Raw genomic sequence first — 72089 nt, 5'->3', positions numbered from 1 at the left:
TTGGTGCAGTGATAAAAAAAACTTTTGCAACTGTTACTCAGTTATTATAAATTAAATTAAATATAAATAACAAAAATATTTGAATGGTTGGGGTTTGTGGAAAAAAACTTGTTTGGTTGATTGGAGGATTAAAGAGGGTGACTTTTTGTAGGAAACGCTCAACGCCAAAGAGAAGCCCAAAACGCCATGGGGGCGTCGAACCCAGGCGTTTTCCCACCACCACAACGCCCAATTGCGTTTCGTCTTAGTTTCGATTAACCAAATAATCATTCAACCTTGTCATGCGTCGCTCTTCTTTCATTCGATTCTAGACAAAATAATATGTGTTATGTTATATACAGTTATATATATATATATATATATATATATATATATATATGGTTTGAATCAAATACAAATAAAATTAATGTGCTAATTATGAGAATCAACTAGTGTAATTATTTATATAACATAGTATAATTATAGTATAGTGTAATCATATCATAGTGTAGTTACATAATTACGCTACTTGATTATCACAATTAACACGTTAATTTAATCTATACGTTAACTTTCCCCTATATATATAAGTCGGGTCAGACTCTAAACATTAGGTTCGAAACTAGCTGAATTCGAACTCTAATAAGTTAAATAACATTAGAGCTACGATTAAATCTTTCATGTTTCTTAGAAGGTTTTGTTGAAAATAGTACTAGAGCTGCGATTAAAATCTCTAATCTTCTGGTTGGTAATGAATTTAGGAAAATTAGTTTTATTTGTTATCTTCCGAATGTAACTGTAACTAACTTAAGGTGGTTTTTGAATTGTGATAGATGACGGTTAACTTAACAACTTATTATCAGTTTCCGAGAATGTTAGTAAACCTTTTTTTTAATACAATTTATTATAAATTCCTAGTTTAAACTTTTTCTATTAATAAATGACTTTATGGCTGAGTTATAATAAGAAGATTAGTTTTTTTAGGAAGAATAGGAAATAATCTTGTCCATTCATTTGAGAATTGAATGGTTGAGATTAGATTAGAAAGATCATCAAGTGTAAAACAAGAGTAAGGGTATAATAGAGATAACACATTTTGACTTTCTCTCTCCACATGCAAGGCACATGTCAAATTCCCCCATCATTTTAAAACGTCTATAACCTTTTTGTACGACATTTTTTTTTCAAACCAATTTCACCATAAAAACGAGTGTTTTTTTATCTTTTATATGAGTAATATATTGCTTTATAAAAATAAAAAAAATTCGTGGGTTTTTACAAGGTGTGTTTTATCATAATTGTGTTTTACAAAATTGTGTTATACAATTTTGTTTTATTTTTTCATAGTGTTTTTTGCATTGTTTTTTTTACATTGTGTTATTTAATTGTGTTTTTGTAATTGTGTTTTTATTTTCATAGTGTTTTTTCCATTGTGTTTTTTACATTGTGTCTTTTTCATTGTGTTTTTCATAGTGTTTTATTTTCCGACGAAATTTCTGAAGACTTTTCCGGCAAGACGGTGGCGGTGGGCGGTGGTAGTTGTAGGAGATGAGTGAAAATTTAAGTGGGTTTTAATTAAATGGGTTTTTGAAATTAAATTAAGTGGGTTTCAATATTAAGGTAGTAGACTAAAATATCTCTTTCCTAGCCTTCTTAGATAAACCAAACTTCTTATTTGATCCTTTCTCTTAATACATATTATTCTATTATTTTGTTAAAGCTATTTAAAAATGTTTACTTTTATATGAATTAGTTATAGTTATCACTCACTAATAAATTAAACATTAAAAATTCTGAATCGAAACGCAAATATGAGGGGACATTTTTCACTTTTTTTAACTTTAAATTGGTTGTTTATTAATATACATCCGTATATCATCAAGCTTTTAAAGTATAGCATCTCTATAAATAGTTGTGGTTTAAATAGTTTTTTATATACTTAACCGTTTCTAAAAACTTTCTTACACCGTTGATTCTCTTTACTTTCCATCATTCGTAACATCTTCGACATCTCCGTGTCAACTCACATTTCCTCTATCATTTAACCCGGCTACTCAATACATGCTTTACTTCATTCTCCATCGTTCTCCGCCATTATAATATTTAATAAGAAAAAAAAAGAGCAAAAAAAGCAAAAAAATTACAAATTGCGATTGGGTAACTCTGGGGAATGAGCATGATCGTGGTCATTTCAAATTAATAGAATAAGACTAGTAGAATAGTAAACCATAATCTTTTACAATTAAAAAAAAACATTTATCTTTATATATATAGTAGCATAATATTATTTTTATAAGTTCAGGTCAAATTTTATGATCTCATAACAACAGTAACCAACAAACTAAACCGAGCAAAATCATGAGCACTAAACTAGTCTGCTTTCGCTCAGTCGAATTTCACTATTCGGTTAACCGCATCATTAACTTATATTCACAACTGCAGATTTTGCATCATCCATAAATTTACATGAATAACCCATACAATGTCATTTAGAATGTGGACTTCTGCAGCATCTGCAACGGCATGATCAAGGTGATCAAACATGCTCAACTCATTAATCCAAACTTACCATTCTTTCTTCAACTTTGTAACTTCCATGGTGACCCCACAAATCACAAACATGAAACACGTCTAACCCTTTTAACGTATATGCGTTCTACCAAACGATGAAGCACCAATTTCACTCTCGGTATTCTGCATAACATCATGTTTGTGTTAGTTACCTTTTAACTTCAAGATCAAATGATAATAAATTATTACCTGAAATTTAGGGGAAGGAAACACATTCCAGAATCTAAGCGTTTCATCTCCAGCTCCCGTCACAATCGTCTGCAAAACTCATATTATGATTATTAATCTTTAAACTTATAAAATCATAAACTAAATTGAAAATTTACCTGCCCGTCCGGTGAGATTGCAAGGTAGAGAACTCTATACGTGTGCCCTGTTAAAGTCGCAAGCTGCATTACAGATCATAGATTTAGGTGTTAAGGAAGTTGTCAAACTATGGAGGGGCAATTTCGGTATTAACGTGTGAAAAATAAAAAATGTTACCTTTGACATGGTAGGGTATCTCCAAACAATAATCTGGTTCTGGGAGTACCCATGTGTGCTCACGAGCTCGTTGACATTCTTTGACCATGCAAGATTACATACCTGTCATTGTAACGACATGAGTTAACAGTCTAATTGTGAAATGTCAAAACTACCCTTACAATAGTCACTGAAAAGTTACCTGACTACCGGTATCCATGCAGCTCAAGTGAGAATTGGTGGTCGTGTTCCAAAACCGAATACATCGGTCTGCAGTACCACCACCAGAAGCCAGAAGTCCGTGAACATGCGGTGACCACGCAATTGCTTTTACAGCAGCCGTATGTTCACAGTACTTCAAAATAGGCTGAGTCGAATGTTGGTTCCAAACGAAAAGCTGCATAAAAACAAAAGCAAATGAAAAATATATATTATAGAAAAGAAATGCAATTCAATACTTACACATAATAGATCAATATAATAAGCAAATTATATGTATTGCATAATGCGTGGCTCGGGCCGGGAAGAGAAGGGTAACTGGTCAGAACGGGTCAAGTCATAATGGGTTAGGGCCAGAACGGGCCGTATTAATGGTTCGGGTTAGAACGGATTCGGGTCAAAATGGTTTAGGGCCGGAACGGGTCTTTTTAAAAATGGTCACTTTGGTTCGGGCCACAAGGGTCTTTTTAGAAAACGATGATTTTGGTCTGGGCCAGAACGGGTGTTTTTAGAAAATGGTCATTTAAGTTCGGGTCAGAACGGGCTTTGACCAAAAATAAAACTTATGGGCCGAAATGGGCTTTATTTTAAATAAAATGGAATATCAACAGTAAAATTGAAAAACAAAGAATGCAAAGAAATTTGTTTCAAATGGAAAACCAAAATTTAGTTAAACCTAAAAGAAAATACTTTTAATTTAGAAATTAAAAAGGACGGTAAATTGATGTATATATATTTAGAAAGAAAATAGTTAAACTCAATTTAGAAATCGTAATTTAAGATAACCAACTTACCTTATTATCATTTCCACCCGATGCTAATTCACGATTATCATACGACCACTTCAGTCCACACACCTACATGTCACAAGTCCAGATAAAGAAACCACATATATAGTACATAAATTGATAAACATTAATTAACTATCATTACCTCTGATTTATGACCACTAAGTTTACTAACAAAATCTTCTTGTGCACGAGGATCTCGTTGAAGTATACTTTTATCCCGACTACCCGAAGATAACAAAGATGAACTCCAAGCGAGTGCCCCGACACGTAATCTATGTCCTTCCATTATTCTGATTCTCTTGCAACGAGAGGCGTCCCAAATCTAGATGTTAGTGAAGTTACTATTAACGTCACATGACACATAAATTAAAAAGAACAATAGCATTAAACTATGAACATTACCTGGACCTTTCCATTATTAGTCCCGACAGCAATATGAGTCCCATGCTGTGCCCATCCAACTGAACACACGCTATCATCGACACCCAAGTCACATAATTTTGTTACCTGCATTCGTTAGAGTTCAAATATTAATAAAGAACGTAACAACGATTATAAGACTTTAAAATTTTAAAACTTTTTTAAATTCACCTTGCTGCTACAAGCATTCCATAAATAAACACAGTTGCCCAATCCCACAGCCAACACATTGTGAGAAGACCAGTCAACAAGATTCAAGTAGAAATCATCTTGCAATGCTGGTGCATCCAAAATCTAAATCACAAGTTAAAAAATTAACATTAAACATAAAAGTTAACCAAACAAAATGTAAACTAATCATCGAATTAACATTAGTCGGAAAATAGTAACGTACAAACGCAAAAGATAACAAAAACATGTAAATTAGCCATCAAGCTAACAAAATCAGTCAATAATATTTTAGCATACAAACACAAAAATTAACAAAAGCATGTAAATTAGCCATCAAATTAACAAAATTAGTCTAAAATATTAACATAAAAAATAACAAAAACATACTGGCCAACAAATCAACAAAATTATTAAAAAATATGAACACAAAAACATGTGAAATTAGCTATCAAATTAACAAAATTAGTCTAAAATATTAACATATAAACACAAAAATTAACAAAAGCATGTAAATTAGACAACAAAATTAGTAAAAACATATGAACCCAAAAACATGTAAAATTAGTCATGAAATCAACAAAATTGGTCAAAAATATCAACATAAAATATATAAATTAACAAAATTAGGCATCAAATTCACAAAACAAGTCTAAAACATTAACCTTATAAGCAGATTTAGCAACTTTCCTCGGTGCTTTAACCGGAGCATGAGCAACTCCAATCGACTGATCATCAAACCCAACCGGACCCAACGAATGACAAGACTGTCTAGTCTCACTCTTAAACCGGAATATATTCCGGTTAACCGACTTCTTCTCCGGCGTACCCGGAAACCCCAGATCCGACCCGAACAATGCGGTTCTCAAAAGGGCCGTATAAGCAGCAGACGACGAACCACCACCGTCTTCACCGGCGGCGGACGCTGGGGTTGGCGGCGGAGGGGTAGAAATGTCAAAAAGGGCGAAATTGGAAGATGATCGGCAGGGGATGAATCGGTCGCTGTAGATGGTGCGTGAAGGAGATGGGTGGTAGTAATTGGTTGATGGGATTTTGGTTTCGAGTGAATTTGGAGTTGATGGTGAATATTGATTGTTGGTGGTGGTGGTGTTCATGGTGGATGCTTGATTGAAATGTGTGTGACGAGTGACGGTGGATTATTATTATTATTATTATTATTATTATTATTATTATTATATTTCCCGGGAATTAGAGTGACGGATTGGGTAATTTACCGGGGAAAATAATAAAAAAAATATTGCGGATTGGATGTTTTTATAGAAGGAAGTGTTTGTGATCATTAGTTACTTGAATTGGGAGATACGAAGTTGATGTTTTTAGCTTTTTATTGAAACTTAGCTTTCCTAATATGATATTTAATAAATCTTTTTGGAGATTTTTTTAACGAGTAACTCTGGCAAAACCCTGAAAATAATGGTTATTAGGGGAGTTAGATGTCGTGAGGTCTAGTCCATCATGTAATGTTTCATCTAGGTTTATATTAAAAAATATGACGAATAAGTAAGATTTAAACCGTCGATGTCAAACATATAAAAGCTTAGAAGATACAAGGTAAAACTACTTACTATACCACTAAAGTGGAAATGACTTTGTTTGGAGATTAAATGCTATATATGTGGTTTGAATTATTTTTTTTAAGATCTTGAGGTTATGTGAAAATTTATTGTTATGATTCCTTTTAAAAATATATATAGGAAAAGGAAACATATTGATTAAAATGTTTAGTATCTTTTCAGAAAATATATTATAAAGGGAAAAAATTATTCGACCACCATGTAATTTCTTAAAATAGCTATTATGTAATATCGCAAAGAAAAACTTGTGTAAAATACTTTTAATGGATACGGCATCAGCTTCTGATGCCTCTTGCTTTTTAATAAAGTTGTGAACTAAATGTTTTCAGTAGGATTATAGCTATCGCAAAGACTTAGAGCTTATGAATTAGGCCGTATAGTTGAAGCTAGTCTCACGAGGATGCAAAGTAACGGATATTAGATGTGTATTTGTTTAAATAAAATTAAACTTCTAGAAGATAAAACGACATATGGAAATGACATAAAAGCAAAATTTTATTATTTACACCCCGACATGTTTCGCCGCCTTTGGTCGGGCTGTGACATTGTTGTCCCGACGAACATATTCAAACGTGGCTAATGGATAGTTGTACGGCTTCATCAAGTCTTCTTTACTTAGGGCTGCCAGCTCATGTTCATCAAAGAAGCGGAGAAAGTGCATTCGTTTGCAGTGAATAACCACTCCCTCTGGTGTTTTTGTCAAATTCCCAGTGAATGAAGTCATGAAACAAGTTGGGCAGAAACGGTTCCCCATGGTAAATAGGTCGCACATCCTTGTGAATCTTGTACCTCCAAGCCTTTCTTTTCTTTCCCAAGATCGGATCAATCTCAGTTGGATAACGGTACGACTTGACCTTGTTGAGCTTGAAGTTAGGGTAGTCTTTCTTCCATTCACTGCTCAAGATCTCATAAACCATCCCTTCAGTTCCTCCTCATCCGCACCCTGACCTATGAACCGTCTGAAATAATTCATGTCGATCTCAGACAGTGTATGCATATCGGTGTAGTACATGTAAGTCGGGTCCCCATTGGCACGTCGGATTGCCCACGTCTTGCTTGTGGCGTGCCATTTGCAGTAAAGAATTGGGGAGTCATTGAGATAAGCGTAGAGACAGTCTCAAAGACTGTCAACCCTTGTGATGCAGTATCTTTTCTTCTTTCCTCGCCTTGATGGTTGAGAGGATTCACCACCAGTTGTAGGAAGAGCCATCACAGTAACTGGCTCCTGAGCTTGATTCGTCTTATCACCATGAACCAGAGTATCTGCGTTCGGCGAGTAGTTTATTCCACCATCTTCTTGAGCTGAAGACTGAGTACTTGCACAAGTAGGAACATTAACAATAGAGGCAATTTCTATTGGAGATTTTTTTTAACGATCAACTCTAGCAAAACCTTGCAAATAATGGTTATCAGGAGAGTTAGATGTCATGAGATCTAGTTCATCATGTGATGTTTTACCTAGGTTTAAATCCAAGAATATAACTCATAAGTAAAACTCAAACCTGCGACGTCAAAGAGATAAAAACCTTGAAAGATATAAGGTTAAACTACTTACTAGTTACTACCACTAAAGTGGGAATGACTTTGTTTGTTTGGAGAGCTAATGCTATGTATGTGGTTTGAATTATTTTTTTTAAGATCCTGAGGTCATGTGAAAAATATTGCTATGATTCTTTTAAAAAAATATATAGTAAAAGGAAACATATTGATTAAAAATGTTTAGTATCTTTTCATAAATCATAAAAATAGATTAGAAGGGATGAAATATTCAACCACCATGTAATTTCTTAAAATAGCTATTATGTGACATCACAAAGAAAAAATGTGTAAATTTTAGATAGCAAAGGTAGAATCAAAACAAATTTTAATAAAAGTCTATTAATGAATACGACATCAGCTTCTTGCTTTTTAATAAAGTTGTGATCCAAATGTTTTCAATGGGATTATAGCTATCACAAAGACTTAGAGCTTATGAAGTAGGTCGTTGAAGAGGTAGGTCCCAGCAGAGCCCAGTTGGACCCGCAAGACTCACCTTGAAGAGAGACGTCTGCGCAGATACCAACTGGATCCGCAGGACCCACCATGCTCAGAGACGTGACGTCCTTACGCGCAGTACGCAAGCTGTTCCCGCAGGAAATGCCTCCCAATGGTGAAGGACTCTGCCTGTTCCCGCAGTTGCGGATACAAGCCATCAGGGAAGGCCACCCGCGCAGCAAGGCTACACGCACAAGGCACTTAGCTCTCGATCACTCAGTGTCACCTGAAGGAATGAGCAAAGCCGGGAACAATCCCGCACAAAGGCGGGAGGGGGAATACTCCCGCCCAACTAAGCCAGTCCGTACGATACGGGAAGATCTTCTGTACTGTACCTGACGAGGTATGGGCAAAAGATCTGACTAAAGATACGACAGCTTATTGACAACAGTATGGCGAGCAGCATGCTCTTGTACTGTATGTCACTATTAGCCGCTGCCTACTCACCAACTCCTGTCATACCACGTGCATAGCCGGCAGTTGGTGGAAAAGGAATAGTACACAGCAGGCCTGGTTAATGTCAGCCGCTGCCTACCCACCAACTACCAGCAGGGCACGTGCGTAGGCCACTGTTGGTAGAACAGGAATACTATTCAACCTGCCACACCTCCTTGGAAACCTACCTTCGGCTATAAATACCCCAAATGGTATGATCATCTCATCTTATCACATTATCATCATATTATACCTGATATCTTCTCTAGCAATATCTTAATATACATTTATATTTAAAGAGCAATCTAGTCTGATTCTCACGCCGGAGGGTGGTCACAAGGAGGAACCCCCCCTTCTCAGTGACAAGCTCACGGTGTCTGTTTTGCAGGTTATCAGAAGAACCATCTTTGCCGGGTCTAACCCCTCGTGGGAAACATCTATCTAACCCCCAGGTTATCCGTAATCTGCCCGGGGTCAGGTTAGTGTTTCTTCATTGGCGCCATCTGTGCATAAAAGCTAGAACATTTCTTTTCAGTTTTTTCAAACTTCTGGAAAGATGGTTAAAAAAACTCCGGTAACCACAACCCCAGCTACTGGGGGAAATACCGGCTACACAGTCTTTACAAACACTACCCCGGTTACCCAAGCCGGGGCAAGTGAAATAAATTTTACGAACACTACCCCAGTTACCCAAGCTGGGGCAAGTGCAGTAAATAATCGCTCACTGGGATTCACCGATACCCAGTTAGAGAAACGAACAAGACCCCCCCGCCAAACACTCGATGAAGTTAAGGCATGGGCGGAGGCACGTCAGAAGGAATTCCAAGCTGAGTTGGACGAACGCTTGCGTTCCGTCCAACAGGCTGACGAATTCGAAGAATACTTGGACGATGACTCGGAGGAATCCGACACCGACGCGAACCCTCGCCATAGGGCAAAAGGGAAGCGTAAGGAAACGGACTCCCAACCGAGAAGGCGTTTTGGAGAAGCCTTCAAACCAAAAAACGCAGGTGGAAGCCCACGTGACTTCTCCAAAACATTTAGACCAACTGTTGCAAATGCGGGAACGTCCAAATTTGCAAGGGACATTGCGGAAGCAATTGCCCCAAAAAGTGCCAAACAGATGTCCAACATCGGCACATATGATGGTATATCTGACCCAGACGATCATTTGAACAGATTCATAGCGGGGGCAACCGTCAGCAATTGGACGGAACCTACGTGGTGTTACATGTTCCAAATGACGCTTGTTGGGCCAGCTAGAGCGTGGTTCGATCGTCTACCGGTCAACCACATCTACGACTGGGCAGACTTCCAACAGAAGTTTAGCCAACACTTCAGCCAACAACGAAAGTATACCGAGGAGCAATGGACAATCCTCAAATGCATTCGAGAGGAAGATGAATCTTTACCAGACTTCATCACTCGCTTCAACTCAAAGAAGCTTAGTCTGGGTAATATCAGCGAAGATCTTGTTCGCGCTGCTTTTATTCAGGGCGCGAACGACCCAGAGCTCATCCGCACCTTAACGGGTAAAGATGGCATGCCATCCACATGGGATGCCATCATGACAGCAGCTAAACGCTTTGCGGAAACTGAGAGGCAACTGGGTAGAGATCTCCCACAGAGCACAAACCTCTACACCCAGAAAACAAGAGAAGACAACGTCCTTACCGCCCGATTAAACAAAAAGCGGAAGCTAGGCATTTGGCAGTCAAGGGTAAACTTTGACACCTCATCCGGCTTGCAACATCGGTTAGGCGGAAGGGATAACGTACGGTCGAACCAGAACTCCAGATGGACGCCACTCACCAAAAGCGTCACCGAGATATTCGCCACTGAGGAGCTCCCATGGCCAAAAGCTCCAATAATCCGACATCGTCCCAATGCTGATCGGAGCAAATACTGTGACTTTCACAGGACAAAAGGCCACAACACTGAAGAATGCACAGACGTAAAGGACATGGTCGAAGCATTTGTCAGAGATGGGACGCTCGCGCACCTCGTGGCGCAATGAACGCTGAGCAGGCTGATGCGTGTAGAACCCCAGTTGGGGAAAACACGAATAAAATCGCAGCTTCAATGTTGGAGACTACATACTGCGCAAACAACGAGATCCCGAACCAGGTGCATATCGGCTCGATGGCACTCCCATCCCAACAACGGGGAAGGGAGCTCAATTACACAGTTTGCATGTAGATCAATTCCAAATTTGTAAAGAAAAGGCCCAGAGCCACTTCTAATGGAAATGATTCTCCTTAGAACATCGACGCTGATGATTTTACATTTATACTTTATGAACTATCAACACTGATGCCGGTTTTCACCGCATAATTACGTGGAAAGTCGTTGCGTGGGGAAGGCGGCAAAACCCGCATAAACCCAAAAAACGGCAAACCTTCACGCAGGTCAGTTGAAGGGGAAAAGTTCAGTCATCCCACTAAATGAAAGTGCCGGTCTATCCGCATGAATCATGATAGAGGAAACTGAACACTAACCTATTAACAACCGCGCGTCGAACGGTTAATTTATTCAACACGGATATGCCGGTTTACACCGCATAATTACGTGGAAAGTCGTTGCGTGGGGAAGGCGGCAAAACCCGCATAAACCCAAAAAACGGCAAACCTTCACGCAGGTCAGTCATAGGTAAACTTTGGTCAACTAAATGAAAGTGCCGGTCCTAACCGCACAAATCATGAGAGGAAACCAAACCTATTGACAACCGCGCGTCGAACGGTTAACTTATTCAAGAGAATTTCTAACAAAAGGATGAGGAAAACCTACACGCAGGTCAGATATAGGTAAAGTTTAGCCATCCTACTAAGTGCAAGTGACGGTCCTACCCGCACAATCACGAAAGAGGAAGCAAAACTTCAACCTATTATCTACCACGTTCAAAGGTTAACTTATCCTAAATACTTAGAAATTTCAAAAAGATGAGGAAAACCTCCACGCAGGTCAGACGTAGGTAAAGTTTAGCCATCCTACTAAGTGCAAGTGACGGTCCTACCCGCACAATCACGAAAGAGGAAGCAAAACTTCAACCTATTATCTACCACGTTCAAAGGTTAACTTATTCTACACTTGGAAAATTGCTAATTCAAACTAAAGTATGCAAGTCATAACGTTTATAAAGCAAGGAATCCAGAGAAAGTAGCGGTCTTACCCGCACAAAGATTTATATTTCACAATGATTCATTACAAGAATGGCCGGGTAACTACCCGCCTACAAGAAAATAAATCTATACAAGCTAAATCTATCCTAGCAGTGGGAAGGGATCTTCAGGATCAGGCTTCAGGGCCACTTCCACTTGGACCCGCACCATCAGTAGAACGTGGCGGTTCAAGGAAAGCTTTAAGGATAGCTAGCCCATCATCAGCAGCAGCAACTTGGTTCACCTTCTCCACCACCGGATGCGGGAAGGCGGCATACTGATTCACTGCTTGGTCGTAAACAGCTTCAGTATCAACATTATACAAAGGGAAGTTGGAAGGCGGGATGCCTTTCTCAACGAACCCTAGACCAAGCAGGAAGCCGGCCTTTTCCCCATCCTCATGAGAAGCGTTGAGGGCTGCGCTCATAGCATCGTCATAAGACGTCTCCGTGAAGACCCGATGCACAACCTACAAGAAAATATACAAGTATCAGAACCTTTTCTATTTACAAAGAAAAGCGTAAAGACATGAAAAGCATACCTGAGACAACGCTTCTCGAAGAAGCCATTCCTTGGCAACCAGAGCTTCTTGGAGGGCAGCTTGAGCTTCGTTACGGGCGCGTTCGGCTTCACTTTTATTGAGGTTGGCAAGCAACACTTCTTTAGCCGCAGTCTCTTCGACGCCCTTTAGCTTCCGCTCAGTATGGTCAAGCACCCCCCTCTGGTCCAAGATCTCCTGGAGCTTTTTGGCGTCTTCCATCGCCAAGGCATCATGAGCCTGCTGGAGAGCCTCTAATTTGGCTTTAAGCTCCTCATTCTCCACGCGTAGAGGCTCAGCAACAGCTTCAGCCTTGGTGGCCCTCTCGGTTGCGTTCCTTGCAGTTTCCTTAGCCAGCCGAAGCTGTTCGTTAACAGCTTGGGCAGCCTTGGAACGGGCCTCGAGCCGGGCCTGAACTTCAACCTCGAGGGCCTTGAAGGCCTTCTCCTTTTCCGCAGCAGCTGCGGTAAGCTTTACGTTCTCCTCCCGGACAGCCCGCGCCCGAGCTACTTCTTGAAGACGAGCTGCTTTTAACTTGTCGTTTTCACGACAAAGCAGCTCGACGCGCGGCTGCATCCGGGCCAGGAGAACCCGAAGCTCATTGGTTAGCCTACCCTCCTGGTAGCTAGCCATGGCTTCCCCCAACGCACCACTGGGAGCAGCGTGACGAGCCCACTCCACGCACTCCACAGGGGTGCGAAGGGTTGTTCCTCGGCGGATGTTCCATCGTGGAACATACACTTCATTGGAATCCGACACTGCAAAAAACAAAAAGCAGTTAGGAAAAGATGATAAAAAAATATATAAAATGGGCCAAAAGAACCCTACGCACCTGTAGGGTCAATAACAGGCCGATAGCCGCCAAACCCATCACCTGAACCCAAGGGAAATCCATCCAAGAGGTCAGGCAGATGGGAAGGAGGCAGAGGTTGGCGATAAGCCCCATGCATACCTGAAGGTTCGGCCGTCGTTGCCGATGACGGAGGAGGCATGGTAACAGCCGCCGCGGAATCCGCAGCAAAAGTAACCGCCGGCTCAGTGAAAAATGCGGTAAAAATGGCACTGACAGCCGACGGTGACGTCATCACAGCTGGAACAGTCGGCTCAACGGAGTGAGCAACTGAACCAGTAGAAGCAGGCGCAGGCGCAGCCGCCTGGGTCGTCGCCTCAGGTAGGCTGACCAAGCCTACCGTCATGGGCGGAGGGGTACTCCTCTGCGCTCCACCCTGGAATGCGTCAACATCCACGCCTGCACAAAGAAGATAAGTGTTAAATGATATTAAGCTATGAAGTTAAAGATAAAGGAAGTTTGTACTTACGGGTTTTCTTGAGCCTAAATGTACGGACAGGCGGGGATGAACCCGATGGAGCCGGCCTCTTCACGCCGCTCACCATTGTCATCCTGGGCTCTCCGGTGACAGTTGTCACAGCCTCCGGAATGGTGGTCTTATCACCACCGGGATTCCCCGCCACCTCTTCGCTCTCGGTCACCGAGTCAGACCGAGGCACCGGATCGGCAGTGGAGGCCACCTTCTCCTTCCCCTTCCCGCCGGCAGCCTTCTTCTTCCGCACCAACGGAGGACCATCTGCGGATTCCTCATCAGAACATACGATTAGAGGAATTCCAGCAGAGGTTTCAACATTGAGGGGTCGAGGGTTGAATAGCGCCTTACCTGGCCGCCTGGCGCTAAGGATCTCGTGGCCTAGCGGGTAGACCTCCACGAACCGATCCGCCGTTTGTTCTAGGATGGGCAACTCGTTCTCGTCTAGAGCGCGAGTACCCATCCGAGCGGGACCGTCAGCCTCCCGCGGGTACATGAGCGACTGCAAGTCGTTCCCCTCTGAAATAAACAGGAAAGAAGTTAGAAGAAATTCTAAATTAACAAAAAGAAACAGAGCATACAGTAAGGAACAGAGTTCGAACCGTATTCAAGGACGATTGGGATCTTTTGCGCATCCGCATCCTTCCACACCCGGCTCATCCCCAGCATCACCATCCCGGACTCCGCAAACCGGTAAACCGGATATTGGACTCGGGATATCTTCGAGAACCATTCCGCCTCCTGGTAGTTGGAGGCGTGAAGGCTGGGAAGTGCTTGCCCATTCTTGAATTTCATGGCAAGGGGGATGGCGCGAGCGGAAATGTAGAAGAACTCCCGCTTCCACGAGCGAAGACTGCGCTCGGTTGCGCAAATCTTCAAACCCTTAATCCGGGTTATCAGAGTATACCACCCCTGGATGCACCTCCAGGAGTAGAAGGTCATCAGGCGGTCGACATAGGGCTCAATGCCCAGAATCCGGCACACCCACTCGAAGTGGCGAATCTTGGCAATCGCCATCGGATGCACCTCGGTCAGGTGCACACCGTGCCTCTCAAGGACACGGTAAACAAACTTTGTCAATGGGAACCTAAGATTCCCATAAACAAAGAATGCAGCATATACCCCGATCTTGCCTCTGGGGGCATCATACACCGTCTGATGGGGTTCAGGAAACTCAGGCTCGAGAGACTCGAGCATGAACTTCCTGACGATGTACTGATACAGATCGACAGGCAGAGCACACTGGCACTCGCCAGCAGTACTCTTGTCATCGGCTGTAGATTCGAGATCATGAGAAGACATCTTACAGATGAAAGAAGAAAACGATTTCAAGAGAATGCTTGCCTGAAAAGGTGAGTATTCGCCGGAAATCGTTTAGAAGAAGAAGAGAAAAGTGAAAAGTGTGGATTACAAAGAACCCTCTCCCCCTTTATATACTAATCGCAATTAATGCGATGAATTTAATGCGGAAGAGAGAGAAATCGGAGGTGCAATGAAACTATGACACGTGGCAAAAAGCAAGCTGGCAACAGCTGTTGAAAGGACGCGTACCATTAATTTCGCGGTCACGCACCCGAAAAATCGCGCCCACGCGCCTGAAAAAGCGTCTGGAATGACCATGTACTGTCACGTCACCATAACTTCCTGCACGTCCTGACACAGTCAGAAGAAACCGTCGCACGACGTTTCAGAGGTTTGGACTGTTCTTATCCTTTCACCAACTCTTCGAATTTCAAAAAAAAATTCAAAAAGATTCAAAAGTAAGCGGGAAAATACCCCTTACCTTGGCAACCAAGTAACCATAAGACGGGTGCGGGTACAGTGTTAAGGCAAAACCCTTCACATACTTAGCACCTGCAGGGAATTGAAGCTAAGAATACCTTGGCAACCAAGTAACCATAAGACGGGTGCGGGTACAGTGTTAAGGCAAAACCCTTCACATACTTAGCACCTGCAGGGAATTGAAGCCAAGAATACCTTGGCAACCAAGTAACTATAAGACGGGTGCGGGTACAGTGTTAAGGCAAAACCCTTCACATACCTAACACCCGCAGGGAATTGAAGCCAGGAATACCTTGGCAACCAAGTAACCATAAGACGGGTGCGGGTACAGTGTTAAGGCAAAACCCTTCACATACTTAGCACCTGCAGGGAATTGAAGCCAGGAATACCTTGGCAACCAAGTAACCATAAGACGGGTGCGGGTACAGTGTTAAGGCAAAACCCTTCACATACCTAGCACCCGCAGGGAATTGACGCCAGGAATACCTTGGAAGTAAAGTAACCGTAAGACGAGCGCGGGTACAGTGTTAAGGCAAAACCCTTCACATACCTAGCGCTCCGCAGGGAATTGAAACCAAGAAGGATCTTCTGGGCAATGCTTGCGGAAACGGAAATAACATCCCCGCATAGCGGGAACGTCGAGAACTACATTGTTTGAAGCTCCAGGATGGAATTGGTGGTTTTAACATGATCACTATGTTCAAAACTACCAAAACCTCATGGAGAATCCACACAATTGGGACTCAACGCTCCTGACTTGCGAGGAGGTTACAGACCTACCCGCATCATACCCAAAGATCAAGCAGGAAAGTCAGGAATTTCTGCAAGTGACAAGGACTTCCGCGGGAAGAATCCCCATGGAAAACCTTAAAAAACCCTTTTCAAAATCCTTTGCTTAAGTCCAAAAGTTCACCTCACTTTATTAAACATTCATGAGAAGAACATTGGACTGGGGGGACTTGAAGAGGTAGGTCCCAGCAGAGCCCAGTTGGACCCGCAAGACTCACCTTGAAGAGAGACGTCTGCGTAGAAACCAACTGGATCCGCAGGACCCACCATGCTCAGAGACGTGACGTCCTTACGCGCAGTACGCAAGCTGTTCCCGCAGGAAATGCCTCCCAATGGTGAAGGACTCTGCCTGTTCCCGCAGTTGCGGATACAAGCCATCAGGGAAGGCCACCCGCGCAGCAAGGCTACACGCACAAGGCACTTAGCTCTCGATCACTCAGTGTCACCTGAAGGAATGAGCAAAGCCGGGAACAATCCCGCACAAAGGCGGGAGGGGGAATACTCCCGCCCAACTAAGCCAGTCCGTACGATACGGGAAGATCTTCTGTACTGTACCTGACGAGGTATGGGCAAAAGATCTGACTAAAGATACGACAGCTTATTGACAACAGTATGGCGAGCAGCATGCTCTTGTACTGTATGTCACTATTAGCCGCTGCCTACTCACCAACTCCTGTCATACCACGTGCATAGCCGGCAGTTGGTGGAAAAGGAATAGTACACAGCAGGCCTGGTCAATGTCAGCCGCTGCCTACCCACCAACTACCAGCAGGGCACGTGCGTAGGCCACTGTTGGTAGAACAGGAATACTATTCAGCCGGCCACACCTCCTTGGAAACCTACCTTCGGCTATAAATACCCCAAATGGTATGATCATCTCATCTTATCACATTATCATCATATTATACCTGATATCTGCTCTAGCAATCTCTTAATATACATTTATATTTAAAGAGCAATCTAGTCTGATTCTCACGCCGGAGGGTGGTCACAAGGAGAAACCGCCCCCCCCCCCTTCTCAGTGACAAGCTCACGGTGTCTGTTTTGCAGGTTATCAGAAGAACCATCTTTGCCGGGTCTAACCCCTCGTGGGAAACATCTATCTAACCCCCAGGTTATCCGTAATCTGCACGGGGTCCGGTTAGTGTTTCTTCAGTCGTATAGCTGAAGCTAGTCTCACAAGGATGCAAAGTTACGAATATTAAATGCGTATCTATTTAAATAAAATTAAACTTCTAGAATATAAAACAACATACGGAATGGACATAAAAGCGAAATTTTATTATTCATCACTTACCCGTTAAAATTTGCAATTCTAACGGAACGGGTGGAAGGTACAACATAATAACTACTTATGAAAATGCACTTATCTATGAAGCAAGCCCGCATAGATATTTTAAGAAAGTGACTCGAAACCCATTTAAAACATAGGGTATAAGTTAACGTGACGATAAATAAATCATCAGCTACACAAACACAAATTAAACCTCTAGACTTGAAAATTTGCAAAACATGAATGGATCAATGGAAGTTGACATTGGCTTGGTAAGTCAACCCGAGGTTCCAGTTAGCCGGAGCCACATTGTAAGCCGTAATGGTCTGTTTTGTGGTGTATGAAGTTAGCCTAAAGGAAAGTGCTTGGCCCTGAAGAGTTGCAAAGGCTTGGTAAGAAGAACCCCAATTATGGCTCATACTAATCTAACCGGTCTTGGTCCCTTTGACCCACATCTGATGAATATCACCAGCACCCGCAACATTCATCACATACACCAACAACCAGTACCCATTTCCTTGAAAAGAGAATCTAATCCCACCTTTTCTCATGCTACATGGAACCCTAATGTGACATCTGCCCGATCCGACCCGACCCAGGTACCCGTTTCCCTTATCCGATCTCTTTCTTTTATGATTTAATATATATTTATACTTATATTTTACTTTTAATAATAATAATATATTTTCCTTCCCGCCTCTTTCTCTCTCTTTCTTTCCGCCGTCCCCTCCCTCTTCTTCTCTCTTTTCCGCCTTCTTTTCCCTCTTGTCGCCGTCCCGCCCTTAAGCCTTGTTTCCCTTTTTCTTCTAACTCTTTGCTTGTCCTTTGTTCCTTCCCGCCTAAGGTTGTCTGCGCAGCTCCACGCGCCAGACCCCTTGCAAGGAATCCTGCGTGAAGACCACCTGTTTCAGCGATACGCGAGACGAACTCTTCTCGCAGCGCGCTAAGAATTGTAATTCTTCTCGCAGCGCGCTAAGAACGGTAGTTCTTCCCGCGACGCGCTAAGGATTGTAGTTCTTCTCGCAGCACGCTAAGAATTATAGTTCTTCCCGCGGCGCGCTAGGAATTTTAGTTCCTCCCGCGGCGTGCTAAGAAATGTGACTCTTCCCGCGGCGCGCTTAGAAATGTAGTTCTTTCCGCGACGCGTTAAGGTTAGTTCTGTCTGCCTTCGCGCTCGCGCTCTCTTGACCTTCTGTGTCAGCCTTCGCGCTCGCGCACTCAGCCTTCTCGCGCTTGACCCTTTAGTCTAGTCTTCTGTTTATTCTAGCCGTTTGCTTTTGTAATGTCTTTTCTTCTGAGCTGTTGACCTAACCTATCTAATGTCTGAATAGTTACTTTCGGCGCAGCATGCGTACCAACCCCATTGGTTGGTAGAAAAAGTGACTGACATTATCTTTTGAGATCTGCTTTTGCCATGCTTGACCAGTACCTTTATCTGAACCGCCCATGCCTTTTTTACTGTTCCCTGACAGCTTTATCTTGCCCCCTGCAGCTGCCATATCTTTTGATATCTTTTGTTATCTTTTGTTTTGTCTTGTTCTGTTTGTCTTGGAATCTTTTCCCCTTTTTCTGGATTTATGTCTCCTAGGGTTTCTCTATAAATAATAGTATTATTTTTCCTAACACTACACACACAAAACACTTACTCTCTCCTGACCTCCTCCTTGCTCTCTCTGCCGCCTCCCTCTCTGCCTCCGTCTTCCTCCCAGATCTGCCCTGCTTTTCCGGTAATATATATATATAATAATTTACTTATTAATTATGCTAACTTGTAATCAAGACTTAAAACCGATCGTTAAAACAATAATCTTTACTTATAGGTTAACTTGTGCTTGTTTAAAGTTGGTTCTTGCTTTACCTTACACCGCACCGATTATCAAGTGAGTAATCTCGTACCTAATCCCTTTTTATTTTAATGTTTTGGGATGTTCATGTGTTCATACAAACTTAGAGTCTTAAACTGTTTATGAACTTTAGTCGCGCAGTATCCCATGTGTTGAGGACGTAGACTTGGCTGTTTATTTGTATGTGTGGATCATTAACCGTCTTGTCGGTCTATTCCGCAGTTTTCATGGTACCATTAGATGAACACGGGAGAACTATCGTTTATGATTTTCTCTTTTATTTACACATGCACAGTTAGTCTTGTTTGTGGGCTCAATTGTGAGCACTGGCAGTCTTGTCTCTTAGAGTTGGTCCCGATCTGATTACACCCTTGTTGAAACCCAGACATACACATGTTGCGCGCAGATTTATTGTTATCTATGTATTGTATTAAACTTGATTTCTCACCAACACGCAAGTGTTTGACGTTTATTTTAACACATGTTCAGGTTTGCAGTAGCTGTTTTGGAGCTTGTGGACACATAGGACGTTTTTACTTTTGGACCTAGATTAAAATGTATCAAGACAAGTTATTGCTGTTCGAATATTTGATTTATAATATATTGATTTATGTTGGTTTATTTATATCTTATGTATACGTTGCGCACGCGTGAATGAATATATTTATTAAATATTGACACCCAATAGTGTCACGAGTAATGAAACAATATGTGGCGCCCCGATGTATAATCCGCCTTTGGTCGGGGTGTTACAGATTGGTATCAGAGCTCGTTGACTTTAGGATAGGTGGTTAGACGTAACGGCCTAGAATACCTAAGAGTCCCTTCTCGCGCATGAGAGAAATCTCATGTTTGCACGCTTATTGTTAATTACTCGTTATTTATGAATATGCTCGCACTTGCGCAGTATATGATTTTATGTTTTATTTCGCGATATTTCGATTTTTGCTGAATTTCGATTTTTATTGATTTTACTTACATATTCGTTTGTTGGGATTGAAAATCCGAAAAGTCATGGTGATACATGAATAGTTGATTTCCAATTTCCATTTACGATTATGTTCTGAGGTTGGAGACTTGAAAAGTCATGGTGATACATGAATTGTCAACCTCCAATACTCATTTTCTTGTATGTTTTATATTGAAGATTGAAAAGTCATGGTGATACATGAATCGTCAATCTCCAATACTCGTTTGCTCGTATATTTTAAATTGGGAATTCGGAAAGTCATGGTGATACATGAATTGTCGATTTTTGATTCGAATTTGTTACCTTTATTAAGACTGCATTTAAAGTCATTTATTTTACTTTAACTTTTGATAGCATCTAACTCCGTGAAACCAAGCTTTATAAGATTAAAACTTTGCGATAAAAACCAAGATATTAACTAAAATTAAAATTTTTATAGAATGCCTCCGCTATCTCGCCGATTTCAGAGAAGAGAAGCCTCGCGCATGCGTAGACAGCAACGTTCCCAGGAAATGGCCGCCGCAATAGCCCAAGCTTTGAGCCAAAACAATACCAATACCTCGAGTTATAACATTAAGTCCTTTAACGCGGGTAACCCTCCAAAGTTCACAGGTCTTGAAGGAGCCACCGTGATGCTCCAATGGCTCGAAAAGATTGAAAACACTTTCCTCCATACCCAATGCCCCTCAGACAGACGAACCCTATATGCTTCCAGTGTCCTGGAATCCAGAGCGCTTACATGGTGGAATGGAGTAGCTCATGCGCGTGGCGCAGAGGCTGCTTCTAGCATGACATGGGAGGAATTCAAGGAAATTCTTACGCGAGAATTCTGCCCTCCCAACGAAATTAAGCGCCTGGAGGAGGAATTTTGGAATCTTAAGCAATACAGCGGTGAAGCGCGCGAGTACGCGACGCGCTTCCATGAACTAAGTTTGCTTGTCCCTCACCTTGTTACCCCTTCCCGCCGAGCCATAGAGAAATTCCTTGGGGGTCTCCCCATGGAAATTCAAGATTCTGTATGGGCCAGAAACCCAGTAACCCTCTCTGACGCCATCGAGTTGGCCGCTGTGCTCAGCGACAACCATGTCAGAGCAGGAACCCTGTTCCTGCGGGGAACAGAAAAGACCAAACTCACCAAAACTGTCACTGAACCAACAGAAACCAAACCTGAACCCTCGAACCGTAACAACCTCAAGCGCAGGCGCAAGGCCTATGCGCTTACCAACCCGCCCATTGTCCAGCAACCCATCTACCAACCTCCAGTTTACACGCCTAACCCTCTGTCAGCCTACCCAACACCTCCTGTAGTCCATAACTATGCCTTAACCAATCCCGCACTCCCTGCCCCGCCTCCTAAGAAACCTTACACAGGAAACCATCCCTTTTGCCCAACCTGTAGATTTCACCACCCAACCCAAACCCCGTGTCGACTTTGTACCCGATGTGGCCGTACTGGTCACCATGCAGAAAACTGTAGAGTCCTTCTCGCCAATCCAATTGCGCCAACACCACCAGTCTACCCGCAGAATCCACAACCAACCTACCAAAACCCACGACCCAGATCGTGCTTTAACTGCGGTGATCCCAGTCATTTCCGGAACGCGTGCCCAAGACTACAAGTTCAGATTACGCAAGCGAATCCGGTGAACCAGATTTCGAACCAAGTGACGCGTGGACGAGCTTTTAATATAACCGCGCACCAAGCGCAAGCGAATAATGACGTAGTTAATGGTACATTTTTGCTTAACGGATTTTATGCTTCTGTACTTTTTGATACTGGCGCCGATCGAAGTTTTATCTCTCGCGCCTTCGAGCAGAAGCTCGCGCGACCACGCAGCGATTTAAAAGAAAATTTTTCAGTTGAATTGGCTAATGGTGAAACTGTTTTAATTAACTCAGTGATTAAAGATTGTACGCTTAACCTTAACGAAAACGATTTTCTGATTGACCTCATCCCCATGCCTCTTGGAAGCTTTGATGTTATTATTGGTATGGACTGGCTCTCGAAGAATCGCGCCGAAGTTATTTGCGCCAAGAAATTGATTCGCATACCTCGAGAAAATGGTGATCTTCATATTTACGGCGAAAAACCCTCCAGTGGTCTTAAACTTATGTCTTGCGCCGAAGCCCGTAGGCTCATGCGGAAAGGTGTGTTGCATTTCTAGCCCATGTGGTTAAACCTGCTGAAGGGAAGAAGCTTCGCGATATCCCTGTTGTGCGTGATTTCCCTGAAGTTTTTCCTGATGATCTTCCTGGTATCCCTCCCGCTCGTGAAGTCGAGTTCCGTATTGATCTTGTCCCTGGTGCTTCCCCCGTGGCTAAATCTCCTTACCGTCTTGCGCCCGCTGAGATGCAAGAATTGGCAAGCCAACTTCAAGAGTTGACTGCTAAAGGATTCATTCGCCCTAGCTCTTCGCCCTGGGGTGCTCCGGTGTTGTTCGTTAAAAAGAAAGATGGATCGTTTCGCATGTGTATTGATTACCGCGAGTTGAACAAACTCACCATTAAAAACCGGTATCCCTTACCGCGTATTGACGACCTCTTTGATCAACTCCAAGGTGCCTCTTGTTTCTCGAAGATTGATCTCCGCTCTGGCTATCACCAGTTGCGCATCCGCGATGAAGATGTTCCGAAGACTGCTTTTCGAACTCGTTATGGCCATTTTGAATTCTTGGTCATGTCCTTCGGTTTAACCAACGCACCCGCCGTTTTCATGGATCTAATGAATCGGGTGTGTAGACCTTTCTTGGATAAATTCGTGATTGTGTTTATCGATGATGTTCTGGTGTATTCTAAGACCAAGGCCGAGCATGAGCAACATCTTCGGTTGGTGTTGCAAAAGCTTAGAGCTGAGCAACTCTATGCTAAGCTTTCCAAGTGTGAATTTTGGTCGGATGAAGTACAGTTTCTTGGCCACGTTGTAAACAAGATGGGTATTCATGTCGACCCATCCAAAATTGAAGCAATCAAGAACTGGATTACGCCATCCTCTCCTTCTGAGATCCGTTCCTTTCTGGGCTTAGCTGGCTATTACCGGCGCTTCATTTCGAACTTCTCAAAGATCGCTTTGCCTTTAACAGCTCTAACGCACAAAGGTAAACCGTATATTTGGGGCTCGAAGCAAGAAGAAGCCTTTCTAACGCTCAAGCGTTTGTTGTGTGAAGCTCCTGTTCTTGCGCTACCTGAGGGTAATGATGATTTTGTCGTGTATTGCGATGCATCCAACCAAGGTCTTGGTTGTGTTCTTATGCAACGAGGCAAGGTTATCGCTTACGCATCGAGGCAACTTAAGGTTCATGAAAAGAATTATACAACTCACGACCTCGAACTTGGTGCAGTTGTTTTTGCCTTGAAGATCTGGAGACACTACCTTTATGGTACTAAGTGTATCCTTTACACTGACCATAAAAGCCTTCAGCATATCTTTGATCAAAAGGAACTTAACATGAGGCAACGCCGATGGAACGAACTCATCAGCGATTACGATTGTGAGATCCGGTATCATCCTGGTAAGGCTAATGTGGTAGCCGATGCGCTCAGCCGAAAACCCTGCCAGCTTAACTGTATTTTGCCGCGCACGCAGCTTCACTTTGCGCCGATCCAAAGCAACCTTGAATCGCGTATTCGTGACGCGCAGCGCGCATCCATCGGTAATGGTAACCTTCGCGCCGAGTTAGCGTGTGGCGCGGAAGCGCACTTTGTCCCTAATCTGAGTGGAATTCTCTGCTATCTCAATCGCATCTGGATTCCCTTTGATGAGAATCTTCGCGCAGATATCCTGAGTGAAGCGCACAAATCTCGGTATTCTATTCATCCCGGCGCTGATAAGATGTACAAGGATTTGCGCATTACTTATTGGTGGCCCGGTATGAAAAAGGATATTGCTGTGTTCGTAGCTAAATGTCTGACTTGTTCTAAAGTGAAAGCTGAACACCAACGCCCATCTGGTTTGCTCGAACAACCAGAAATTCCTACGTGGAAATGGGAATGTGTAGCGATGGACTTTATTACCAAGTTACCTTTGACAGCAAGCAAACATGATAGCATTTGGGTAATAGTGGATCGATTGACTAAGTCTGCTCACTTTCTGCCCATTCGTGAAAACTACCGTGTTGAGCAACTCGCGCAGCTTTATGTCAAGGAAATTGTCTGCCGCCATGGTACTCCTTTGAGCATCATATCCGATCGCGATGGCCGTTTTATATCTCGCTTTTGGAAATCTCTCCAATCTGCGCTAGGAACTCGCTTGGACATGAGTACGGCATATCATCCTCAGACTGACGGTCAGTCTGAGCGAACTATTCAAACTCTTGAGGATATGCTCCGATCTTGTGTTCTTGATTTTGGAGGCAATTGGGATTCGCACCTGCCTTTGATCGAGTTCTCTTATAATAACAGCTATCATTCCAGTATTGGTATGGCCCCATTTGAAGCACTTTACGGTCGTAAGTGCCGCTCCCCGATCTGTTGGAGCGAAGTGGGTGAAGCTCAAATCACAGGACCCGAACTTGTTCAAGAGACAACCGATAAAATCGCCAAGATCCGTGATCACCTGCTGACTGCCAGAAGCCGACAGAAGAGTTACGCAGATCGTAGGCGAAAGCCTCTCGAATTTCAAGTCGGTGATCTTGTTCTCCTCAAGGTGTCGCCCTGGAAGGGTGTTGTCCGCTTTGGGAAGAAAGGTAAGCTTGCTCCTCGTTATGTTGGACCATTCAAGATTCTCGCGCGTGTGGGAAAAGTTGCCTACAGACTTGACCTGCCGCCCGCGCTCAGTAATGTGCATCCAACGTTCCATGTATCCAATCTCAAGAAGTGTTTAGCTGACGAGAACCTTCACATTCCACTTGATGAAGTTCAAGTTGATGAAACTATGCATTTCGTTGAGAAGCCTGTTGAGATTATGGATCGCGAGGTTAAGCAAACCAAGCGCAGTCGTATCCCTATCGTGAAAGTTCGCTGGGAGTCCAAGCGCGGAGCCGAGTTTACATGGGAAAGGGAAGATCAAATGAAGATCAAGTACCCGCACCTGTTCTCTGCGCAACCTACTTCGAGATAAATTTCGGGACGAAATTTCTTAAAGTAGGGGAGACTGTGACATCTGCCCGATCCGACCCGACCCAGGTACCCGTTTCCCTTATCCGATCTCTTTCTTTTATGATTTAATATATATTTATACTTATATTTTACTTTTAATAATAATAATATATTTTCCTTCCCGCCTCTTTCTCTCTCTTTCTTTCCGCCGTCCCCTCCCTCTTCTTCTCTCTTTTCCGCCTTCTTTTCCCTCTTGTCGCCGTCCCGCCCTTAAGCCTTGTTTCCCTCTTTTTCTTCTAACTCTTTGCTTGTCCTTTGTTCCTTCCCGCCTAAGGTTGTCTGCGCAGCTCCACGCGCCAGACCCCTTGCAAGGAATCCTGCGTGAAGACCACCTGTTTCAGCGATACGCGAGACGAACTCTTCTCGCAGCGCGCTAAGAATTGTAATTCTTCTCGCAGCGCGCTAAGAACGGTAGTTCTTCCCGCGACGCGCTAAGGATTGTAGTTCTTCTCGCAGCACGCTAAGAATTATAGTTCTTCCCGCGGCGCGCTAGGAATTTTAGTTCCTCCCGCGGCGCGCTAAGAAATGTGACTCTTCCCGCGGCGCGCTTAGAAATGTAGTTCTTTCCGCGACGCGTTAAGGTTAGTTCTGTCTGCCTTCGCGCTCGCGCTCTCTTGACCTTCTGTGTCAGCCTTCGCGCTCGCGCACTCAGCCTTCTCGCGCTTGACCCTTTAGTCTAGTCTTCTGTTTATTCTAGCCGTTTGCTTTTGTAATGTCTTTTCTTCTGAGCTGTTGACCTAACCTATCTAATGTCTGAATAGTTACTTTCGGCGCAGCATGCGTACCAACCCCATTGGTTGGTAGAAAAAGTGACTGACATTATCTTTTGAGATCTGCTTTTGCCATGCTTGACCAGTACCTTTATCTGAACCGCCCATGCCTTTTTTACTGTTCCCTGACAGCTTTATCTTGCCCCCTGCAGCTGCCATATCTTTTGATATCTTTTGTTATCTTTTGTTTTGTCTTGTTCTGTTTGTCTTGGAATCTTTTCCCCTTTTTCTGGATTTATGTCTCCTAAGGTTTCTCTATAAATAATAGTATTATTTTTCCTAACACTACACACACAAAACACTTACTCTCTCCTGACCTCCTCCTTGCTCTCTCTGCCGCCTCCCTCTCTGCCTCCGTCTTCCTCCCAGATCTGCCCTGCTTTTCCGGTAATATATATATATAATAATTTACTTATTAATTATGCTAACTTGTAATCAAGACTTAAAACCGATCGTTAAAACAATAATCTTTACTTATAGGTTAACTTGTGCTTGTTTAAAGTTGGTTCTTGCTTTACCTTACACCGCACCGATTATCAAGTGAGTAATCTCGTACCTAATCCCTTTTTATTTTAATGTTTTGGGATGTTCATGTGTTCATACAAACTTAGAGTCTTAAACTGTTTATGAACTTTAGTCGCGCAGTATCCCATGTGTTGAGGACGTAGACTTGGCTGTTTATTTGTATGTGTGGATCATTAACCGTCTTGTCGGTCTATTCCGCAGTTTTCATGGTACCATTAGATGAACACGGGAGAACTATCGTTTATGATTTTCTCTTTTATTTACACATGCACAGTTAGTCTTGTTTGTGAGCTCAATTGTGAGCACTGGCAGTCTTGTCTCTTAGAGTTGGTCCCGATCTGATTACACCCTTGTTGAAACCCAGACATACACATGTTGCGCGCAGATTTATTGTTATCTATGTATTGTATTAAACTTGATTTCTCACCAACACGCAAGTGTTTGACGTTTATTTTAACACATGTTCAGGTTTGCAGTAGCTGTTTTGGAGCTTGTGGACACATAGGACGTTTTTACTTTTGGACCTAGATTAAAATGTATCAAGACAAGTTATTGCTGTTCGAATATTTGATTTATAATATATTGATTTATGTTGGTTTATTTATATCTTATGTATACGTTGCGCACGCGTGAATGAATATATTTATTAAATATTGACACCCAATAGTGTCACGAGTAATGAAACAATATGTGGCGCCCCGATGTATAATCCGCCTTTGGTCGGGGTGTTACACCTAATATATCCAAAAGTTAAATCAAAATGTTAGCACTTAGCCAAGATCATATTACGTTACATCTTGTAACAAAAACGCACCTGCAATACATGACTGGGACGATGCCAGCTTTCCACTGAGCAATTTTCATGAACGCGGGTTTAGCCATGTCGAAATGGGTTCGGGGAGGGTTGCACCACCCACCGTTGTTTGAATCCTGAGCCCAGTTGGGTGGGCAGAGATTGGTGGCAGTAACAGTTGTGAAACCAGTGTAGCACCATGGAGATTGGACACACCGAATTTGGTAGCATTGACCACATGCATATCCGTCGCTAAAGATCGTTGAGCTCAATGCAGCTGTATCGGTTCCATATCTGTTAGTAATTAAGTTTCCATATCCACAAACACCCCCTGAAACATTAATCCAAGAATATTGTTTAACTACACACATATTGAAAATAATGTACGTATATGTTACATGTATTGCATACCCATGGTTGCGGATGCAGACTCGTCACCATAAAATGTGGCGTGGGCTAGGGTCCATGGCTCGGAACGTAGCCATGGTAGACAGCTCCAGTAGGGTTTATGAACCAAGAGAAAATGAGTGCAACAAGGCTAAAGAAGCTCCATAAATGACAAGAGGAAGCCATTTGTTTGGTTTGTTGATCTTTTATTGCGTTGTGAAATTTGTATAACTTCTTAATGCTTATTGACTTCAACATCAAGAGCCATCTAATTATAGCACAAAAAACTTGCCAATATTCTTTTTTGGATGTAGTTGGTGTCCCGCACGAAGGTTGACATTTATTTATAATTATAAGTCAACTAGGGGTGTGCACAAAACCGAAAAGACCGAACCAAAACCGAAACAACCAAACAAACCGAACCGAAAAAACCAAACCGAATTAGAAACCGGTGGTTCGGTTTTGAACTTTAGAAAAAACCGAAATATTGGTTTTGATTCGGTTTTGTGTTTTGTAAAGAACCGAAAAAACCGAACCGAACCGAAATGACAAAATCGTAATAACCATAATATCTTAACCGTAACCATTAAAATAAAATCTGTCAATGACTATTTGTTTAGTTTTAACATATGGTTAATAACAAATATATTTAGTTTCTGCATATGGTTAATAGCTAATAATATTAATACTTTTAGTTTTGATTTTGAATTTTGATTTTAAAGTATCCTTTATAAGCTTTTAATATTTGAGATAAAAAATATTCAATGTTATATTAATTATTAGTTTAAAGAAAGAAAAATGTCATGTCTAATTTCAATATCTTAGGTCAAGTTTTTTTTACCCAAAAAGTTTTGGCTTGATTAGCAAAACCGATAAAACCGCATCCAAAACCGAACCGAACTCCAAAATCAAAAACCGAATACTGAAAAAATCGAAACCAAACGGTTTTAAAAAAATCATAAAACCGAAAGTTTGGTTTTCGGTTCGGTTTTAGTTAAAAACCGCACCGAACCGCAACACGCACACCCCTAATTAGTCAACATTGCTCACAATTACTTATAATGTATTTGCATGAAATCTATTCTAAATTTCTAAAATTTATGATTGAAATTCCATTAGACGTGCGAGCAGGTTCTATGCTAATTTGTTAGGCCATAGTTGATATATAAATAAGTTGATTATTTATATTATACAAGGTTATCTTCATAATAACATTATCCATTGAACGAATTGAAGAACATATCTTGTTTTAATAATGTTTACGTAATCGCTAATAATGATTGTATATTTGGGTTTGTCGGATGGCAAAAGCAAATAGATTATTAATACCGCACGTCTAAACTTTCTCGGTCGACTTTACCGTACTATCCAAATTTTAGTATAATTATTTAGATGATATATACCAAATAAGACAGATTTTGGTTTATAATAAATTGAAAAGTGTGTAAATTTGTTTACTTGTAATCACCTTCATATTTATTTCCAGCTACAAATGTTACGAGAAGAGAAGTAGGCAACCACCCATGCGAAAGGGTGTGTCCCCGGATTGTGAACGGAGAGAGAAGGCCGGCTAACGGGACCGGCCCAAGTGACTAAACAGCCAAAGCTAGGGCTTTGACCCCCAAATTTATAAGGCATCCATTTAAATAAAAAAGAAAAAAAAAGCCTATATGTAGATATATAACATTTACTTGGATTAGGAACACAAATGTTACTTTAGAGCATTGGTAATTTGTTTAGCTGTTGTGCCTTTCCCTTGGTCACCGCTTACCAACTTTGATTCTCTTAGTCTTAGTTTTTAAATATTTGATTTTTTTTTTAAATCTGACCCCATAAAGGATATTCTGATAGACTTAGTTTTTAAATATTTGATTTTTTTGGGATCTAACCCTAATAAAGTAAAAAATATTAAAAAGCCCAACTTTGGATATAATCTCTTTACGTCTAGTATTTTATCTATATTTTATTTTTCACATTAACGATAAGTTTAACGAACTTTTTTAAGTATTTTAAGTAAACTTATACTAAAGATTAATTCAATAACATGAGCATATGTTGTTGAAAAGAATAATAACTTGAGCAGGTGTAGTTGCTTCTACTTTACGTTCAAAACTTGTTACGAGTTAATTAAGTTAAAATTCAATATCATCTTATTTATCCTGCCTATATTTTCTCAGAAGTATAATGATATACGTTTCTTATAATAGTAAGCGCCCATGTTGAAAATTGAACAATGTGTGTATTGTTGTCCACGAGATGTTTTTCAATATACTCTAATCAACTTACATTTATCATGTGTTTCAACATACTTACATTATGGTTGGTTTATTTTAAGAAACAACTCACGTACTAGCTTATGTTACAAAATTAGAGTATCTAAATGTGAAGCGGAATGAATAAACTTTTAGAAAATATGAACATTTTTTTAAAAAAGGCCCCCAATTTTTTACTCGTTTTAGGCCACCAAAATGCCCTGCCGGTTAACACAAACAATGTCAACGTGGAGAGCATATCCCCCATCCCCTCTTTCGAACTAACGAGTTTGTTAAAGCTAGTAAAATTGTAAGTCAAACTTTATGACTTTCCTATTTACTTCTTACTTCAACGTCGATCTAGGGTAAACCAAACATGTTACTCTCCCAAGAAAAAAAACTGTATCTTCTTTAGGCGCCTTGTTTGTAAGTTTAGAAATGTATTGGAAGTTAATCACAGAACGATTTTAAAAGAAAGTGAAAGTTGAAGGGGGTATATTGAAGTAGTTTTATCAATTACTATTTTATAATTATTACTTTGAATGTTTAGAGTTATCACTTGGTAAGTTTGTTTATTGCATGTTTATTTTATTAGTTCCGAAGTCTAGAACGTAGAAGTTTGAGTCATAGAGTGTTAGGGTTATGTAATTAGTGTTAAGAATTATAATAAACAAAAATAGTTGATATTCGTTGAGATCAAATTTCGTGTCCTTGGTCTCTTGGGCCTAATTTTCTAAAAAAATGCCTAGCTAGAAAAGGGACAGATGTTTGCATAGACAAGAATGAGAACACCCATTTATGTGAGATGATGGGAGAAAGGAAGGAGAGCCATCCGTGGAAGGGATTGGTGTTTGTGAGAGCTTTTCAAGTTCCAACATCATGTGACAACTTTTAAATAGACTTTAGTTTTATAACTTATAATTTGGTTATACTTTCACACTAATATATCATAGTTAAATTACATGTGCAAAATACCTATAATGTAAAAAAATAAATATAATTAAATAGATTACATAATTTGATCAAATTAAAAAAGTTTCATAAAAATAGTTATATTTCACATATTACATAATTTAGAGTGAGACAAAACAATTATGTTAGTTATGTGTTTTCTCAAACCCTGAGGGGTGTGGGTTTAAAATTAACAAATAAATTTGAAAATAATCAAAAATTAAGTAATAAACCTACTTCAAAACTCATTACTCGTTTATAAATATACTAGCTTGTAGCCCGCGTGTTACGCGGGTTAGTTTTAGTTTTTTTTTTCTTTTATTATGTATTTATATCTCCAGTAGAAGCAAATTATAGACTCATTTATGCAAGTTATGTACGTTGAAAGCTAATAAAATTATTAGAAAACTTGCATAAATATTTTCAAAACAAATATAAGTACACAAACATGAAACGCGCATAAGGTTTGTTTAAAACTAATAAAAAAAATCTATTTTAATTACGCATGTATCTAAAGAAACAACCTGAAGCCTAGTGTTGTTGTATAAGCCTTTCTTTGATCAATATTTCTTAGAATCTTTACCGGTACGCCGACTTTTAATATAAAGTTTGGAGTTTCTTAGTCCACCAAGAAAAATGATGAAGGACTTTTTGTTAGTTTCGCAATCCACCAAGCAAACTGATAAAGGACTTTTAGTATAAGATAGGATCAAGGCGGATCTTTGTGTGGGTTGGGCCGCGACCCACCCAACTTTTGTGCTCAATATTATAGTTTTTCTGAAAAAACTTAAATTTGTTTTATATGTATTGAGCCTAGCTCATCCAAATTATTGTTCAAGATCCTCTGGCTCATCCATATTATGTGTTCAAGTTCTGTCACTGAATAGGTGTGTGTGTTTCCAACATTGTAGTGGCACTATTAAAAGGTAAGGTCCGAACAGAACAATACTAAACTTCGTAAAGTAACATAACCATAAGGATTGTCACTTTGTCAATTGACTTTATCAAGTTGTTGACCAACAATACTATTAGGACAAAATTCTAATAACCACTCCTCTAGGCATCGGCGCCGCCTTCTTGCTTGGGGCTCTTAGTTGGCGCGCGTTTCTTGTTACTTTATACTTTGTCATTGTAAATAATATTAATATTAATTGAATCATTTAAAATTGCACATGTTTAGTGCATATTAATATTAACTGAATCCTCCTCAAGTACCTGCGGTGTCACCTGCTGTTAGAACCACGGTTATAACACTTACGACGACGGCATCCACTAATTCGAGATTTGCTTCGATTCCACAATCGGTACTGTCTCCTATGCCGACCTCTCATATCACGACGATGGCTACATCTCCTACTCCTACAATGATGCAAATGCAGCCTTCGGCTTCCAAAAGACCAAATATGCAACTGAACACCAAATAACCAGTATTCCTTTGACAATAATTCATTGAAATTTGACTTTGACTTGGGATTTAACTTTGACAACTTCTAACTATTCTGAGTATTCATAAATGACTAAAATACCCCTGATAATTTAATTTCCAAAATCTCATCGTTATAATCAATTTCCTTGGCCAAACAAATGTTTGGACCTCAACAATACATGTGCTGTTCTTGGCTTTTGTAAGATAAAAATACAACCCAAATCAACTACTTCATTTATTAATAGAAGCAAAACTTGTATCTTACCACTTTCATGACCCATTAAAAATTAAATGAAACAAAAAAGCTAAAAAAATATTTGAACATGAAAAACAGCTTACTCGATCCAGGCTTCTCAGCCTCTCTAACAATGTGATTCAACTCAGCCTTGTAACCCAAAAAAATCAGTTAGCTTGTGTTGTTTGGTTGGCTCATCCTAAGAAACAGAAATGCAGAATTGAGACGTTAAAAACCGGCGTATGTACATATATTCATGATGATTCATCTAAACAGAAGCAAGTTGGTCGGTTTGAATCATTTCAAACAGTTGTATCCATGTGACCAGTGCTTCAATAGCGGAGTCACTGGTGTGAAAAATCCAAATACTTATGTGCTTTAAGCTGTTAAAAAGGGTTCAATCAATCCGTTTGGCCCGTTTCATAAGCGACTTAAAAGGGCTAGACGATATCAAATAAGTTATGCCTATTGCATGAATCCAATAACTCCTTTTCTCACTAACACAACTTAGGCTATACTTTTTCTCATGATCAACCTTTGCAAAGATCAATATAGAATTTTGAAAGTTTAATGCTTTTACATAAGTTAAGTCTCTGCATTTAAAAGGTTGAAGATAACAATTTTTGTAGCAAAAACCGAGTAGGGCATTGATATTTAAAAACTGTCATATTTTAGTTATATATAAATAAATTAGATGTCTTAATTTTACTCTTCTCAACACAGTTTTTTAGCAATGATCACGATGTATCATTAATTTCTTTTCCTTTTTCAGATCAGTAAATGTAAGTTCAAGATCAATTTAGAATGCATGGATTTTAGTAAAACCTAAAAGTAAAGATATTCAACTTAAAAGAATCGTTTACCACATAAGTTATCGGTTTTCTCAAACAACTGTTGATTAACAGCAGGATCTTGACTAATGACCAACTTCTTTTTCTTCTCTTTTGTTGGGTTAAATGTTGCAAGCTGCATCATGGTAGATTGGTAACTATTTAATAACATAAAAAAAGAGATATAAATCAGCAACTGAAACTTATATTTGCAGCATGATCCTTCAACTCAACTCAGTTTCTTCCTCTGCCATGATTATAAAATCTGTAATTCAAGTAACGGGTCAAAACAGATCAGGACGGGTTAGGCTAATACGATAAACCATGGTTTTAGTTTTCTGCATAGATCACTGAGAGGCTCAAAAAACATTTGGTAAGAATTCCACCCATTGAGTGAGTTATTATGGTGATCTTTTTTCCAGTCCATAGTTTCTTTGAGTCTGAAATGTTTACACAGAATACGAGTTAATAAAAGAAACAATAAACAATTTTAACTCATATGTCAAAAGATATATCAAGTTGTTACTTACCTGTTGTTTTCTTGAAGATTTTATATTACAATTTGCATAACGCAAACCTCATTAACCAGTGAACTAATCAAATCCCACCTCATAAAAAAAGTTTAAAAAGTTACATATTGATCATTAACTCATCAATATAATCAACTAATCAAACCTCAAAGTGTAAACTAACTAATCAACATTATCAACATCACTTTGTTAAATCAGGGAAGCAATCAAAATGTTTTCCTATATATGACAGACCACAAACACCAAAATGGAAATCCTTAAACCGGTTCGCAATCGTCCCTATCCTCATCAACCTACAAACTGATCCCCAAATCAGCCGCCCTCAACATAACTGGATCCTCCTCATGCCGAAACGGAACCCGCAACTGCCTAACAAACTGCTGAACAACCCGTTCAGACTCAGCCCTAACTTATCCCAATACCAAAATCGCAGACACTCCATTAATTCCATGACTCATATTATCAACCGAAACGGAAGCCAAAATCATTTTCCGCGAATGGAATATTGAATTCGACATCGAACAGCTTCGGTGGATGACGATTGGGCAAGTTGAATGATGGTCGAGTGAATCAGATCGGCTAGATCTAATCCGTGACGATGTACTTCTTTCCATTCTTCGAAATAAACAGTGATTTAGGGTTTGAGGAAAGGGGAGAGGGTACGTTAAGGGGAGTTGTTATGACCCGTTTATGGCTACCCGGAAATTTAAACGGGTGTAAACCGGGTTAAATCAATAAGAGATCACAATTTGAAAATCAAGCAATCTGGTGGCTCCCATAAAAAGGGGGAGCGACCACATCGCGACACATAGGATTTTAGAGTTTTCGTTTATATATATTATACATAATCTTTACTTTAGTATACAAGTTTCATTTAGAAAAACTAATTAACAATTCATATGTTGTTAAATAATTAATATTTACCAGAATATGAGATATAAAAAATTATAATCAATTATCAGAATTACTTATATTTGACAATTTAGTGACAATTGATGAATTCATAACCTGAAATGCAAAACTCAATAAATAAAACAATTGCATATGTCTGAAATCGATAGACCTAAAAAGTGAGCATATGTCTGAAATCGATAGACCTAAAAAGTGAAATCTATCAATCAAACACCATATCAGAAAACAGACATTAACGATTACTTACAAGAGGTACATATGGAAAATCGAGAGAGCCATCATCGCCCAACACCATCACCATCGCTACTGATCGTAGCAAAGTTATGCTCGTTCCTTTACATTCATGAACCACTCGTTTAAACTGTTAACAAACAAACATAAACAAACACAAATAAGTTCATTTTCTTAACAAACAAACGCAAACAAAAACCTGCATTCGTTTAGTTGCTCGTGTTCAACCGTCTGTTCATTTAATAAAACGTCCCCATTGTTTCATTATAGACTAATATCTAATGACAACAAAAGAATTAACAAAAAATGTACCAACAATCTTGCAGCTTTTCCCAATGTTATTCTAAAAATCTTCTTGTTTACCTTGCCTCCAAACTATAATAACCTTTCCCTTTAAACCAATCCACGCAACAAACTCATATGATTTGATGAGAAAATGTTGGCATTTAGAATTCCAAAATTCTTCAATCAGCCTAAATGCCTTATGCCCACGGTGACTCTGTTATTGTTTACATCTAGTTTTACTTTTTTCATTATTATATCTAGTTACCGTAAATCCTCACCTTCTTTCGACTCGAACAACTGGACCAACTCCCAAATCCGGGTGGCGAATCACTTGCTCTCTGCACTGCGTCGACTTTGGCCGTAATTGAGGTCTAGGGTTTTGTTAATTTGGGGGTGATAGGGTGGCTGAGAGGTTCGGTGCCAGAGAGTCAGAGAAAGGATTAAGGAGGTGTTCTGACCCATTTTAAGTGTATCTGGGTTTTGTAACAAACATGACCCGCGAAAATTAAACCTTAAACGGGTTAAATCAATGAGAAGCCACAATGAAGCAAATCTGGTGGCTTCAAAAAAAGGGGAAACGACCACATTGCGACAAATAGGATTTTTTGATCTTCGTTTATATAGATTAGCCGTGCAGTGTCAATATTATTTCTTGTCATCCGACAAACTCAAAAATATAATCACCGGTAGGAACACGTACATATTATTAAAATGAGATATACTCTTAGGTCAATGAATAATCTTATTATAATCAAGTATGGCCTAACAAATTAGCATAGAACCTGCTCGCACGTTTTCAACTTCATTGAATTTTATTCATGAGCACTAAACTAATAGATTTCATGCAATATACACCTTAAAGAATTGTGAGCAATGCTGACTTACGATGTCAACCTTCGTGAGGGTCACAAAATCACCCACTTCCAACATAATACTGGCTAGTTTTTAGTCCTATAAATAGATGCCTCTAAATGTTATAAGTCACTAAGCATCGATCAGTTTTACAAATTTCACAACACATTTAAAGATCAAGAAATAAAACAAAATGGCTTCCTTTTATAATTCATGCTGCTTCTTTAGCATTGTCTTACTCATTTTCTACCGCTTCATAGAGCCTAGTGAAGCTGTCTACCACGGCTACGTTCCTAGTCCATGGACACTAGCACACGCCACATTTTATGGCGACGAGTCTGCATCTGCAACAATGGGTATGCAATACATCTCACATATAGTTCAATTGTCATCTGGCGACATATAAACGTTTTTAATAACTATATTCTTTAATTATTGCTTCAGGAGGTGCTTGTGGATATGGAAATTTGATTACTAATGGCTATGGAACCGATACAGCTGCATTGAGCTCCACGATCTTTAGTGATGGGTATGCATGCGGTCAATGCTACCAAATTCGGTGTGTCCAGTCTCCATGGTGCTACAATGGTTACACAACCGTTACAGCCACCAACCTCTGCCCACCCAACTGGGCTAAGGATTCAAACAACGGAGGATGGTGCAATCCTCCCCGAACCCATTTTGACATGTCTAAGCCCGCATTCATGAAAATTGCTCAGTGGAAAGCCGGGATCGTTCCAATAATGTATCGCAGGTGCATTTCTTATATTTCTTTAGTAGAAAGTATCAACTTTTTCACAAGTTAATTTGATCTTGGATAACGAATTACCGACTAACATTTTAATTATTTATTTTTAATTTCTTAGGGTTCCATGCAATAGCATGAGGAAAGGTGGGATCAGATTTTCTTTTCAAGGAAATGGATACTGGTTGTTGGTGTATGTGATGAATGTTGCGGGTGCTGGTGACATCTATCAAATGTGGGTTAAAGGAACCAAGACGGGTTGGATTAGCATGAGCCATAACTGGGGTGCTTCTTACCAAGCATTTGCAACTCTTCAGGGTCAAGCGCTCTCCTTTAGGCTAACTTCATACACCACAAAACAGACCATTACGGCTTACAATGTGGCTCCGGCTAACTGGAACCTAGGGTTGACTTACCAAACCAATGTCAACTTCCATTGATTCATCGAAGCTTACAGGATTCCAAAACATCTTGATCATCACAAATCTTTACCCGATATTTGAAAGGATTCAAGTCAGACGAGTACAATTACTATTTAAATTTGTATCTAGCTTAGTAGTTATCATTTTGTATTTCCTCATCCATCCCATTAAAATCATAAAAGCATTCTAATGGGTTAGCGATGAATTTAGTCTATTGAACCACAAAAATGTTTTGTGTCACTTTTGTTCCCCGTATGGATGATGTTAGGAAGCTAGACTCTTTGTCGTGTGTGTACATGCATCGCACAAGAAGGCATTTCGGGCAGTTTAGCTCCAATCAACAAACATGTCTCATGTGGTTTATCATATTAATCTTTTCATTTGTAATTTTTTCAAAATAACATATTTTATTAAATAAACAATATCAATTAGGAAAAACCTATGTAAAGTACATCGATACAACATATGGCCTAACTCACTAGATCAACAATGCAAGAGATATATTGAATTTTGAGAAGACATAACTTAAGGATGTGACTTCTAGTCAAATAGTTTAAACGGACACAAAAGAACTGCTTCAAAGTATTTTGGTGATGTCAAATATTCAGAATATATCTTCTTATTTCTTCAATCGAATGATTACAATACGAACTTTAAACAGAAATCTGGTCTGAAACAGTGATTTAATTAACCGAATGCAGACTAATACATGAGATACGATTGAGAGTATAACAAAGCTCAACCGCTAAGACCTATAATAGGTTTTGTCAATATGGCAGGAACCTAATGAATTGCTAGAGAAAAAAGGTGTTTAATACTCAGATCAATATTGCAGAGATGATCTTTAACACACAAACCCTAAAACACTTATTTTATAGAAGCAAGCATAGGTCGGTGTCTTCAAGCCCATTAGCCATCCACAAGCCCAGCACTAGGAACTTCCTTCCAAGCCACAGGCCAATGGAGTAGAACGAGCCCACAACCGTCCAGCCATATGCAACACAAAACAAACATAAAACATTATAAGAAACCGAGACATTAAATAAAGGATCTCAACTTAGGACATAAAATGTAACATTATCTAACACTTTTCAACACCCCCCCCCCCCTCAATTTTAATGTCCGAACATATCAAACATACCTAACATTTTAATAATTTTTTCATGTTGACTTACCGGCAATCCCTTTGTGAAAACATCTGCTAATTGATCCTCAGATTTGATAGAACAAGCCTTTATAACACCAGCTGAAATTCTTTCACGCAAGTAAAACAAATCTACTTCAAAATGTTTAGTCCTCTCGTGGAACACAGGGTTGGCAGCAATTGAAAGTGCAGCAGAATTATCACAGAACAAGGATACAGGGAGAGGTACAGAAACTTGTAACTCTCTTAGTAGATTAATGATCCAGATTACTTCACCGGCACAAGACCACATAGCTATGTATTCTGCCTTAGCAGATGATCTAGAGACAGTAACTTGTTTTTTACTTTCCCAAACAACAAGCGAGTTACCCAAAAAACACACAAAAGCCGGTTACCGGTCTTCTTGTATACAGAAACTTGGCCCAGTCCGATTCTGCATAAGCAGTCAACTCAAACGATTCCCCCTTGTTAAACATCACTCCTAAACCAGGAGCTTTCTTTAAGTACCTAAAAAGTCTTAATGCCAAATTTAAATGGCATCTAAAGGATTATGCATGTGTTGACTCAAAAACTAAACAGTATAACATATATCTGGTCTTGTATGAGAAAGATAAATTAGCTTCCCAATTAATTTTTGATACCCGGTAACATTACTTAAGGCATTTGTATCTTTTTGACACAATTTCATTATCACATAATTTTGATCTATGGGATTATTAGTTGGTTTGCATGCACTCATGCCATACTCAGCTAGTAATTCCATACACTATTTTCTTTGAGAAAGACATATACCATTATTACTTTTAATGACTTCAATTCCTAAAAAATATTTAAGTTCACCTAGATCTTTTATTAAGAAAGTAGACCTTAGAGAACTTTTAACCTTATTAATAGCCTCACTATTATTACCCGTTATCACAATATCATCAACGTATACTAGCAAAACCAAAAATACCGAATCTTTAGACATAATAAACAGGGAATGGTCACAACTAGACTGCACAAAACCCATACCATTTAAAGCATACACAAGTTTTTCATTCCACATCCTAAGGGCTTGTTTCAGCCCATATAAAGACTTTAACCATTTACAAACTTTAGTTTCATGTTTTGAGAATAACCATGAGGCAAAGACATGTAAACGTCCTCATTTAATTGACCATACAAAAAAGCATTATTAACATCCAATTGAAATAAAGGCCAATCATTTTGAACGGCTAAACTTATAACACACCTAACAGTTACCATTTTAACCACGGGTGAGAAGGTCTTATCATAATCAATACCCTCTCTTTGATTAAAACCCTTAGCCACTAATCTGGCTTTATACCTATCTATCTCACCATTAGCCTTATATTTAATTTTATATACCCATTTGCACCCAATGGGTTTTCTATCCTTACGTAAATCAACAAGTTCCCAAGTATTGTTCCTATATACAGCATTCATCTCATCATTCATAGCATTAACCCAATTTATATCATTTTTAGCCTCAATAATTACTAGGTTCTATGCTTTAATTTAAACTAGAGACAAAAGATAGATTTTCAAAAGACAAATTGGAATAATTGACAACCTTTTCGAAACCATATTTGACTTTTCCTTCAACAACAAAATCACTAAGTTTTTTTGGAAGAACGGAATTCCTAGTAGACTTCCTAGGAGGAGGTTGACTACTAGTACCGTCAGATGAGTTGACATTTTTAGTCACTACACCAGATTGATCTACCCCTCTAGAGCTATCAGTAGAGCTACCGAGCTCATGAACATTTGAACCATCAGGCTCATGAACATTTAAACCATCAGCAGCTCTAAAGTTGCTACTAGGTTGCTGATCAATTATGGATGGTTCAATGTTCACCCTTTCTTCATCATTGGGATTAGGATCATTTAATAAACTATTGAATGCTTCTTCTTCAAATAAATCAAAAAAATTTAAGTTGTTTAAAGTAGAGTCAGAACATTCATCAAAATGATTTAAAGAAATAATCTCTTTAAAAGGGTAAACATTTTCATAAAACTTGACATCTCTTGAGAAAATAATTTTTTTATTATCAAGACTAAAAACTTTGTATCCTTTCTGATGGACAGAGTATCCTATGAACACACATTTTTCAGCCCTTGCTTCAAACTTATTAGAGGAATTTAAGATAGTGCTAAAACATAAGCATCCAAAGTTTTTTAAGTGATTAAAAGAGGGTTTAAAGCCAAAAAGACATTCATACGGTGTTTTACCTTTTAGCAGAGAGGAAGAAGTCCTGTTAATTAGGTAGGCAGCGGCTAGAACACATTCAGTCCAAAATGAAAGGGGAATACCACCTTGAAATAAAAGAGACCTAGCAACATTTAAAAGGTGCATGTGCTTTCTCTCCACAACACCATTTTGTTATGGAGTATATGTACAAGAAGTTTGATGTAACACACCATGACTCCTAAAAACGGTCTGAACTTGATTATTAACAAATTCAGACCCATTGTCACTCCTAATGATCTTAATACCTTTGCCAAACTGAGTTTTAAGAAGATTAAAGAAACTTTTAATGTTAGAAAACACTTCACTTTAATTTTTTAATAAAAACACCCGAACAACTCTTGAATAATCATCAACAACTGTAAAAAAGGATCTATATCCTTCCCTACTGGTTACCTTATAAGGTGAATGAGGTCCCCTGTGTCAGTAGATTTATGATCACCCAATGGAAAGGGTTCCCTGTGTTGTTTATCCTTATGACAAACTTCGCAAGGAAGACCATTATCACTATACTTAAAATTTAGATCATCTAGCAAAAAGTTAAGAACCATATCAGTCGGATGACCTAACCTAGAATGCCACAAATTTATCACATCATAACTATTTAAACACACCTTAATTTTATTAGAAGCATCACCACAGAAGTAAAGACCATCTACTTGACTATTGTGAGTAAATCCTGAAAATAACAATTATTTTCATCAAAAAGAACCTTGACTTTACAATCCTTAGCAAGCTTGTGAACAGACAATAAGTTCACATGATATTCTGGAACTACCAACACATCATTTAAAACAATAGTATCACTTAATTTTATACTTCCAATTTTAGAGACAACAACATTGGATCCATTAGGATGTTTAACAGTTACATTGAATTCAGACACGTCTATTTGATCAAAAACATTTTTGTCATTCTTAACCATGTGTTGGTTTGCACCAGAATCAACTATCCAACTGTTATTAATAACATAAGTCAAGTTACTGGCAAAGCAAAAAGTCCTAGAACTAATACTACTAGCAGAGAAAGCACGCCCATTACCTCCAACATTAGAGACATTGGTACTTTCTCCAGACTTATCATGCAACAAACTGAGTAACTTTTGAACTTGCTCAGAGGTAAGACTAGTTCCTGAACTAAAAGCAACATAATCGGGTTTACTTTGAGCATTACTTGATTGAAGGATTTCCCTCCCCTAGGTCTAGGACCCTGAGGATATCCTACAATCTCAAAGCATCTTTCAACAGTGTGTCCAACCTTGTTGCAGTGAGTACACTTAAGATTAGGGTTGGGCCCTCTGTTGAATTTCTTTTTTGAGTCAATTACGACTGCTTATTTTTAGAAAAGAAAGCCATATTTTGTGTTTGTGGTTTTAAGATCCCACTAGTATTCCTATGGGGTTCCTCCCTAGACACAATAGAAAACGCAGATTTTATGGTAGGCAATGGATCTCTAGTTAACAAAGAAGTTCTAACAGATTGATACACATCATCAAAACCCATAAGAAACTACATAAGTTTTATCAAATGATTAAAATTGTTAAATTTATCTGAAGCATTGCAACTACAAGATGGTAATTGAACCATAGCATCAAATAGCTTCCACATAGTATTAAGTCTATGATAGTATTCCGACACAGAACTACCATTTTTATTAACATAATTTATCTTCTGATATAAACTAAACACAGCAGAACCATCTACCTAATCGTACGTTTCTTTTAGTTCGACCCACACATCCAAAGCAAATTTAGAAAAAACTTGGCCTAGATACAACTCTTCGTAAACAGAGTTGAGAATCCATGAAAGGACCGTAGAATTACACCTGTCCCATTGTTTTCCAAGAACTTCATTTTCAGTAGATCTTTTACAAGATCCATCAATAAAACTGGTTTTATTTTTAACTTGTAGGGCAAGAAGCATAGCATTTGCCCTGTGTAATTCTCTGTTCCTTTCAATTTATGGTTCACAACAGTTAAAGTGCTAGAATCGCTTGCATGAAGATGCAAAAGATCACTAGCATCCAATTTACTAATCTCGGTAACACTAGCAACACTAGAGTCACCCATATATAACCAAATAAAACTCAAGCAAAGAATCCACACACACAATGAAAAAAGCAGATGATGCACACGTAAACACAAGTAACCAGGGGATGTCTCTCCCTATATAAAAAACTATAAAAAAACTGGACCAACAACCCCAACAACTCCAAAGGCCTAAAGCCAACAAGAAAATATGTTTAAGATTGAGTTTGAAAACATCTTATTGGCTTATGCCAGTAAGTTAAATGGTGTTCGGCAATCACAAAAAAAAACCTTTTATTTTATCTTTTTGAAAGGGTTAAAAAACAGTTTTCCAAAAACCCCAAATCTTGGCTTTTTGAAAAGTCATAAGCACTTTTCAAAATGGCTTTTTGAAAAGCCATAAGCACTTTTCAAACTCAATCCCAAACATGCTCAATACAAGAAGAAAAAAGAAAAAGGATAGATCTCACAAAGTATCTTCAACCAAAATTAGGGTTTCAAGCGAAGAAACCCCAACAACAAAATAACCAGAGTTTAATTAGCGGAATAACCAGAATCAAGCCACGAGAAATCGACAGCAGCCCTTAAGCTCTTGATACCATGTCAAATATTCAGAATATATCTTCTTATTTCTTCAATTGAATGATTACAATACGAACTTTAAACAGAAATCTGGTCTAAAACAGTGATTCAAATAACCGAATGCAGACTAATACATGAGATACGATTGAGAGTATAACAAAGCTCAACCGCTAAGACCTATAATAGGTTTTGCCAATATGGCAGGAACCTAATGAATTGCCAGAGAAAAAAGGTGTTTAATACTTAGATCAATATTGCAGAGATGATACACAAACCCTAAAATACTTATTTTATAGAAGCAAGCATAGGTCGGTGTCTTCAAGCCCATTAGTCATCCACAAGCCCAACACTAGAAACTTCCTTCCAAGCCACAGCCCAATGGAGTAGAACGAGCCCACAACCGTCCAGCCATATGCAACACATGACAAACATAAAACATTATAAGAAACCGAGACATTAAATAAAAGACTTCAACTTAGGACATAAAATTGTAACATTATCTAACACTTTTCAACAGGTGAGAACCATAGTGACCAGTGACTCTTAATTAAGGTGAAACTAGAAACTCCTTAATGTTAGTGCAAGTTGTTATTGCTTGGCAGGGATAGACCAAGAAGGCAAATTGTTCCTTCTACAAGGTTTTGAAGCATTGAAGGCATCTCGGAATTTGTGTTTACTATTGCAGACATGGAAGATATTCTTGAGCATTTGCCATATATTCGGTGAGTTTTTAACTTTTTACTTCTGTTGATAAATGGATTAAAACCATGAACAAATAAATTGATTCCTTGTATAAAAATGAGACTTGTGTTCTATTTGACAAGCCTAAGGATCAAAAACTGGTTGATATTAAATGGATTTATAAGCGGAATAACAGAATTCAAGGTGTTGAAACATCACAGTTCAAAGCTAGGTCGGTAGCTAAGGATTTTAGTAATTTCACGTTACATGAAGTCATAGACTCATAGGGGTTTGAGGTTTAGGGATGTAAATGAAATGAAATACATGAAAGGAGCATGTTTTTCTTAATTCATTTAACTTTTAACTGAAGAAACGATCAAACGCTAAGAAGACCAGTTAACTTCCATCAATAACAGTAATATATATAATACAATCAAGTTATCTATCAAGAAATCTGAAGTTGAGATTACAGTTGAATCAATAATCATGTTTCCTTAATTATGTAAAAAAAACGTTAGAATTCGACCTTATTACTACAGAAAACTGTTAAATTAATAAATACAATCAGATAATCATGTTATGGATCTTTAACAGAATACATTCGAATTCCAATTACAGTTAAAACGCTAAAATTCGACTTAATTACTAATTGAGGAATTAGGAAGGTAATTAACCGCAGATTGAGTACCAATTTAATTAATGAACTACGAAATCAATGATCAATTTCTAATTAACGAACTAATTTCAGCAAAGAAGAAGCCCTAGAAAGTGTAAATGAGGTCAAGAAGATTACAAATGGCGATAAGAGGACACGGTCCATTCTTGCTCTGCAGTATGATCGGAATATCTTTACCGAAGTAATGTATCTTCTTCGCTTTGTAAACCGTTGGATTAAACGGCTGCTTCTCTTGCCATCTCCGTAGCTGTTCCGAAATTGAAGCCATTGCAGCAGCTTCTGGTAGTTATTGAGTACTGTGTGTATATGTGCGTGTTACTGTGTGTATATGTGCGTGTTACTGTGTGTAATTGTGCGTGTAATTTGGAAGATGAAAGATGACTGAGAAAGAATGAGATTCTGTTATATAACGACGGGCGGGAAAGTCTGTTATTTGATTTACTATTGACAGGTATAACCCTTCTATTTTGTAAACTTGACACTTTTGGCTTTATGTTTTGTTAGTTCAGTGGTAGTTAAAAGACTAAAATGAAACACAAGCACCTTAAGAGGGGATTTGATTTGTAAATGGGGTTTGAAATTTGAAGGAGTGTAAATGAGATGCGTCGCTTAATTAGGAGCTAGGGATGCAAACGAACCGAGCTACTCGCGAGTTGTCCGAGATCGACTCGTTAAAAAGCTCGATCGAGCCGAGCTTAAACAAGCTCGAGCGTCACTTATCGAGCTCGAGCCTAAACGAGCATGTCATTAATGTAGTTTTTATAATATATATTTAATAAGTATTAACTAACATATGCAATATTATGAAAAATAACTATAAAATATATATTATGTTATATATAAAATTATAGTTGAAATATATATGAATATATAAAAATTAATTAAGAAATAGTAAGCGAGCCAAACTCGATCTTCGAAACTACTCACGAGCTGAGCTCAAGCTTTAGAAAGAGATCGAAACGAGTCGAGCCCGGGCTAGGTGCGACTCGTTTGCACCCCTAATTAGGGGTGAGCATAAATCAAGTAAGACCCGCGAGACCCGAGCCGAATCAAACCATGTTATTTACAATAGAGCCAGTTCCCGGTACCTAAGAATACCATTAAACCGGTCCGAGTTGGCAAGGGAGAAGGATAGTCGGGGCTAGGGGTGGCCCCGACGACCTCAGTTTTAATATTGTGAATTTACATGTTTTCGTCCAAAAATTGGAGACCGCCCCCCCTCTGTTTATGAATTTTTTTAGTTGTATTTTCATCTCACTCTCTTGACATTTTCGTCCAAGCTTCGCCTTTGCGAGTTGGGTCTCGCGAGTTTAACCCATTTGCTTCTACATAAACCAGGTAAGACCCACAGGACTTGATTATTTACAATAGTGTCAGTTCCTAGGTCCTGAGATCACCACTAAACGGGTCCGGGTCGGGTCTCGTGAGTAGAAACCGTTTGCTCACCGCTACACTTGATAGCCGGTCAAGATCAACCTGTTAAAAGCTTAAATTAAGGCAAGCTTAATTGGAGTTCATTTAATAACCTAGTTTGAGCACAAACTTCTTATATCAAATTTAACTAGTTTTGTGAGTCTATTGCTATAACTTTTATTTAACTAGTATGAAAATATATAATTGTATAAATAGTTGATAAATGATGAGTTGAGCTTGGACTTTAAACATAGAGTTCAAAACTAGTTGTACTCTAAATATATCAAGCTAAACATTTATGCATTTTAGAAGGTTTTGTTATAATCCCGCTACGATTAAAGTATCAGAATTAAACTTTCTAGTGGGTAAATGACAATTGGAAAATTAGTTTTGTTATGTTGATATTCTGAATGTACGTAACTATAACTAACTTAAGGTGGTTGTTGAATTTTGATAGATGACCGTTAGCTTAGTAATTCTTTACGAGTTTTCAACAACTATGGTGGTAGTTGAATTTTGAAATTTTAAGAACTATGGTTAGCGAACCCTTTATTTATTTTGTAACATCCCACTTTCGGGTTTAAATCGTAAAACATATAATTCATATATTAAAGGGTTTTATCAAAGTCTAGGAAATTAATTTAATTTTATTCTTAGATTTTATAGTATGGTAAATCTTATATAGATAGTTTAACCTAGATGTTTCTAAATTAACTACTTAAGAAATGACACACTATGGATATTAGAGATGATTTAATTCGATTATACGCTCGAGGTTGGGTTTTTATGATGTAACTAAGAGATGAACTATGTGTTTTTAAGTTTGTTATGCACACAAAGTGTTTGATGAAAGACTATAAACTTCATGTGAACAATGACCCAATGCGAATCAAGTTTAATGTTAAAACAAGTAATTCTTAATTTGAATTGGGTAAATTAGATGGGTTATCTATCAAACGGGTCATTTTGGGGTAATGTAATAAAATCAAATAAATATGAGTTAGTTCATAATCTAGATGATTATGTTGTTGGTAATTTAAGTTAAATGTAGTATAAGATGGAAATTAAAATGGCAAAGGTTCAATTAAATGGATAATATTAAAGTGGAAGCTCATGTCAATAAATTAATGATGTCATTAGTTGGAATGTGTTTTGTCACTAATCTTACTAACTTTACACATACAACCCCGGTTATGATGACTTTATATAATCCGTTATTAGTTTTCAATACTCTCAACTTTCACTCATTGGCCAACAGCACTCCCATCTAACTATTTGCCACCCACCACTCCCAACTTGTAACTTGTTTTCTCCTATGACTCCTAAACCTAACGGGCTTTAACTCTGTTAGTTTTTTTGAAGTGTCAAAATCGTCCCTGAGGTTTGGTCAAATATGCGATTTTCATCCAAATATATATATTCTTTTGTGCAGGTTTCGTTTCGTGTCGGTACGGATTTTAGATCGGCACGAGCTTGGTTCAGAACGGGTTTTGGCTCGGCACAGGGTCAGTTCGGAATGGGTTTCGAGTCGGAAAGGGTTCGGGTCGTGATGTTATTCGGGTCAGAACGGGTTTTGCCTTGGAACGGGTTCGGCCCGATCTAAAACCCACCCCGACTTGAACCCCGTGTTGACCTCAAGCCTAAGCCGACCCGAACCCGTCTCAACCCGAAATCCGTCCTGATCAGAAACGAAGCCTGTACCGACCAAAACCCATTCCAACATGAAACTTGTTTCCATTTCGACCCGAACAAAGTAACTATTTTATTAATCGACTCGTTCCGACCCTAACCGTCTGACTCAACTCATTTGTCAGTCTTAAGGCTCTTTCTCACTTGTCGAAGCACGAAATGAATCTGACCTGATCCATGACGATGTTTCCACGGATTTTCGAGATGAACGAACCACGTCTTGATCTTCTTCTGCGGCTGAGCTTGAGACCTGCAATGGTTTTCGGGGGTGTGGAGGTGACTGCTATGATATCCTGAGGATTTCTTGTTTACAGACACAAAAAGTGGTGGTGGCTCTTATTGAGCATGACCCTCAATAAGGAGGTGGAGACCTCCTTATATAGAGTCTCATGGCCACCATCATGGTACCCTAATGGGCCTAGCCCAGTTAGGGTTACCTCCACAAAACCCCCTCAGCCCAATAACATTGTATTAGTCCATATAATAAAATAAGCCAAACATAATAGATTTAGGGTCGTAGAACCGGGTTTTAGTACCATACCCCTACAAGCCCCCCAAGTCCAGCGTTGCTCCTGGGCGCGCAAGCGTCTAGGTGGAGCGCTGGACTTTATAAGGTGTGAGGCGGTTTTTTCCCTTTTCTTTGGCCTTGTCTTTATTGTCTGAGTTTTGGGAGGTTTTCCCCATGATGGTGACAAGCTGTAAAAATAATGAAGCCTGCGCGTGAGGCGGCTTACGAGCTATAATAATAGAGCCTGCGCGAGTTGCGGCTTACGAGCTGTAATAATAATGAAGCTTGCGCGTGAGGCGACTTGCGAGCTATGAGAATAATAATGCCTGCGCGCGAGAGGCGACTTACGAGCTAAGAATAATAAAGCCTGCGCGCGAGAGGCGTCTTACGAGCTGAGAATGATATAGCCTGCGCGTGAGGCGCCTTACGAGCTATGAGAATAGTAAAGCCTGCGCGCGAGAGGCGTCTTATGAGCTTTGAGAATAATAATTAAGCTGGCGCGCGGGGCGACTTACGAGCTGAGAATAATAAAGCCTGCGCGCGAGGGGCGTCTTACGAGCTGTAGCATAATAAAGCCTGCGCGTGAGGCGTCTTACGAGCTAAGAATAATAAAGCCTGCGCGCGAGAGGCTACTCACAAGCTAAGAATAATAAAGCTTGCGCGCGAGAGGCGTCTTATGAGCTTTGAGAATGATATAGCCTGCGCGTGAGGCGCCTTACGAGCTATGAGAATAGTAAAGCCTGCGCGCGAGAGGCGTCTTATGAGCTTTGAGAATAATAATTAAGCTGGCGCGTGAGGCGGCTTACGAGCTGTGAGAGTAATAAAGCCTGCGCGCGAGAGGCGTCTTATGAGCTTTGAGAATAATAATTAAGCTGGCGCGTGAGGCGGCTTATGAGCTGTGAGAGTAATAAAGCTTGCGCGCGAGAGGCGTCTTATGAGCTTTGAGAATAATAATTAAGCTGGCGCGTGAGGCGGCTTACGAGCTATAAGAATAATAACAGCTTGCGCGCGAGGCGTCTTATGAGCTGTATGAATAATAAAAAGCTTGCGCGTGAGGCGTCTTACGAGCTATAAGAATAGTAACAGCTTGCGCGCGAGGCGTCTTATGAGCTGTATGAATAATAAAAAGCTTGCGCGTGAGGCGTCTTACGAGCTATAAGAACAGTAACAGCTTGCGCGCAAGGCGTCTTATGAGCTGTGTGAATAATAAAAGCTTGCGCGCGAGGCGTCTTACAAGCTATAAGAATAATGACAGCTTGCGCGTGAGGCGTCTTATGAGCTGTGAATAATAAAGCTTGCGCGTGAGGCGTCTTACGGGCTATAAGAATAGTAACAGCTTGCGCGCAAGGCGTCTTATGAGCTATGAATAATAAAGCTTGCGCGTGAGGCGTCTTACGAGCTACTTTATGTCCCGCGCCACGTGCAGATGTTGCATGCGCTTGCGCGTAGACTGTGATATGTGTGAGCATGTAATGCGTAAGCATGTGTAATATGCGTGAGCATATATGATGCGTGAGCATATGGTATGAGGATTCCCAACCCTTAAGTTTGGCGCGTAGCCATATGGGATATTATGAGGATTCCCAACCTTGAAGTTTGGCGCGTAGCCATATGGGATATTATGAGGATTCCCATCCTTGGCGCGTAGCCATATGGGATATTATGAGGATTCCCAACCTTGGCGCGTAGCCATATGGGATATTATGAGGCTTCCCAACCTTGAAGTTTGGCGCGTAGCCATATGGGATATTATGAGGATTCCCAACCTTGAAGTTTGGCGCGTAGCCATATGGGATATTATGAGGATTCCCAACCTTGGCGCGTAGCCATATGGGATATTATGAGGATTCCCAACCTTGAAGTTTGGCGCGTAGCCATGCGGGATATTATGAGGATTCCCAACCTTTAAGTTTGGCGCGTAGCCATATGGGATATTATGAGGATTCCCAACCTTGAAGTTTGGCGCGAGGCCTGATGCGCACATGCACGGCGATGGAGTGGTGACTCGTGTGTGCGCGTGCATGGCGGAGGTCTCTTGCGCAAAGCCCAGATGGTGGTTTCCGCGACGGCACATGCACGGCTGCGGAGTGAGAATCCGCGGGCGCGCGTACATGGCGACGGAAGTCTGGTAATTTCTGGATCTGCAATTTTAGAGTCAGATCTGCAACTTTAGACCTAAAATCCAGGTCTGTAATCTAGACCTAGATCTGTAAATCAGATCTGGACAGATCTGAAGCCCGGAGCAGATTTAAAACCATCACAGATCCGGAGACCTGATCATTCGAATCAGGCCGTTTCTTTTTGCACAGATCTGGAAGCCTCTTTTAGATCTATGGATCTTTTTGAGCTTTAATAGAACAAGCCTTGAAGCCTTTTTCTGTAAAACTTCCAGTTCTGGGTTTTTCCTGGGAGAGATCTGACAGCCGAGATGAAGATCGAAGGGTAGTTCGTTGCGTCCCACGGATGGCGCCAATGTCGAAGCACAAAATGAATCTGACCTGATCCATGACGATGTTTCCACGGATTTTCGAGATGAACGAACCACGTCTTGATCTTCTTCTGCGGCTGAGCTTGAGACCTGCAATGGTTTTCGGGGGTGTGGAGGTGACTGCTATGATATCCTGAGGATTTCTTGTTTACAGACACAAAAAGTGGTGGTGGCTCTTATTGAGCATGACCCTCAATAAGGAGGTGGAGACCTCCTTATATAGAGTCTCATGGCCACCATCATGGTACCCTAATGGGCCTAGCCCAGTTAGGGTTACCTCCACAAAACCCCCTCAGCCCAATAACATTGTATTAGTCCATATAATAAAATAAGCCAAACATAATAGATTTAGGGTCGTAGAACCGGGTTTTAGTACCATACCCCTACATCACTCAGTTAAAGTATGCAGCTGATATTCACCATCACTTTTAAACAAAGACGTTAACACAGTTTTGCTCAATAGAATTACCAACTGGTTTGCAACAAATCATGTCATACTCAACTAGTAAATCGAGGCAATGTTTTCTTTGTGACAAACACAAACCAATATCATACTTGACAACCTCAATAGTCAATACCAAGAGAATACTTAAGTCTTAAGATATCAAGAAATTTTATTTAAGAAAATTCTTAACTTTCAAAACTTCTTTAGAATAACAATGTCATCAATGTAAACAAGTAAAACTGACAATGTAGAATCACCCTTCTTAATAAACATAAAATAATCACACATACTCTGAACCAATACACAAATTCTCAAGTCTCAACATACAACTCTATCTACCTATAAGCTATGAAATGGCGGGCATTATTTGATGTTTAGCAATAAGAATTATAATTTTTTTTAAAGTACGGGTTTCATTCACAAAATTGAGTTTTCACCAAATAAAGAACTAGAATCTTTTTTTTTTTTTTTTTTTTTTTTTTTTGTGCTGTTCGTATAAATCTGGTCAACTTAGACAGCCTGAAGCATTAGGGATCTCTGTTGAACTAAAAGCTTAAGTATATTATTTGTTTTTCTTCCATGATTTATTCGAAAATTTGGCTACATTTTTTTTTTAATTTTCAATCTACTTACATTCTACACAAATTAATAAAATTTTTGCCCGGTTTTGTATGGTTATGAACTCCTTTGTGTCGGTTTCCCAACTTCTGATATTGAAGTTGAAACACGATGAGGATGAGGTATATTGGCTTCAAGTTGGACGATATTCTGCACGAGGGCCTATTGTAAAATAAGAAAGTTAAACATAGTAACTTACATTTCTTTTAATCATTTGTGCAGGAAATTAGAGATGACTATGAATTTGAACTAGCCATGGGTAACGAATAAAATCCTTAGTTTATTTGTAAATTGCAATAAACCGACGTTTAGATTTGTAATCTCTTTTGTCTTTAAACACGGTTTTATATATATGACATATTTGGCTTCTTGATCATGCACGAACTATGAATTGCTAAAAAAACAGATAGAAACTTGTACACAAAAGATATCTCCAACTGTCTTTACAACATTCTATGCATAGTTGCTATGGTACAATACACCACAAATTCACCATTTCAACTAACCTATATTATTCATAGTACAAATGTATTTTAAACCAACATTTTTCAATATAGCCTGCAAACATGTACAATAGTCCAAACCTGCAGATTCACATCAAAGAGCACTCCCCCTTGATCAGTCGTTTTGCCTTCTTCTTGAGTGACTTCCGCTCCCGCCTTGAGTTTGAATAGTCTCGCTGTCAAGTCATTAATTAAATCAAAATTATATACATCAAAAAACAACATTAATATTTCATTTCAACAAATGTTTTCAAATAATTTGCTTTGTTAGATGAAAAGGTCAGATAATTGTTAGCGTACCTCGAGCTTGGGACCAGTTTTTTCCGCCTTACGCTTCTCTTCAGATGTCTCAGAACTGTGAAGTAACTCATTTTCATCTATTCCTAGTAGCTCAAGGGCTTGTTGCACAATAGGACTGTCAAAAAAACATTAATATTTAATATAAGTATAACGAACTGTTTTTTTTCATTTATATGTCTATGTTTTGGGAATGACAGAACAAAGGCAGATACTTACTTCAAATCTGGAATCTCTGCAAGTCCGTCAAGAAAATCCTGAACATAAAAATCAAGTGAGATTCAGTCTTATTGTTTCTCAAAACTCAATATATGATGTTTTGTATAAATTTAATTACAGTTTTTATTTTTATCTATATTTCTTCAATGTAAGTTTCATAAAAATAAACAGCATACTTGAAACTCTCTCAACACAGTCGCCGTGTCCTTTTTCTTGAGACTCTTCAAACTGGATTCGGATATTTCCTCATGATTTACCGGTTTGAAATACGCTAAGTAACTGTTCACAAAATCCGTATCACCTGTCACCTGAAACCATACCATATATTACCTCATTAAATATTAAACCTCAATAACTATATTATTGTTAACTTGTAATATTCATCATAAAAGAATGTTTAAACTTAATACCTCAATTAGCTTTTCCCAGTCCACACCAGGCCAGGAACCAGTTAAGTCTTTCGTCACGGTCTGCACATTCAAAACTCAAGTGAATTAAGTCTTTCATCAAGTGAGATTCAGTCCTATAGTTTCTCAAAACTCAATAGGGTATTTTAGTCATTTCACACAAACCTAACATTTTCATAGAAGACAGTGTTAAAACATATCCATGTTATAAATTAAAACCATAGATATAAAAAATGCACCTTTTAAAGTTGAAACTTGAAACTCAAAATGTATTTAACTTTATCTAGTAAAAACAATAAAGTTTTTATACATTTGCACCTTTTGTTATTGTTTTATAACTTTCAATATATGATGTTTTGTATAAATTCAAATACAGTGTTTATTTTTATCTACGTTTCTTCAATGTAAGTTTCATAAAAATAAAGAGCATACTAGAAACTCTCTCAACACAGTCGCCGCGTCCTTTTTCTTGATACTCTTCGAACTGGATTCGGGTATATCCTCATGATTTACTGGTTTGACATTCACGAAGTTACTGTTCACGAATTCAGTATTACCAGTCACCTGAAACCATACCATATATTACCTCATTAAATATTAAACCTCAATAATAATATCTTTGTTAACTTGCAATATTCATCATAAAAGAATGTTTAAACTTAATACCTCAGTTAGCTTTTCCCATACACAACACCTCTTGATCCATGTAACCTTCATCTGTAACTAAAATGTACAGTTCACCTTGATGCTGTGTATTAATATATTAATATGAGTTTAGATAACACACAAAACAGTAAGATTTTGAAAATTTTGTTACAGGAACCAACCTTGAGCATTGTATTGAAGTGATTATTGCGAAAAAACACACAAAGTTCTTTCTCTGCTAAACCTGCTTGCAAGCAATATAGCCTGCAAGCAATGCAACTTAAAAAACATCATAATCTTGTTTTGGTAAACGAACGATCAACATGATATATGATCAAAACATACCCGTACGCAGTCAGATGAGCCTGCTTGTTATAAAGAAAGTGTTGTATTAGTTCCCCTAAATGAAAAGAAGAGATTAATCACTTGAATCGATTTATTGAAGTCAAAAGAACACATTTTAGTTTTACATAATTAATTATATGTATTATTTTCTTAAATATAAATAAAAAAGTCATCATACCTTCATTAACATCAGATGCTGAAGCTGAAGAACTTGATTCAGCAGTAGCTTCTTTCATCTTTTTTGATGATTTAACAACATATTCAGACATCACTAGTTTATCCATCAGGGTATCATACGACATTGAGCCGATGGCTTTCGCAGTTTCAGTATCTTGACACCAATAAATAGTCATTTATTATACATATCGAGTATATTCTTATTGCTTATACAAATTTATTACATACCCGTGGATCAACAAGCCATCCATGAACTAGTCGCATGCCCAATGAACCAAATAAGGCATGCTCCTTTGTGAGCTCAAAACCATCAATCCTGCAACACGTCATATACTGTTATATTGTCAACTAGAAACATATGTAACTAGAAACAGGTCATATATCAGTATACCTTTGGAATTTAACATTCACATCCAAGCCTGTTGTAAGCTTTGGCATCAAATCAATAGCATCAGCTACAGTCGTGTCATTCTTCAAAAAGAGATCAAAACCAATGAAAACTTTAATTATTAGATTTATTTATTCTAGTATAGAAACATATAATGAAAACACAAGTTAAAATTACAGCTTCGTCTCCCTCGGGTAAACTTTGTAGTCTCGCAATCACTGACGTTAGCAAGCGCTCCTCTGATACGTGAGTTTGATTCTTCAGATTATATGTACCTCTCAGCAACATGATGTTGCCTAACATAGATTCCAAAATTCAATCAATAACAGTAATATAAAATCTCAAGAAATCTGAAGTTGAGATTACGGTTGAATCAATAATCATCTTTCCCTAATTCTGTAAAAAACCGTTACAATTCGACCTAATTACTACAGAGCGCTGTTAAATGAAGTAATTAACAACAAAATTAATGATCAGTTTCAAATTCAGAATTTCAATCAATAATCATGTAATCAATCTTTAACAGAACACAATCGAATTCAGATTACAGTTAAAACATTAAAATTCGAGCTAATTACTAATTAAGGAATGAATAACCGTCAATTTGAGTACTAATTGAGAAATTAGGTAACTAATCGCAGATTGAGTGTCAAATTAGGTAATTAACAACGAAATTAATGATGAATTTCTAATTAACGAACTAAATTCAGCAATTATGAAACCCTAGAAACGTGTAAAGGAGGTATAGAGGATTACAAATGGCGATAAGAGGACACGGTCCGTTCTCATTCTGAAGTACGATTCTAGTAGAGTTTCCTGAGAAGTAGATCTTCTTCGTTCGATACATCTTTTGATTTAACGACTTGTTCTGTCGCCACTTCGACAGCAGTTCCGACGGTGAAGCCATTGCAGCAGCTTTTGGTAACAACTACGAACTGAATACTGTATGTGTGTGTATGTGTGTGTTACTGTGTGTAATTGTGTGTGTAATTTGGTAGGGATGAAGATGACTGAGATTCTGTTATATAACGACGGGCGGGAAAATCTGCTATTTGATTTTCAGTTGACAGGTATAACCCTTATAGTTTGTAAACTTGACACTTTTGGCTTCTTGTTTTGTTAAAGACTTAAAAAACTTATAAGTCATCATCATCATCATCATCGTACTCAGTATATCCCACCAATAGCAATGCTATGGTAGGGTCTGAGGAGGGTAAGATGTAGACAGCCTTACCTCTATCCCATAGGGATAGAGAGGCTGCTTCCAGTGAGACCCCCGGCTCGATAGTAGTTTTGCATCAAGCCTTGGACATAAGGCACATAGCACTCAATCATCGGGACACCGGCTGATTGGTGCATGTGCCCTTGTCTTTCGGCTATCAACGCCACCACATGATGCCTGATTAACCTTCCGCCACTTTTAACGTTATTTTCACGAGATTAGTAAAATAACGTCAAAATTAGTGCAATTTTACTTTTGCCCACCCGAGGGTTCACACATATATACATTATATGCGCGCACCGCAAGCAGGGCTCTTAAATGACTTATAAGTGCCGTTTAAAAATAAAGACTTGGAGTCAACTAATTAAACGTGAAGACTTATTTGATTTTTAAATTGGGGTTGGAGAACTCTGTGGTAGTGAAATGAAGAGTCGCTCGAGACTCGTGAGCTACTCAAAAACGACTTGTTAAAAATTAAAATAGATGCAGCTTTAAACGAGTTCAGTTTCAAGCTCGAGTTCAAATTGAAGCTCATTTAGTATATAAGTTCCAAGTGTGGGTTGTTAAATACTAGTATATCATAAATTATAAATATATATTATTAATAATATTATAAGTAAAATTAAATGCAAAGATAAATTAAAGAGATAGAAATATATAACAAAAACATAAACCTAGAAACCAACTTCAAGCGGTCCGACATTACACTAGTTGATTCTCACAATTAGCACATTAAGTTAATTTGTATTTGATCCAAACCACACACACATTATATATATAACATATTATTTTGTCTAGAATCGAATGAAAGAAGAGTGATGTATGACGAGGCTGAATGATTATTTGGTTAATCCAAACTAGGACCAAACGCAGCGGGTGTTGTGGTGGTGGGAAAACACCCCAAAACGCCTGGGTACGACGCCACCTGAGCGTTTTGGGCTTCTCTTTGGCATTGAGCGTTTAATCAACTCCAAGCGGTCCGACGTTACACTAGTTGATTCTCACAATTATATTCAAAGTTTTGTTTTTTCTTTTTAAAATCACTCATAGTTTCTTTAAAATAAATAGTAAAGAAGTGTAAAATTAAGTGAATCATGTGAAACATTTGGAAAGTCAAGTACTGCCACCATATGAAAAATATTTGGCCCCATGACCGTCAATTCGTCATTGACAATATGCACATATGCGGTATGGAAATACGCATATGTAACAATAAACGGACATGCGTACATGTAAGGCCTATGTACATGTAGACGGAAAACTTTATGTACAACATTGTTTTTGTGCATGTAGGATTTATGGACATGCACATGTCAACAGAAATTTATATCTACAACATTGTTTTATAAAAACATTAACATGTAGTGTATCAGTGTATGTCTCATTGTCTTGACAATTTGCACAACATTCCATACACATGTAAAAACAAAATTATACATATATACAATCCGTTTTCGCTCACACGTGGTGACATGCACACTTGCATGTAAAAGTTAGCCTATTTACAGTTTACATAACAGAAGCAATGTGACAAAGATCACAAACTTTTATAAATCTAATCCTTTGGAATGACAAAACCCATAACAACACTAAAAACCTAGAGTTCACGAATGTGGTTGATCCGACTCATGTCCCATCCGACTAAACCGGTTAATTTATATTCGAAATGATATGTTTCTTACTACTTTCTTTTATCCAACATGAAGGTTTTTCTAGCTAAGACTTCAAGGAAAGACATAATCTTTGGCATAAGTCCATATTTTTATGGTACCGTAATATTATGAGTTTTTGATCTTTTCAGAAAAACCACCAACTTTATATGTAAATAATTATTAAGATACGTACAAATTTAAACTCTAAATAAAACTTACGATTCAGACAAATACATCAAAAAGTGATGTGGGTGTGACATGTATGATAGCCTCATGAGAATATTTTTGTTTGATTTCATAATTAAAGAATAATTAATTTAAAAATGAAAATTTTCCAAAATTGTCATTTTTAACACCCGTTTTCCAACTCTACTCATCCTTTTCAACTAATACCCAAAATAGTTATCCAGATTTGTTGGATCCGACGGAATACGCAAGGGATCCGACGAAGCACAACCACCTCTAAAATTTCGTCACGTATCAACTTATTAATGGATTCTATGGAATACGCAAAGGATCCGGCAGAATACGCAATGGTGCACGAGGATCTGGTGATTAAAGAATTTGCCAACGGAACTACCGGAGCGTGTAGTTGTTACTAACTTACTAGCCTTTTGCTAATTTCTTTATGTTATATTCTTATTGTTTTCTTTAAACTTTTAATTTTGTATTCGAGACCCTTCTGTTCACTTTCGATTCATGTCACTCAAAATTGTACCATGAGTGCAATAAAAATATCTTTGTTCTTGATTTTGATTGATATATAAATATCCATCAAACCAACTGGTTGCATCATTTCATCACAACACTTTTGATAAAAATGAGTTTAAAAGTTAATTTAAAGGTTCATTAGTATTTTATTTACTTTTTTTTAATCATTTTTTTATAGTTTATCTGATTTTATAAATTTGAAACACTAATAAATTTTTTAATAAATTTATAATATGTCTATTTTAATTTACTTCAAAATTGACACATATTTTAAACAAAATATTGCAAAAATTAAGTTCTTTTATTAATTTGGCTTAAATACGTATACATACATCGGTAATTACAGTCGCTGGAAAACTCTTCCATCACTAGATCCGCTGCCAATGCGTATTCCGTCATATCCCTTTCGTATTCTGCTGGATCCATTGACACGTTGCATAATTTTAAAGGTGGTTGTGTTTTGTTGGCTCCCTTGCATATTCTATCAGATTGGACGGATCAAGATAACTATTTTGGGCATTAGTTTAAAGGGATGGCTAAAGTTGGGAAATTGGTGGTCAAAATGACATGCATTTTATGAATATAAGTCCCCGTAAATGGTTAAAAAAATCATTAGTTGAAACTAGTAAAAATTATATACAGGTTTTATTATCTTCCATTAATATATATATATAAAAAGAAAAGAATATAAATCCATAAATATCTACAACTCTACACACTTTTTCAGGAAACTAATTCCACTACAACCTCATCCACCATCACGAGTTCACGAACCAAACACAACCATTTCGACATCACGCCACGTGTATTTGTCTCGACACACTCTAACTCAGCCGCCACCATGCCCACTTTCGTAATTTCACCTAAAACCTTCTGGCCGACTTGGCTCGGTACCTGACTCAACATCCAACTCAGTGCCCACCCGTACACAACTGGGCCCCACACCAGAACCCGGCGACACCGCCGGCGACTTCCTACTCATATTTATTATCCTCGACAGTAACCTTCCTCCCGGTGACCTAAACCCCTGACTCGGTGACGTCATGTGCAACTCAGTCTCACCCGCCGTCAACTCGGTCCGGTTGGGTACTTCTATTCTGACGTCAACCCGTTTCATCCTATTATCACCACTCGATCCGACGTCATCATGCTTCATCTTATTATTATTAATATTACTATTATTATTATTATCTTGAAACGACGTCGTATCCTGCGTTTCCACAGCTTCCACTGGCGTACGACAAAGGGGGCAAGTGGAGTTACTAGAAAACCACATGTCAATACACCCGGTGTGAAACCCATGCTTGCATTTCGGTAAAACCCGACCCGTTTCCCCAGGTTCAAACTCCGACAAACATACAGCACATTCCGGCATGTCCACGTCGGATTCGGAGTACACGAACACCGGAAGTGACTTTAGCACGGTGGCATCAAGGCCACCGGTGTTATTATTATTATTATCGACGTAGAATATGATACGGGTTGACCGGCTACGGCGGCGGTTACGACGGTTGCGAAACTGGAGGCGAAGGAGGTACCAACGTGCGTAGAGGTGGAGGATGACGAGGAAGAATACAATGACGACAGAGGCCAGCATGATTCTGCCGGAAAGAGCGTAGTTTTTTGAGGAATCTTGGTTGGGCCATGGGTTGTGGTTGTTGTTGATGGGAGAATCTGAAGACATTGGGTGGTTTGAGAATGAGGTGATGGAGGTTTGGTTGTTAGTGTTAAAGGTACTATAATATGAAGTGGGTTAGTATGGGTTTGAATAAATTTATTTATTTAAAAATGGAATGAGAAGAGACAGTATAAGGAGGAAGACGAGGGAAATAGGAAGCTTCGAGGTTGGTTCCTTGGAGACTTGAAGTTGGTGTTGGGTTTCAGACAGTGGCTTTCGTTGATTATTGACATTTGCCTGGAAGATGCCAACCTTTGACGCGGGAACAACTAATGACTAACTTGCCCTTCCTGGTGGGGTCCTTTGTTGTGAGATGACTTAGCCATTTAGGTGGGGATGACAACGGGCGGGGTTCGGGTCGGGTATTGGTAATCCCATACCCGTATTCGTTTGTAAAACCGTGTCTCATACCCGGCCCATTACCTGTCGAGTATTTGTCGGGTAACTACCCGTCGGGTATCGGGCATACCCGCGAGTATCGGGTATATCCGTTGGGACTTTCAAATACATTTTTTAATCATTATAATTATTTTATACCATTTATTCATACAACAATTCTTACAAATTTAAATATAATGCACTACATATATAAAAGAATGACAATAAATAAATAATATCATTATAATTTTTATACAATCTTCTATATATATGCTTCACAACCTATGAAATACAAAGAATTTTTCGGGTATATAATTCGGGTATAAGGTTCGGGTAAATGGGTATTTGTATTCGGGTAATCGGGCCGGGTATCATCTAATCCCATACCCGTCCCGTACCCGCGAAAATTTTTAAATCCTAATCCCATACCCCGCCCAAACCCATCGGGCCTCGGGTATACCCGTCCCATTTATTTCGGGTTTCGGGTGTACCCGTCGGGCTCGGGCTTTTTTTCCATCCCTACATTTAGGTACCTTTGCACTTACGTTAAAACCTTTTCCCACACAAGGACGCAACATCTGTGTCGTCTTAAACATGTTAATGTTCGGTTTGACTTATTTTACATACGAGTTATGTTAGTCAACCCGAATACCATTTATTCTCATCATGCTGAGAATTGTCGTCTCTAATTTTGAAAGATGGAAGAAGAGAGGATCGGGAGGAAGTTAGGACCTAGTTTAGTTGATAATCTTTTTTGGAAACCCATCAATAGGAACAGAATTCATCATAATAAAAGAGATGGTGTTTCAGCTCGACTTGTAATTGGTTAGCATACAATGTAAAAGCATTTGAAAGGGTTTCTCAACTGTAAAGATTGTAAAATTCCGTAATTGAATCTGTGAGTATTATTTGAGTGCTTGTGTAATTTGTAGTATTGAAAAAGAATCATTCAAAAATGTTACGAATTAAGTTATAATTGAACATTTCTAGAATATGAAATCACCTAGACAATTATAATACGTATTTTGTTTGTTACATTTAATGAAGTTTTTTTTTCTATTTTTGTGTAGTTCATTTTTATTGGTTATTTTTGACCCACATAATTAAATTTATGAACCCGTCACTCTATCACATTATACCCGGTCATTAGTCAACTACATGTATAAGTGTTTATTTTGGGTTTGACTTTACTAAATGTGATTAGCTTTACCATCTACTTAATTTTTTTTTGTTTGCTTTTGTAACCATATGTTAAATTTTTGCAAACGTTTGATAATGATAATTAGTTGAATCAAAGATACTATAACTTTTAGAAAGTAGTATTAGTAAAATAATTCTAAGGAATAATGTACTTGGGTCTATTGGTTCCTTTTATTATATTTTTGTCAACTTGATAGCCTATTCTGGTTCATTAAAAGATGCCTTGTCTATTCAAACATCTATTTTATTGTTTTAACACCCTGATCCATCTATAGCTCATACTACTTGTAGGTGGCAGTTTTTTGTCAATATCCGTTGACCAGTTAATACGAGAAGGTCGATACGAGTGGAGGCATATACGAGTTGTATAAGTTATACGAGATAATTTGAATTATGTATAGTTTTGCCAAACCGATATTTTTTTATTTAATTTTTTATGAAACCATAATGAAAAATAATATGTTTTTGTTTTTTACTTTTTTTTATTTTTGCGTTTTTTTATAATTTTTATTATTTTTATGATAAAGAGTTTCTTTTGTTTTATATTTTTTTGAAATATATATATATATATATATATATATATATGTATGTGTGTGTGTGTGAAAAGCAATATGTATATTTGATTTTTAAACTTAATTACACAATCACTAGATTCATTTAATGGCAAATGAGAATAACTTATGACTAAAAGGTTGTGGGTTCTAGTCTCAGTTGAAACATTTTAACTCTATTTTTATTTAAAAAGTTTTTTATACAAATCAAATCATAATCAAATAAGCTCATTCAAAAAGTAAATTGTTTAACCCAACAAAAACACCCTTTTACTTAAGGCTCAAATTTTTTTCGCCTTTGGCCAAATTATTTTTTTTTAACAATTCTTGGAGACGGTCTTGGGTGTATAAAGATCTAAGACGACTCGTATAGGTTATACTATTCGTCTAGAGGGTGTATGGGCAATATACGAGTAGTATAGGCTATACTACTCGTATAAATATCAGCATCGTCTCATATAAGTCATACGACTCGTTTAAGATGGTTAAACACATTTTCCCAAAAGCTGGTGAATGTCAGAGTACGGAAGTCTATACGACTCGTATAAGCTATACGATCCATATGAAGGGTGTCTGAATTTTAAAGGTGGGTGTCTTATTAGCAAGATCCTAAAAGATTTAGGCTAGAAGTGTCAATAGGTTAAAGGCTAAGTGTCAAACTTAACAATGTGTCTGATATGTTAGTTATTGACCATCGGTCTCGAGTTGTATTAAAGTTAGGGTTCTGTTTGAGTCCAATCAGTTCAGAAACTATTTTCGTTCTATAGCGTTTTCTTTCGTTCTTGATTCATTGTAATCATAATTCAGTTGAGAATAAAAAACATAATTCAGTTTTGTTGATTGTTGTTCAAATATGTTTCTTTGAGGTCCAATCAGAAGGGGCTAATTGATTGAGTTTCCGCTATAATCGTTAACACAATTTTATCACCCTTCCATCCGAAGAGCAAAACGTGGTGATCTGGTCCACCCATGTAGGACGAAACATACATTTGGGAAAATCCTCTGGCTTAACCTGAAACAGATTGCTTCAAGCGAGACTCGAACCACAACCTTCCATATAAGAATCATGGATCTACCGCTAGATCAATTGGCCATGATGTTTCGTAACTAGTTAACTACTATGATAAACAAGTAATATTCATATTATTAGATCACTAGCTTTTGAACCCGTGTATTACACGGGATTTGTCAAATAATAAAAATAAAAAGATCCATTATTTGAAAGAAATGAACAAAATTAAAGGTAAAAATAAAATACATAGTTCAAACAATAAGAAGTCTAGAATCTCAAATTTACAAGATCGATTTTTTATATAAAATATTTGCGTAAATTGTTTTGACCAATTACCCGTGGATAACTATGATGAATGAGAAGAAAGATTAGAAAATTAGAATAAAAATTATAACCCATTTCTCAAAATTGTTTTGTCTCATGACCTATGGATTGTTAGAATAAATAAGATGAGAAATTAGATAATTAGAAATGAAATTACAACCATCTGCCAAAATTATCTTGACCCAATTACCATGGATTGTTAGGTAGAATTAAATGAGATATTAGAGAATTAGAAAGGAAATTATAACCCATTTGTCAATATGGTTTTGCTCCATAACCCATGGATAAGTCAAATGAATGAGAAAAGAGATTAGACCAAGAATGAATGTGGGATTGCCACATCATCTTCATTATTTTCTTTTATTAGTATAGTTAGATTTATGTATCTTCGTTTTATAATAAGATGTATAAAACCAAAACAATAATAACTAATTTTTGAATATTTAGTAAATGTTGGGACCACCGGAAAGTCACACTCATGTGTGTGTATGGTGATGGTACTGTGGAGTATAGGATGGGCCGCAGGGGTAATAGTGATTTAAAAGTTAGTCAACGTCTCAACGACTTACTGACTTAGCAGGTCTAAATTGTTTACTATGTTTACTTTTCACGTCACACACGTTATGAAGGAATTTTTTATGTAGCTTCCTTATCTTCTTCCGATCTAAAAGAGTGTTCTAGATCTAAAAAAGACACAATAGTGGGCGAAAAGACACAATGGTGCGTGAAAAAACACAATGACGTAATTTTTGTTTTAAATTTTATATAACAAAAATCATACTCATATTAAAGATAAAAAAACGCTTGTTATTATGATAAATTTTTTTTAAAAAAATATCATACGAAAAAGTTATAGACGTTCTAAAATGATAGGGGTATTAACATGTGTTCTGCAAGTGGAGAGAGAAAATGTGTACAATTACCTCCATTGGTCAAGTTATTCTACAAAAGGTAACAAAAATGAGAATTGTGAGAAACCATAAATAATTGACATGTGTCAAGTGTGGACCAAAAGAATAAGAGTATAGAGGTAATTGTATAAATTTTCTCTCTCCACATGCAAGACACATGTTAATACCCCTGACGGGTGGTCCACGGGACAACCCTTAAGTGGTTTAAGTCCGTTAATATTCATGTGTTTAATTGATTTATCTTGTTGAATTGGATAACTACGTTTACTCGTGTAATGGCAGGTATGAAATGCTATATGATGGAATTACGAGAACGTAGGCGAAAACGGTGAAGAAAACGGACTTGAAACGAAGAAGTTATGACGAAAACAAGAAGTTGGTGGTGAAGACCGCCGTAGCTTACGGTAGGTACCGTAAGCTACAGTGGGGTTGAAGATTTTCAGCTGCCGTAAGGCAGTTTGTACCTACCGTTGGCTTTTTGGAAGCCACCGTAAGCTACGGTGGCCACCATAGCTTACGGTGGACGCGTTGCTGCAATTCGTAACTGCCGTTTTTCATGTATTTTTGGACGGCCTTTCACATTTTTATCATTACTTTTCATCTAAGAACGACCCGAGGGCGATTTGGAGAGATTCTTGACCAATTGTGAGTGTGGTAATCATTAAACACTTGTTTTCAATTCGTATGACAATCATATCGAAGGGATGACAACCCGAATCATGCTCGGCTAAACTCCTTCGTGTTTTCCCTCGGATTGTAAGGTTTACTATGTTTGTTTGGTTGATTGTTTAGACAATTTCTGAGATAATATTTGATCTTATTGATTTAGTTATTATGGTGTTTGTGTATTGATTGATAGATTATTAGTTTATCGATTTTGTGTTCTAAACCGTCAGTTCTTGGTTCTTTAAGTAATCGAGATTAATCGGGAGGGATTTAAGGTTGGATAAACTAATTGGTTTTTGAGTGATTACCTTGCGTTATATAATCCAAGTACTTGATCTTCAATTATCGCAATCGTTTACATAAACACAAACTCAGTTTAAACATCAACTGTAACATTCATGGAAACCTGAAACCGAGGGAAGGCATATTTTCGTATATTGATTAAAACTCGTTTATTGCTTTAGTTCTTTTTGTTTTTCAAATAAAACAACCGAATCATTGAATTTACTTTTTGCACTTAGTATAATATAGTTTAATTATAAAACTACTTAGTAATACATTTTCCACAAACTCCCTGTGTTCGATATCCGCTTACCGCTATCTAATTTGTTGTATTCGGTTTATTTTTGAGTGAGTCTTCGACCTCATGTCAAATTTTGGCGCCGTTATCGGGGAGTAGTGCGCAACGTGTGTTAGTTAGTAGTTTTTGTTTGTTATTTTCGGGTTTACGCTGGTTGTGTTAGTGTGCAGGTACCTACGGGTGTATGCATATTAGAGGCTCTAACAGGTCATCACCGCTAGTAATTGATCCCGAAATTGACATAACACTTAGAAGAAACCGAGTCTTACTTCGAGAGAACAAGCTTCTTGGTTCTTCAACTGCATCAAACAGCAATATGGATTCACCAGTTTCCACTTCGGGTCAACTAGCCCCGACTACACCTCCACCAAGTCCACCTCTACCAATCACTACTAATATATCTACAACATCAAGTGAATTCCAACCACCACCCACAACCGAACCCATAGCTGCCCAAGTCACCTATGCAACATCATCTACATTGCCACCTATTACCAACCTTTTTCCTCACTTTGGTGCATCGTCATCATCTCAACAATATCAACCACCAACCTTTCAACCATCACAATCAAATTACCAATATCAACCCCACCCTTTCATGCAACATTCAAGATCACAAGGTGATGGATACGGATATGGGTTTGACAGTGAATTTGATGGGTATGAAGTGGAAGGTAACTACATGGGAGGTGATGGAGGAAAAATGGTAAATCCGGGAACTTTTGGTTATGGTCAATGGCAACAACCGCCGGTTATTCAAGAGTTTAATCGACACCAACAACCGCCGGTTATTCAACAACAAGCTCCACCAGTTCAACAAGCTCAACAACAACCACCGGTTGTTGTTAATCAACAAGTTCAACAGTCACCAATTGTTCAACAACCACAAGGGCAACCTCAAGATCAACAATACCAACCGCAAATGCCTCAACCACAGTTTGCGCCGCCAAGGCCCGTTTATAGGCAAATGGGTCAACCAAGAGTACCAATGGGTGTACCAAGAAGGCATGCAAGAGAGATGGTAAGGGGGATTGAAGCCCATTTCCGACCCATAATCACTAATAATCTGTCTCCGGTAGTTATCCCTCACAATCAACAAGGGAGGACATTTGAAGTGCGAACCAATGCACTCCAAAGTCTACCAAAGTATAAAGGGTTAGCAACGGAGGAACCGTATTTTCATTTGGAGGCATTTGACTCTATGTGCAACACAATTGGGGGTCAAGGTTTTTCGGCGGATGAGGTGAAATTGGTTCTTTTTCAATTTTCGTTGGAAGATAAAGCAAAGAGATGGTTTTACACATTATCTTCCGCATCCATTTATACTTGGGCCGAGGTGCGTTTTTAAGAATGGGCTATTCTGGTCCATTGGGGGATACTCAGAGACGCAAGGGGTTTCTGTTAGATCAATGGCGCTTTCTCATGCACGTGATGATCGTGTGCATGTCGGGCAGAAAGGCTGGTACGGATGGAATGGGTGCGACGATGCAGTCGGCGATGACAGCACTGACTTACAACAAGCGTTATAGCTTTAGTCAGATGGTGTTCTATGAGATAGACCGTCAAAGACGAGCGGTGGCGCGTGAGAGATTCTTGATGTATCCAAGATTCCTTCAAATGATCTTGAATCACGTGGCTCCCACGTTACCTCAGCGCCGTCCGATTCGATATGTGGAGAGTGTCAGCAAGAGGATCTTCGCCCAATGTAGATCGTCAAGTGCCAGAAGTAAATCAGAGCTCCGTCCTCGACATAGTCCGTTATTTGGGTACTTGATCAACCCGGAGTATGTTGCAACTCGTGGGGACGAGTTTCAGGATCCGGCACCGCAACAGGCTGGAGCACCTCAACCACCACCTGAGGTACAGCAATCTCCACCTGCTGCTCCTGTTGTGGCACCGGAGGAACACGTCGACCTTGAAGCTGCTTTCGGCGGTCAAGGATTTTTCGATATGGAACGTATTGATCCAGAGGAAGAGGTACAAGTCTCTAGTGTGGATGTGTTAATGGCAGCTACGACTGTGGCTGATACGGAGAGAACCGATTCTGACTCCTCAAATGATGATGTGACTGAAGCAAGACAGATTCTGATTACTCAAGAAAGAATTCACAGAAAGAGAAAGAGAGACACAGATGATAGTGAATCAGATTTTGAGGAGGATTTACAACGGTTGGTTCGTCGAGCAAGAAGGGCAAGAACGGGTGAAGGATCGGGAGCTGGTGAGAGCTCGAGGGTGGTTCGTTTTTCTCCACCCGCACTGTCTGGTATGACTATGGTCCCTACATCATTGACAGTTACAGGGCTGATCACCTCGGGTGTTCCCGTGTTGACTCCCTCATCCTCCTTTGGCATACCACCCACTACATTTCAACTCCCGGCTCCAGAGATTGTGTCCTTGCCCCCTCCAAATCTTACTCCATCTGAGGTCGTTGCAAGGTTTGTTGAGTCGACGGTTGTTGCCACTGCAGGGTTGTCTGTTACGATACCACCTGCGGTTACGTTTCCATCTGTTTCTGATGTGCCGGTTACCTTGGGAATCCCTCCTCCGTACGCTCAAGACATTTCACATATGAGGTTTGATTTCGATGCAACCCTATCCGACTCGGAAAGAATAGCAGCTCTTGAAAGGGTCGTGGCAGAACAGTCAAGAGTAAATCTGATCCAGACTCACGCTATTCAGCGCCTCGTTGTAGAGAATCAAATTCAGTCGTCCCTCCTGATTGAGCATGGTAAAATTTTTGATGCCTTGAAACAGTTCTTGGCATCTATGGGGGAGACGAGCTGTAAGGGTGACGAGCTGAGGACGAAGAAGAGAAACGATCGAGACGATGATCCCAATGCATCGAAAGATGCAGGTGGAGAGTTGCCAAGAACTGAACAAGCTCTTGGGACTTCCACAACTCAGGGGGAGTCAACTGGTGCAACTGGCAGATCGAGGGGTGATGACGTGGTGGTAGTGGATGCTGAGGAGGTGTTGAATGATGATGTTACAAGTGATGACGACGTGTTACCGTTTGAGGAGATTGAGAAGATTGGGGCTGGTATTGTGATTGACAGTGAGGTTGAAGAAGGAGAGATTGTGGAGGATAACATTGAGCATGAAATTCCCGAAGTTGAAAAGTTAGATTTGGGTCAAGATACGGAATGTGATGAGACTGAATGGGAAGAGCAGCCAAAATGGAAAGAAGGCTATGCTCAGTGGTTCGTAAAGACTAAGAAACCGACGGTCCCTACTATGTTCAAGAAAAGTTACAACATCAAAGGGTATGATGAATCTAAAAAGGGGATTATTTGCTGGTTATATGATGAGCAGTTGAGGCTCTTTGTGATTAAACGTTATGATGGGGTTCAGTATTTCAAGAGACTGTTGAGGTCGTTGAATACTTTGCCTGAGTGTGAAGTGAAGGACTTAGCCAAGTTGGGGTTGATAAACAGGAGTGATGATAACATGACTAGGATTATTGGAAAGATAGTCTGGAAAGAAAGCATAAAGGAGAAAAAGTTCGTGCTGTTGAAACCGCAGAAAGGAAAGCTCGTTAAGGATAAAGACAGAGGAATGAGAGCTGATGGCAAGCCTTGGATGATAATGAAGTATAAGCCGATCCGGTGCTTAAAAGAAGTGCCGATGAAACAAATGCCCAAGGATGTGCTAAAGGATCTGAAATGGTGGTACGTTGATAGTGAAACGGCTGAGGCAGTGATGGAGGATGAAGATGAACAAGAGTTGCTGAGAGTGTATGATCCTATGCACTTAGTGAATTTGTCTCAAGCAGACTTGCAGGTGCTGAACGAGAAAAAGATATTTTACATTCCTGCTTGGAAAGAAGAAGCCAAGAAATACCAAAGAGTAGTTTCAGTTTGTGTACGAGAAGGCGTTCATGCTTGAAGACGGGAGATGCGAGAGTTTTAGGATTACGAGACACGTGATTGAAGATGAGATATGAAGCTACTGCCAAGGGGGAGTCTGTTGGTACATGATGTCAGTAGTTCAGTATCTAGTGTCTGTAATTGTGTTAGTTGGTTTTGTTATGTGTTAGTTAATGTGTTTCACAAGTTCGCCCATCATAAGCGAACTTGTGGTTTAAGCGAAGTTAGTGACAACTTCGCCTAGCATGTTAGGCGAAGTTGTCGAAGTGTATTTAAGTTAGGCTACGGGTTCTTTTGTATTAACGATTCCAGGACGTGTAATTGGTGATTGAGAAATCATGTGTTATTAGTTGCAATACAACGTGTCTTTTGCGTATTGTAACGTGTGTTTGCTTGTGTTTAACGTATATCACTTCTACGCTCGTATCGTCTTACGTAGGGATTCCGCACCTACGTAGAACGAGATATTTCCGTGTAGATCCGGCTAGGAACCTACAGTTGTCGTTATGAAAAAAATATAAAAATTGACGTGGACCAATGAGGTGGGTTCGGTCGGTGAAACTCAGACGTTGGTAAAACCTGAGTGTTGTCGGTCTCAAGCGTCAAAGCGGTAGGTCTACGCCAGTTCGGTTAATATATTGGTTACGTTAAACGAAAAAAATACAAATTAATGTGGCCCAATAAGAGGTTGCCACTTTGCCCAATAAAATGTCTGCGGCGCCAACCATGGGTTTTACTTCTATTAGATAACTAGATGTAAGCCCGCCGTTGCGGCGACGACGTAACTCTGCGAATTCGGTCAACCTATCTTCTCCACACTTAATCAATATTTGATAGATTATCCAACCCCAAAAACCCGTTGTGAATTCAGTCGGTCACATTGTCTTTAGAATGGCAACAACACTTAATCAAAAACATAAATCCGTAAACGTTCAAAATAACATTGATACACATACAACTTATGATCAAAGCGAGACAAATTGGATTGGTATCGATTGAATTTGTTTTGGTATTGGCACTAAAACATAAAAAATAATAAATTAGTAAACATTAAGAGAAGTAGTCTATTATCTATATATAGTAAATAAGAAATCTGGCGCCACAAATGTAAGCTTCTGATTCTTTTGACTTTTGCATATAGTGAATTTGTTATAGTATCGATACTAAAGCAAAAAAATAAATTAATAAACACTCAGAAAAGACGTATAGTTTATATTACACAACAAACGTTTATCCGGTCAGTAAAACCCAGGCGTTGCGGCGCCGAGTCGTCGCGAGTCGAACGGTACCTGTTACGTTCATAATGGTATTATTACTAAAATTCTCCAACGACCAAAAAAATTAACATATTTCAAATAAAAAAACAAACAACAAAATACGCTGCGAAAATCGACAATTTAAAAAAACAAAACAAAACTTAAAAAACGCATGTATAGTTGTTGTGAATTGACGTAAACTCGACTGGTATTGACGATGTCAGCACCAAATCATAAAAGACACGTTTAAATAGAAAGTATCATATGTAAACAAAATAAACAACCAACTCATAAACTAAAAAAAAAAAAGAATAATACTTCTTTTGATTGCTGAGAATTGAACCCGGGTGGGTACACACTCCAATCAAACTTATACACATCCACAAGATGACCAGCATGCTAGAAATAGGGCTATGTCTGCTTTTCACAATTATATACTATATGCAAAATTCAAAAGAATCAGAAGCTTACCTTTGTGACGCCAGATTTCTTATTTACTATATATTATATATAGATAAAGATCAAATTTTGGAGTCACAACTCTTTCAGAAACCCACTGTTTTAATATTTAGGATTTTAGTTTCATCATTTAACAATTTTGTTGGTGATGATGTGTTGGTTTAAGTGTGCTTTGCTAACTTCTTTGTGTGGTTAAGTGCGTGGGTTCAAATACCGTTGTCTGCATCATTTAATTTTTGTCTATCAATTCTTTTTAATCCTTTTGGCTGTTCATATGCATCATTTATTTATTTTTTTATATTTATTCTTTTAATTTGATATCACATTTTTGAAAGGCCTTTCAATCTAGATTTTTTATAACTATAATAATTTTAGAAAATTGAGTTTTAGATTTAGTTTTGGTATCGTAACGAATTTAAGCTACGCCAACTAACAACACAACGCATCGTCGCAGCAACACCCGTGTTATTGTTTATTTAGTTTTGGTACGTAACAAACCTTGCCAATAATGAAATTACTTTTTATGTTTAC

General features: G+C 38.8%; 1 protein-coding gene, 2 long non-coding RNA genes and 2 pseudogenes across 3 annotated transcripts; all 5 read right to left on the bottom strand.

The window, feature by feature from the left end:
• Positions 1-2619: 2619 nt before the first annotated feature.
• LOC143621298 (B-type cell cycle switch protein ccs52A-like) lies at positions 2620-5936 on the bottom strand. The gene is made up of 10 exons (XM_077092765.1): positions 5276-5936; positions 4614-4736; positions 4425-4529; positions 4165-4344; positions 4026-4088; positions 3215-3409; positions 3034-3135; positions 2877-2939; positions 2740-2808; positions 2620-2673 (listed from the first exon to the last, which is right to left on the bottom strand). The coding sequence occupies exons 1-10, from the start codon at positions 5723-5725 to the stop codon at positions 2620-2622; spliced, it is 1404 nt and encodes a 467-aa protein (XP_076948880.1). The 5' UTR covers positions 5726-5936.
• An 11556-nt stretch (positions 5937-17492) lies between these two features.
• LOC143621389 (expansin-A7-like) lies at positions 17493-28105 on the bottom strand (annotated as a pseudogene).
• Positions 28106-31605: 3500 nt separating this feature from the next.
• On the bottom strand, positions 31606-35683 carry LOC143621390 (uncharacterized). The gene is made up of 2 exons (XR_013151508.1): positions 35241-35683; positions 31606-35206 (listed from the first exon to the last, which is right to left on the bottom strand). It is a non-coding gene; the product is annotated as an uncharacterized LOC143621390 (long non-coding RNA).
• A 17737-nt stretch (positions 35684-53420) lies between these two features.
• On the bottom strand, positions 53421-54584 carry LOC143621392 (uncharacterized). The gene is made up of 3 exons (XR_013151509.1): positions 54528-54584; positions 54365-54446; positions 53421-54285 (listed from the first exon to the last, which is right to left on the bottom strand). It is a non-coding gene; the product is annotated as an uncharacterized LOC143621392 (long non-coding RNA).
• Positions 54585-59274: 4690 nt separating this feature from the next.
• On the bottom strand, positions 59275-60427 carry LOC143621391 (RING-H2 finger protein ATL2 pseudogene; annotated as a pseudogene).
• Positions 60428-72089: the final 11662 nt, after the last annotated feature.

This window comes from Bidens hawaiensis, unplaced genomic scaffold, assembly GCF_021521415.1.
Source record: "Bidens hawaiensis isolate Kalapana, Puna unplaced genomic scaffold, B.hawaiensis_p1.1 tig00002839_1, whole genome shotgun sequence".
NCBI lineage: Eukaryota > Viridiplantae > Streptophyta > Magnoliopsida > Asterales > Asteraceae > Bidens > Bidens hawaiensis.
Note: the sequence above shows the minus strand (reverse complement) of the source record. Positions and strands in the feature narration are given on the sequence as shown.

Coding starts and splice junctions, on each gene's coding strand:
- LOC143621298 (XM_077092765.1), bottom strand. CDS start 5,725: ATGAACACCACCACCACCAACAATCAATATTCACCATCAACTCCAAAT. Junction 4,089..4,164: donor TTAGTGGTCATAAATCAGAG/GTAATGATAGTT, acceptor TGTGACATGTAG/GTGTGTGGACTGAAGTGGTC. Junction 2,809..2,876: donor CAATCTCACCGGACGGGCAG/GTAAATTTTCAA, acceptor TGAGTTTTGCAG/ACGATTGTGACGGGAGCTGG.